General features: G+C 34.4%; 1 protein-coding gene across 1 annotated transcript; it reads right to left on the reverse strand.

The window, feature by feature from the left end:
- Nucleotides 1-35,068: 35,068 nt before the first annotated feature.
- Nucleotides 35,069-35,797, reverse strand: LOC149203593 (uncharacterized). Its single transcript, XM_089401930.1, has one exon. It carries the CDS (start codon nt 35,795-35,797, stop codon nt 35,069-35,071), a length of 729 nt encoding a protein of 242 aa, XP_089258056.1.
- Nucleotides 35,798-72,089: the final 36,292 nt, after the last annotated feature.

The following is a 72,089-nucleotide window of genomic DNA, read 5'->3' on the forward strand; positions in this document are numbered from 1 at the left end:
CTTTGGCAGAGAATGGAGGAACTTGGGGTTCCTAAACATTTGAGAGCAGTTGTGCATATGCTGTATGAAGAGGTGAAAGTTAAAATTAGAACTTCAACAGGCATTTCTGAAAGTTTTAGAAGCGATATCGGGTTCAAGCAAGGTTGCCCACTGTCTCCTACCCTTTTTGGTTTATATATCGACAAGCCTGAGGAGTGGTTAAATTTGCCAGGGGGTGATGGTATCTATTTATGCAAGTTTGTTGTAAGGCTTCTTTTGTATGCAGATGACCTTATTCTGATTGCTAAATCAGCTCTTGGTTTGCAAGAGCACTTACTATCCCTTGAGCATTTTTGTAGAAGTGTGGGGATGCAATTCAATATCAGAAAAATGAAAGTAGTGGTCATCTCTAAGAAAATAAAACATAACCAGCATAAGTTCTACTTTGAAGGCAACATTCTGGAAGAAGTTGTAGATTACAAATACCTCGAAATTGACTTCAACAAAAATATAAGCTAGAATAGTTGTAGAACGAAAAGAACTTTGGGGGGTTAGAAAGCATTTTATGCTTTTCAAAATAGGTGTAAAGAGGCAGAGTTATGGGACTCGAAGACCACTCAAACTCTTTTTGGGCTTCTAGTGATTCCAGTGATTCTCTATGGTTGTGAACTGTGGGCTAGCAGTACCTTCGACATGCAGTGGAGACAAATTGAGAAAATTCAGAAGCATTTGATTACAAACAAATTTAAGATAAAAATTGTAGTTCCTTATGATATTTTGTTAAGTGAAACAGGGACTGCTCCTATTGAAGCAATTGCTATGGTGCGAGTCATAAGGTGTTTAAAAAAAATTGAGCAAATGGGAGAGGGTAGATGGCCTAAGGTTGTCTTTAATGATAGATTGTGCAAGAGAAAAAAAACTTGGATGTAGACAAATAACAAATGGTTTAGTAAATGGGGTATTTGCTTGAACACGTGTCCCATAAACAACAAAGAGATAAACACTTTTGTTATGGAAAAGTTCCACAAACGTACTTGGGATAAGGAGCTAGGAAGAAAGAAAAATTACTATATTGAAGTGTTTAATCCGACTCATAATCATCAACCAAAAGCATACATAGAGGCCAATATCTCTTAGATAGACAAAATTCTTATTGCTCAGTTAAGGACTAATTCTCATCAACTCCATTGTGAAACAAGGTGTTGGAAAAGGCCAAAGGAAGTGTGGAAGGAAAGGGTATGCATTTTTTGTTCTTCCAGAAAATTGGAAACATAAAAACATTTCATTTTAGAATGTGAGGCCTTCAAAGACAACAGGGAAAGTTATGCAGATATGCTGGCAGCTAGCTCTTGGGATAATCTATTTAACGAGGGGTTTGTCGAGAAGTTGGGAGCATTTATTGTGAATCTTCACAGAAAAAGGGTCGAATACATCAAGCAGATGAAGAAGAAATCTGTCCCATAGGCTATCTTTACCCTCGTGGACGTTAAAATAATTTCTTTCTTTCTTCTTTCTTCATTTAGGTCAAGTCACATAAGCCATTTTTCATTAAAATCTAATCATATTGTGTTTTTCTCTCACCAGATTTGAAGTACAATACGTTGGAATCTCATAATATTGCGGTTTCCATTCTATTACAGAAATTTCCACCCAATTTATTCGCTAAAATTTGAGAATTTCCACCCGCGATTTTTTCATGTAGCGAAGAAATTTGCAGGCAATTTATTGATCCATATGCTCACTCAAGTCAAGTAAATACCGACATTTCTCTTTATCACTTTCTGACCTCAATATGACTATCGTTTGGATTAAAGTAGGAGATCATTAGTATTATCATATATTGATTGATAATATTAATTCTAAAATTATTATTTGCACACTTAATTTTTCATATGGAAATACCTTGAACGTTTTAAAATTGCGTGTGTATATATATGTATGGATTAAATACTATCTTTAACTTAACATCCGAAAGGAAGATCTAACTCATAGTGATGGCTAGTGATAAAGGGTTTTCTATAAGCAAAGATCCTTTGTTCACTGGTACTAATTATACTTCTTGGAAAGTTAGAATGAAGACATATTTAATGTCCCTTTGAGTAGATGTTCTAGGTGCAATAGAGTATGGGTATGAGAAACCACCCATCATTGTTAATAATGATGATAAATTGGACTTTTCATGCAATACCAAATCCATGAATGCTATCCTAAGTGTACTAGCTAAATTATAATTTGTAAAAGTAATGCATTGTAAGGCTACTAAAAAAATGTGGGATAAAATAAAAGAACATTCATGAAGGAAATGGTAAAGTAAAAATGGCTAAATTACAAGTTTACAAAATGTAGTTTGAGTCATTGAGAATGAGTGATGATGAAGATATAGAAAAATTATTTCTTCGAGTTTGTGAAATAGTAAATGTTATGAGTGGTCTTGATGAAACTTTTAAGGAATCCACCATAGTCCAAAAAGTGTTGAGATCACTCCCTGCTAAATTAAACCCCAAACTATCAATGATTGAAGAAATTTCTAACATTAAAACCCTAACAATGGATGAATTTCTTGGCTCTCTAACATCCTATGAAATGATGATCACAAAAGGAAAGTCAGCCATAAGGGATGAAACATTCAAAACAAATAATAAATCTACAGAAGTCCAGGAGTGCTCATGTTCAGACTCAGATGAATAAGAAGCAAAATTTATGAGAAGGCTAAAGAAAGGGACTAGTAAGTATAAATACACGCTTCTTTTTAAGTGCTTTAATTGTGGAAGAGTAGGTAATTACGCCTCAAAATGTCCTTTTAAGAAGTAAGAAATAAATCAAAAGGTAAATAAAAGAACAAATATAATAGAATAAAGAATGAGAATATTTAAAAAGAAATATTGTATACACAAGAAGATAACAATTCCTCCGGTGACATAAATGAATCTTCTGATGAAGAAGGAATTAGTGAATTTATGATTATGGCTCTAAAATCTTAATTTGAAAAACTTAATGATTGTGAGTTGAGTGAAGAATAAGAGGGTGAAGTTTACCTTGAAGAAGAGCTAAATAATTCTTTAGAAAAATTTGACAGACTGAAACAAAAGAATGGAAAACAAAAGGAAATTATGATTAAATATGCTAAAGAAGAGCCTAAGTATGAGAGCTTCTCCAATTAAAGGTTGAGTTAGAAGAGAAAAAAAAGGTTGAAGACATCCTACTACAACAATTAAAAGAGAAAGGGAAAGAATGTGAGAAACTGGAAGAAGAAATAGTTGTTACGAGAAAGAAGTTAGAGAAAGAACAAGTTGAGTTAAATATGAACTTTAAACACATTGGGGGGTCTAAAAAGTTGGATGAGATATTGAATACTCATATATTTTTGCCTATGAAATCTAGTTTGGGCTATGAAGGAGAAACCACTAAGCAAAAGACAGAGGATAAAAACACCATCAACTTCACTAAAGTATTCATAGGAGATAATGACAACAACTAGCACCTAAAGTATAATGATTTCAACAACACGCCTCAGAAATAACATGGAAACAATGAACCTCAACAAGAACAAAGGAACAACACTACTCAACAATAACAAAAGATAAATCCCACTCAGGAGAAAAAAATGAAAAATCTTACTCGGCTACAACACACAAGAATATTTGACAAGCTAGCAATAAGTTACTAGAAGCCTTATTTTTTCAAAAGACAAAACTATAAGATGTCAAAGAGATCATATTCACAAGAACCATCTTTTCCCAAGTATGAAAATTTCTTCTATGGATATTGTTTTTTGTGCAAAAAAATTGGCCATAATGTTGTGAACTACGAAGCATATATTGTTGAAAATAGCAACAAGAAATGCTAAATATATAGAAGTGCTAAAAATAGCATTGCTACAAATAGCATTTCGGGATACATTCCAATTTTGGTTATTCCCTGAACTAAAATTGAGAATTAAAATTCGAATTTGATCTTAGCAGCTGTTTGAAAAATAATTAATTAATTCATCTTGAGTTAATTAGTTGGAGAAAATCAAACATGAAGTCTATGTGAAGACATGCAACAGTGATCCCTTTGATTGAGGAAGTTATCCCTTAATTAAGGAGATCAGGATGAGTTGTACTTTGAGTTGTAATTAGTTAGCTCAGTTAACTGAGTTAAGTACAGTTAGATTAATTCCAACAGTTTGTGGAACTGATTATGAGTTCAGTTAGTTAATGCATGTATGGATGTAACTAGTGTACTTCAGATAACTGAATATTCTCTCATAAATAACTCATGCATGTCAGTTCAGTCAGAGACCCAGTTGAGATCAGAGGATGGGATAGTGCACTATTAGTTGCAGTAATATTCCATTGGGGATATCTCTTGCATGCAGAAGGAATTCATTACTTGAGGATTGCGTAGTTATTTCTGAGTTTGGTGAGTTGTGTGAGAGGTGAATTCACACAGGTGGCAACCAGAGGACCCAAGAGAAACTGTGCAAGGAAATAAGAGGCTTGGAGGACTGAGGGAAGGCATATATTGTGTCTATTCAGTCTATGAGCAACATTGAGGGATTGTACTGAGAGCTGGATAGCTTTGTGAGCTAAATATTTGTGTAATCTGGAGATATTTCCACTTGTATGATAATACAGATAGCGGGGTTTTTAGCTGAGGATTTCCCCAGAGTATTCTTCTGTGTTCATGTGTGATTGATTTCTCATTCTCTGTTATATGTGTTTTACTTGATCTTGCTCAAAATCGATTAAGCTTCCACAAGTTTGTTTGTAGAAGTAGATCAAGTATTTTGCTTTAGTATATTGCATTATGAGGTGATCTACAGTGAGAAATTTTACATGGTATCGAAGCAAAGGTGATCAAAGTAGAGAACAATATACAAAGAAGGGAGAAGTTTGAAGTTTGAAGTTCTTGATTATAGAAATTGAATTCTTATCACATCTCAAATTTCACCAATGGAGTTCAACAGTTTGAGACTCGAGTATGCCCTAGATGGCAACTCAAATTATATAGCCTAGAAGGATCACATGGAAGTGGTATTAGAGGAAAATGGTTTGAAGGACTTCATTGATCAAGAAGTCCCCAAACCAGTAGCTGCTAATGCCCAAGAATTGGCGGAATGGAAGAAATGTGTGGCTAGAGCGAGGAGGATCCTTCTAGAGGGAGTTTGAGACCACATTGTCTCGAGTCTCCATGGGAAGGAGACATCATTTTCAATGTGGAAAACATTGAAGGATCTATATCAGAACAACAACGATCAGAGGAAGCTGGTGCTAAAAGACAAGCTTCGGAAAATCAAGTGTAAAAAGGGCAACACTATCTGTACATATCTGAACAAGCTCACCACCTACAGGGATGAGCTTGGAAGTGTAGGAATCATGACAGCCGATGATGACATGGTGAGTCTTGCTCTCCTCGGTCTTCCTAAGAGCTGGCATAACTACTAAGACTCAGTAAATGGAAGAGAGAAACTACCAGATTGAGAATGACTGTGGTCAGATCTTAAGCAGGAGGAGATAAGGAGAAGCACCAGGGATGGATCTTCATCAAAGCATGATGATGAATAAAATATAGCCTTAGCGAGTAAGGTGAGGAAAGGGAAAGGGAAGGTGTCCCATTCTAAATGGAGTCCTTCCCATGGTGGGAAGAAGATTGACAAATCGAAAGTGCGATGGTTTCATTATCATGAGGTGGGCCATTATGCTACAAATTGTCCACAAAAGAAATCCAAGAAGGGATCCTCGAAAGGATCAGATGGTGAGGCATTGGCCTCATAGTTCGAATTGGATTTAACCCTCATTGCATGCATGGTTTCATCGATGGTGGGTTATGTTTGGTACCTGGACAGTGGAGTCTCATTCCACATGACTGACAACAAGAGTTTATTCAGTACCTTGGAGGAGAAGGACCTCCAGGTGTGCATAGAAATGGGCGATGATGGAAAGTATCGTGTTTCAGGTGAAGGTACAGTTTTGTTTTAGAGGGAGCATGGAGCTCCTCTCACCCTGACTGATGTAAAATATGCATCTGGTCTGAAGAAGAACTTGGCATTCGTTGCAATATTGGAAGACAAAGGCTATGATGTAGTCTTTAGTAAAGGAAAGGAATTCCTGAGGCACATTAGCATTGGATAGACCAAGAGGATTGGGATTCGAGTAAAGAATCTCTACAAACTAGAGGTAGATGACTGTGTTGCATTGAGTTCCAAAGCAGAGTTGGTGCAAAGCCAAGATATTGGCGAGTTATGGCATAGAAGATCGGGCCACTTGCACCATGGGGCCTTGAAGATCATGCAGCAGATTTCTACTGGACGTCCCTAGGGTAAACTGGAGCAAGTGGATACGTGTAAAGGTTGTACCTTGGGTAAGTATGCAAAATCTTCCTTTCAGGATCGAGACAGTCGAGCTGGAGCAATCCTGGAGCAAGTTCATACAGATGTGTGCGGACTATTCTCGACAGCCTCCATAGTTAAACAAAGGTAATATGTTATTTTTATTGATGATTTTTCTAGTAGATGTTGGATCTACTTCATGCAGAATAAGGATCAAATCTTCTCAAGGTTTTGTGAGTTCAAAGCCTTGATTGAGAAAGAATCTGGAAAGAAAATAAGGGCCTTACGAAGTGACAATGTTGGAGAGTATGTCTCCCAATAGTTTAAGGACTTATCTGCAGCAGAAGAAATTAAACAAGAGTTGACGACACCCCATAACCCACAGCAGAATGGGGTGGCCGAAAGGAAGAATAGAATGATTTTGGGAGTAGCTCGGGCGATGTTGCATGACCAAGGCCTACCACTTCATTTGTGGGATGAGGCATGCAATATAGCAGTATACTTGCAGAATAGAACCCTGCATCATATACTGGGGATGAAGACACAAGTGGAGGCTTTATCCGGGAAGAGACCAGATGTGAGTCACTTCAGGATCTTTGGATCATCGATTTATTTCCATGTGACCAAAGATGCCTGGAAGAAGCTAGAGCCAATAGCTGAGTTGGGGATACTTGTTGGGTACACTGATACACCCCACAACTATTGGGTGTTCTTGCCTACCAGTCAAAGGACAGTGGTATGCAGAGATCTGAAGTTCGATGAGCAGAAGGCCATGCAAGTTTCTCTTGAGAGGGAGCTCAAGTTGCATGCAGAGGAGGAACTTTTGGTTCCTAAGGAGGAGGAGCCTCAGACTGATGTGGAGCAGCCGCATGCAGAGGATCCAGGAGTGGAGACATCCACTCATGCAGAGTCTTCTAGAGATGGGCGGAAATGCTCAAGGGAAGCTGACAGATTGATGATGGATGCGAGAGAGAATGTGGGACGGCCATCCTCTCAGTGCAGACAAAGGAGATCACCTGAGTGGTACACTAGTTACATGGCCCTGGTTGCGGAATGTATAGAGTCTGAACCATCTTCCTTCGAGGAAGCAGTGCAACAACCAGTCTAGGTTGATGTTATGGTGGACGAGTACGACTCCATAGTTCGAAATAGTGTTTGGGATGTTGTTCCAAGACCATAGAACAAGTTAGTAGTGACTTCCCGATGGCTTTACAAGGTAAGGCAAGCATTTGATGGGAGTGTGGAGAAACATAAGGCAAGGTTCGTTGCCCATGGTTTCTCATAGGTCGAGGGGATCGACTATGATGAGACTTTTGCTCTTGTAGCAAGATACTCATCTATCGGATCGATGTTGGCACTATTAGCACAGATGGGTTGGAAGATCCATCAGATGGATGTGAAGACTGTGTTCCTCAATGGCAAGATTGAGGAAGAGGTGTACATAGAGCAGTCGGAAGGATTTTAGACCTTCGATCGTGAGTTGCATGTGTGCCAACCCAAGAGAGCTTTGTATGGGCTGAAGCAAGCACCTCATGCTTGGTACATCAGGATCGACAACTATTTCACCGGGTTGGGCTTCACAAAGAGTGAAGCGGATGCAGACCTTTACCACATCATGGTAGAAGGTAAACCATTGATCATTGTTCTTTATGTTGATGATCTGATATTGACAGGTGATGATCAGTTGATCAAGTCTTGTAAGGAGGACCTTGCAAGAGAGTTTGAGATGAAATACATGGGTCTCATGCACTACTTTCTAGGCATGGAAGTGTGGTAGAAGGATGGGGAAGTGTTTGTGTCTCAAGGCAAGTATGCCAATGAGATACTCAAGAGATTCCACATGGATAAGTGCAAGCCCATGCAGACTCCTTTGGCAGGTAACTGTAGGAAGGAGGATGCTACTTCAGGTGAGGTAGTAGTTGCTACTGTTTATTGGTATCTTGTGGCTTCATTGATGTATTTAGTGAACACACAACCAGATTTGTGCTTTGCGGTGAACCAACTGAGTCAAGCTATGGTTCAGCCTACCAAGATGTTTTGGAAGGCAGTGAAGCATGTGCTGAGATACCTCAGGACCACATCTTAGTATGGATTATGGTATAGACGAACAGAGGGAGTGAAGCTTCAGGGCTTCACAGATGTAGATTGGGCAAGGAGTCCATCAGATCAAAAGAGCACTTCAGGAGGAATTTTCAACCTTAGTTCAGCTATAGTTTCTTGGTACAATAGGAAATAGAGGTCAGTTGCAATTAGCTCAGCAAAGGCTAAATACATGGCTACCAGTCAGGCAGAATGTGAGGCCATTTGGATGCGGAAAATTCTAGTTGGATTGTTTGATCAGAGGATGGATCCAACTGTGATCTATTGCTATAATCAAAGTTGTATCAAACTCTCTGAGAATCCAGTATTTCATGATAGGTCCAAGCACATCGATATCCGGTATCATCATCTTCGAGACTGTGTGGTAAATAGGATCATGTTGTTGCTGTATGTTTCGACTAAGGAACATGATGCAAATATTTTGACTAAGGCATTGTCAAAATGCAAATTCAAGTTCCAAAGAGACATGATTGGGGTGACAGATAATCCCTTTCTTGTTGAGAGGGAGTGTTGAAAATAGCAACAAGAAATGCTAAATAGAGAAGTGCTAAAAATAACATTGCTATAAATAGCATTTCGGGGTACATTCCAATTTTAGTTAGTCCCTAAACTAAAATTGAGAATTAAAATTTGAATTTGATCTTAGTAGCAGTTTGAAAAATAATTAATTAATTCATCTTGAATTAATTAGTTGGAGAAAATCAAACATGAAGTCTATGTGAAGACATGCAACAGCTATCCCTTTGATTGAGGAAGTTATCCCTTAATTAAGGAGATCAGGCAAAGTTGTACTTTGAGTTGTAATTAGTTAGCTCAGTTAACTGAGTTAAGTCCATGATTGTGAGTTCATTTAGTTAATGCATGCATGCATGTTACTAGTGTACTTCAGATAATTGAATATTCTCTCATAAATAACTCATGCATGTCAGTTTAGTCAAAGACCCAGTTGAGATCAGAGGATGGGACAATGTACTATCAGTTGTAGGAATATTCCATTGAGGATATCTCTTGCATGTAGAAGGAATTCATTACTTGAGGATTGCGTAGTTATTTCTGAGTTTGGTGAGTTGTGTGAGAGGTGAATTCACACAGGTGACAGCCAGAGGACCCAGGAGAAACTGTGTAAGGAAATAGGAGGCTTGGAGGACTGAGGGAAGGCATATATTGTGTCTATTCAGTCTATGAGTAGCATTGAGGGATTGTATTGAGAGTTGGATAGCTTGTGAGCTAAAGCTTTGTGTAATCCAGAGATATTTCCACTTATGTGATAATACAGATAGCGAGGTTTTTAGCTGAGGCTTTCCCTAGAGTATTCTTCTGTGTTCATGTGTGATTGATTTCTCATTCTCTGTTATATGTGTTCTATTTGATCTTGCTCAAAATCAGTTAAGATTCCACAAGTTTGTTTATAGAAGTAGATCAAGTATTTTGCTTTAGTATATTGCATTATCAGGTGATCTATGGTGAGAAATTCTACATATATCAGAAGGAATGAAACAAGAAGTTAGAAAATAAATGAAGTCAGCAATGAATTTGTAAATGCAAGGAAAAACATAAGTAAGAACAATAATCCACTTTCCCTACTTTTTGATGTCACTAAATATTGTTGTTGCCACAATTTTGAACATAAGTATTATGAATTCCAACTCATAAACTTCAAACCATAGTCTTAGGAAAATCATAGGATAGAGGAATCCATGTTGTGGAAAAATAAAAAGGAGGAGAAGGAAACCAATAAGTGTAGTCTAGCTCTTGATGTTCATAATTAGAACAATTAGCAATATGTGAACAATGGTTACTCCAAACATATGACTAGAGACAAGAGCAAGTTTCTGCCTCTAAATGGAAACAAATTTGGCAATGTCACCTTTGATAGTGATGCACTAGGGAAAATAATGGGAAAAGGTAGAGTAAGCTTGAATAATGGTATAGGCAAAGCACATGATGTATTATTTGTGGTTGAACTGAAACATAAATTGCTGAGTGTGAGCCAGGTGTGCATCAGAGGATATGATGTTATCTTTAAGGCTCAAGAATGTGAAATAAAGTTAGCTAAAACATGAAAGATAATAGCCAATGGAATCTGAATAGAAACCATTGTATATGTTTTGAAGGAATATAGTAAAGAATGTCATTCGACGAAACAAGATGAGTGTTGGCTGTAGCATAGAAGAATAGGGAATTTAAACCTCAACCTTATCATTAGACTCAACAAAAAGAGAGTTATAGGAGACCTGCCCAAAATCACAAAGCCATAAAATCGTATCTGCAATTCATGTCAAATGGAGAAACAAGTTCATGTTTCTTTCAAGATTAAAGCTCAACTATCAACTAGCAAGCCTTTTCAACTAGCACATATGGACCTATGTGGACCTTCTATAACAAAATAACTTGGAGGTGAGTATTACTTCATGTTAGCGATTGACTAATTTTCCAGACTAACACAGGTATCCTTCTTGATATATAGGTAAGAAGCATTGAGAAATTCAAGTTATTCAAAGCACTAGCAAATGTAGAATTTTTCTACAAATCAGCTATCTCTGATACCATGTAGAAATTCCTACTAGTAGATCACCTGCTAATGCAATATACTAAAGTGAAATACAAGATCTACTTCTACCATAAACTTTGCGGAAGCTTAATCACATAGGAGCACGATCAATGAGAACGCATATCACTAAGAATGAGAAGCAATCACACATAACACAGAAGAAATAACCCGGGGAAAGCCTCAACCTAAAACCCCAACTCTGTATTATTATACAAGTGGAAATATAGTCCGGATTACAAAAAGAATCAGCTCAGAAGCTATCCTTCTCCCTTTGCAATCCCTTTGCTGCTCATAGATAGTCAAAGGCTTGTCTCAAACCTTCTCCTCTGCCCTCCAAGCCTCCTATTTCTTTGCACAATTTTTCTTGGGGTCCAGTGAAGCCACATGTGTGAATTGGCCTCTTCACACACTCACTAACCTCTGATCTAACTGCGCAGTCCTGAAGGAGATAAATCCTCATCATGGATGAGCTTCCTTTATAGGAAAAATATTCATCCAACTGATAGTACATTATCCCTTCTCTGATCTCAACTGGGTCTCTATCTGAACTGACATGCATGAGTTATCCATGAGTGAATACTTAGTTATCTGAAATACAGTAGTTACATGCATGCAAGCATTAACTAACTGAACTCTCATTAATTTAACAAACTATCAAATTAATCTAACTGGACTTGACTCACTTAATTGAGCCAACTAATTACAACTCAATATTTCAACTCATCCTTATCTCTTTAACTGATGGATAAATTCCTCAATTAATAGATAAACTGTTGCATGTCCTCACATAGACTTCAAGTTTGTTTTTCTCCTTAACTAATTAACTCAAGATGAATTAATTAATTAATTTACAAACTGTTGTTAATATCAAATTCGAATTTTACTTCCTATTTCTAGTCTAGGGACTGACTAAAATAGAAACCCATACTGAACTGTTAAAAATAGAATGCTATTTTTAGCACTTCCATTTTTCATTCCCTGTTGTCCAATCCAGCACTGGTACCCAAACTGCTATTTTTAGCACTTCTATTTTTAGAATTTCTTGTTGCCATTTTTCAATAGCAAAGAACCAAACATGCTATGAGTTAAAGCACATATGATTAGAGAGAGGATGAGATTTCACATCAAATGAATTTGTAGATTTTTGTCATGCACATATGATTAGAGAGAGGATGAGATTTCACATCAAATGAATTTGTAGATTTTTGTCATGCAGTAAAAGCATGTTAATGTGTATCACTTTTTCCTTCTTTGTGGCAAAGAAGTTTTAGAAAAATGAATGGAGTTGGAATGTTTACTCTTAGATTTAAAAAATCATCAAGAATTAGGTGGTGGTCAAAGAAGACAAAACATGTCAATTTAAATTCACTTTCATGTCATATTTTTTCTAAAATTTAATATATATTTTTTATCTAATTTATTCATTTTCTTTAAAAGATATGCATTAATATTTTACATAACTTTTAAGTAGTGACAAAACGGCGACCCCCCATTTCTCTATTGATTTATGTTTTTTAATTCCAATTTCTTTAAGAGATGTGTTGTAGACATTTTGAAGATTGCTAAACAAATTTAAAAATTAAAAAAAAAACATATTTTTTAATTATTATTAAAATACTAGTAAAATTGATAATTTTTTGTATATATAAAACCGCGACCCAAGAAACTATCCTTTCAAGTTTATAGAATCAAATTTTTTTAATAGAAATTTGAAAATAACATATAACAAAATGTTAAAATTAATTTTCCAAAATTTTTAAAATGTATTTTCAATTTTTTATAATAAAATATTTAAATATAATTATAATAACATATTTTATATTATTCAAAATATAATATATAAAAATAATATTAAAAAAACAAAAATTACATAATTAAAAAATTATATACTCACAATCACCACATTAATATTTATGTTGTTGAAATTTTTTAACAAAATATATAAATTATTGATATATTTTTAAGGCCATAAAAATGAAAATCTTCATTAAAATCGGTTTTATTAAGAAAAATACAATACCAAATCTAATTAAAATTTATTTTATTAAGAAAAATACAATACCGAACCTAATACCATAGCAGCCAAACCTGAAAGCTAGGTTCCTAAAACTTAAGTTCAAAATTAGTAATTTGCATTCGTTCGAAAGCGCGTTCGACGGAACGTATTAACATGTTTCATATAGAATGTTCGCTCCAAAGGAGTTACATATATTACTATAATTAATCTACTATTTAAAATTTACATTTAGTGTAATTATATTTATGAAAATTTAAACTGCATTCTATTCTTTGAAAATAATGTAATTTATTGAAATTTAAATCATTTTTTTTAATTTATTGAAATTTAATCTTTTTTTTTTTTTTTTTGCAAATATTAGGATTACCAATTAGAAATTTCTGAAATAATAATCTTACTTGATAACATTATTTCCTTCAAACATTATTTTCATAATAAATCATTAGTGCATAAAATAAATTTAATTTTTTTTTTAAATAATGTTGTTTTCAAAAATTAAAATTACATCTTATAAATATAAATAAACTATGAATTTCATTTATTAAAAGTTATTGTTTAATTAATCATTTTATGATATTTAATTAAAAATATATATATATATATATATATATATATATATATATATATATATATATATTTTAATTTTCTTTAACGATGAATCGTTATTATATAAGTAATTTAATAAAATTTAAAGATAAATTATTTTTTTAACTAAATTTATTTTATTTTCTATAAAACAATTGAATTACATATTATTAAATTAATATTGTTAAATTAATTAAGCATATTTTTCTATGTAAAATTAAAGTCACTTTTAAAAAATTGAATAGTAATATTATAAATAAGACATTGTTGAATTAACACTTCAATCATAATTTTCTGTTATAAAAACTTATATTTACTTTGTTATATAAAGAAATTTATAAATGTTAGTATAAATAAAAACTTATATTTACTTTGTTATATATAGAAATTTATAAATGTTAGTATAAATAAGTTATTATCAAGGGAAACTTTTTAGATGTAAGAAGAGTATTTATAATAAAAATTAGAAATGGTTAATAGAATAATAATTATTGATATTTTTAAATGTCAAATTTAATATTTTGCAAGAAGAAAATGAAAAATTACTCAAATATAGGAAACATGATTTTAGTAATAAGAATGGTAATCGTTAATATTGTGAGAGCAAATTGTGATAAGTACATCAAATATTTTTGTTAGTTGTTAATTTTGTCAAGAACAAATTTATAGAAAATGTTTTTGGTAACAATTAGATTTGTGAACAAATTATGACAAATACAAAAATTGTTTTTGGCAATGGTTAATTTTGTGAAGAGCAAATTTTGGAAAGCATAGAAAAGTTTCTTTTGTTTTTTTATCAAATCTAATATGTCATAAGTGATAAAAGAAAAAGTATTTGTGAAGAGCAAATTTTGGAAAGCATAGAAAAGTTTTTTTTGCTTTTTATCAAATCTAATATGTCATAAGCGATAAAAGAAAAAGTATGGTAAATAAGGTGTTTTGAATATAGCATGTAATTACTTATTTTTATAAATAAACTTGTGTCATTAGAAATGTCTAGAAAAATTTCCTTAACTCAATACAAGATTGGGGAAATATTATTTTTTTTCTATTTTTGTTTGTAAGAACAACATTAATAAAAAAAGGTCATTCACAACATTTCGATCTTTTTGCATTGGATGTGCTAAATCATTACATCTTTGGGAGAGCATTTCCTGCAAATCATACACCTTTTGTATGAACATTGTAATTTTTTGTTTTATTAACTACTAGATTCATTTGAAAAGATGTTTTTTTATTTTGTTATATATATATATTCAAAATTTTATATAATTTTAAGTGTGTGTTTTGTATAATGTGAATGCAGAATATATAGTTAAATATTGTGCAAATATGGGGAGTCAGTCTAGGAGAAAGAAGAAATCAGCTCGCAAACGTCCTCGTTTTGTTGAGGAAGAAAGGAATGAAAAAAGAAGAATTGGGTATAATATCCAACAACAAGAAAGTCATGAAAACTAGCAAAACATCATTATTACTACTATAGAAGGAACTCAACATCAAAGATCGAACATATTAAGTCAAATTTTGCATTCTCATTGCAGTACTCCTATGCAAGATGATGTCCAAAACTTGGATGTTTTGGGTGGAGAGGGAACATCTAATCAAGGTTCAAATAATTTATTCAACCAACATATTAGTTCATCAAGTCAAAATCAACAATTCCAAAACCAGGATACACAAATGAAAGATAGAAGATGTGATATTTTGGGTCAGAAAGGAGCATCGAGTAGCAGAACAAGTTTACCAAAACACATACCAACAAGTATTCCGTCATCTATTCAGAGTCAGATTGATGCAGGAGAGAAGATGTCTGATCGCACCATCCGATACCATACAAATAAGATGTTTTAATTTCTCAAGCACAACTTTTGGCATGCTTATTGCGACGAAAGGAGTTGAAACCTATATTGTGTTTGCTTGGAATTAATCAAGAAGATAAAAATAAAGTTTCAGATACAATGCTTACTAACATTAAGTCATCATATGACTTGATTGGTAGCAAAACACGCACAAAAGACCATAGAGTTGCTCGAAGAGCTATTATGAATGCAATTATTAGTAAAAGGACATCAAATGAAAGGTTGGTCACTGCAACTTCAAAGGCACTTAATATTAGTAGAAGAACATTGACAAGAAGGATTGCTACAAGAGAACAGTTGGAAATCATGAATCCTCACCAAAATTGGGCAATAGTGTGTAGGGCTCCTAGAAATGACAAGGTTTCAGATGAATGGCGTGGCATAATAATTGAATTTTGGAATGAAAATTCTAGAGTTTCTTCTAATAGAAGAGATATCTTGACACATAGAATCTCACGTGGTGTTAGGGAGGAGCATCAAAAGCAATTTCTAGACATTTCACAAACAGAGCTATTCCACAAGTTTCAAGATGCACATCCTAATATTACAATTGGGCAACGAACTTTTGAGGCAATGAAGCCTTGGTATATACGACCCAACAAAGTTCGTGACACATGTTGTTGCAGGTACCATGTGGAATTCAATTATTATTATGAAGCATTTTGTAACTATAGGTTACAATTCCAACCTTCAAATGAAGCACCTCCATTACATATCACTGAATTCATAAAGACTTTACTTTGTGAAAAGGGAGAAGGTGAGCACTTTTACAATATGAAGTGTGTTAAAAATAAATGTGATAATTGTTTTAATTTAAAAGGATGGAAAGATATTGCACATGATTATTCACATGATATGATTACAAGAAAAATTTTCAAGTATGTAACATTTTCTTTATCTCATGGTGGTGAATCGAGAAGGATTAATTTGGTTGAAGATGAAGTTACCATCAAAGAATTTATTGGTGCATTTAAGACTAACCAGATTTATCAGTATGTTCAACATAGTCATACAGCAAGATGGCAAGACATGCAATTTCGAACTAGCCGAGATTCTTTTCCATTTGGTGTTGTATTATCTGTTGTTGACTTTGCAGAAAACTATACATTTTCACCACAAAAAGAGATACAAAGCCAATATTACCATTCAGAACAAGTTACAATTTTGGTCCATGTGTCTTATAGGCATGCAGAGGAGCATATTGATGGAAGACAAAGTACACCAGAAAAAAGAATAGTGATCAAAGAGGTTCACTTTTATGTTAGTGATGATTCAGAGCATGATACTCTTTTTGTGCAACATTCTTTCAACAAATTTTTTGATTCTCTTATAAAGGATAGAAGTGTCACTTTTAGAGAACATTGGGTTTGGTCAGATGGTTGTGCAGGGCAATTCAAATCAGCAAGATCATTTTATTGGTTGTGTCGTCTTCATCATACAATCAAAATTAAACATACATGGAGCTTCTTTGAAAGTGGTCATGGAAAAGGAGAGCATGATGGAGCTGGAGCTTGCATTAAACGAGCTCTTAGGAGATACCAAATGAAGTTTGATGCTAATATAATGCAAGATGCAAATTTGTAGATTTTTGTCATGAACATAGAATAAGGAGACAATATACTAATGCATACACTCCCAACAAAATGGAGTTGTTGAAAGGAAGAACTGGTCAGTACAACAAATGGCTAGAGCTATGATGCATGAAAGAAACATACCACATACCTATTGAGCTGAATCTATTCACACAACAATTCACATACTAAACAAAGCACATCTCAGGCCTAATTATGACAAGACGCCCTATAAGTTATGTCATGGAAAACCAACATCAATAAACACTTGAAAGTGTTCAACATTAAGTGTTATATTAAAAATAATGACAAGAAATTGGGAAAGTTTGATGTTAGGGTATACGAAGGAATCTTCTTAGGGTACTCGAGAGAAACAAAGGGTACAAGTGTTATAATAAAATACTACACATGATAGTTGACTACATTGTGAAAGTTGATGAGGATCTACCTATCAAAATAAAGCAGATATGATTCATCAATTGTTCTAATCAACCAATTATTGAAGAAGAGGAAGAACATGTTGAAGATGTAGAGGAAGCATACACTTAAGATGAAATCGAGTCTTAAGTACAACATTCAAAGAAAATGTTTAGATATTTTGAGGAAGAAATAAGGTTATTAGAGGAATGGACGAAAAAGGATACATGTAGTGAGGACTACATACAATTTGCAAGCTTAGCTGATTTTTAGGAGAAACTCAAAGTGCAATAAAATAGTGGCATAAATGAAGAGGAAATGAAACAAAGTATTGTTGAGATGAAATATGAAATCGAAATGGAGAATTTTGAAGAAGACAACAATGAATTTGTTGTAGAGCAGCAATGGAGAAGGCATATAAATTTCTTAAGCATTTGTTGGAAGATGTATGTCGAAGTAGAGTGGGATAAGATTTATGATAATCATATGAAAGAGAAGATCCAACCACAAATGGATGAGTTGGATATCGAAATAAATGAGCTATAGGAACTTATGAAGACAAATCCCAAAAGAAGATATAGTGAAGGAAGCAAACAATCAACAATAACATCCAGTTGAATCTAAAATATTTTGAAGTCAAAATGCATGGAAATCTGCAGAACAAGATGTGGGATCCATGAGGATTGTTACTTCAAAGGCTTATGTCTAGGAGGTCATAAATTTTTCTACTTTGGGAATTGGGAGAATTCTCACTCCCAAAACTATCAAATCCTTTTGGAGACAAAGCTTCAAAGGGGGTTTGACATGGTGAAGGAATTATAATTCCTTATTATAAATAATTTTAGTTTCTTTAATTATCATAAAAAGAACAAGAGATTTAAGGGTGATTTATGGAGTGATTCCAAGGATAGATTGAGTAATTTTAGGAGTTAGGAAAATATGATTTATGGAGTGATTTTAAAATCTAGAAAAATCTGTGATGTTTCTAAATTATATCTATTGTAAGCCTATAGACAATAAAAAAAAGGGTAAGTGTGAGGAAAAGAGGATGGCCAAATGAATGTGAAATAGAACTATAGAGAGGAACACATATTTATGAATAGAAATTTATGTACACATTTGTGAAATGAAATAGAATTTCATGTAATTATGTTCATGAATTACCTTTGTTTGAATATATAAGGATTCTAGTCTTTGTGTAAAATTTAAAATTAATAGAAATTTAGAGTCTATGTGCAATATGATGTTAAACTCAAAGAGTTTCAATATATGTGTGGAGTCTGAAACTAATGATATATTTGTTGATTAATCTATCATTTTTAAAAGAAATCTAGTACAAGGATTAAGACAATTTGAATGAAGTGAACCTGGTGAAGTATTTTGTACATATTGTAGTAGAATCTTGTGAAGAGGATTCAACGCATGTCTAATCATGAATTTCATTTGTAGAAGATTGTCAAAGGATGCATATAGAATGACACAGAAGACAATTAACTCTCTCTCTACCTTATGAGGGAGAGACATTTTCACCTTACAAACTTAGTGTTGGTTTAGAGAAGGTGGAATTTGTAAGTTTATCCTTCGAAGAAACTTCAACAACATTGTATTTGAAACTGGAGAATGAAAATGATTTTGATCTCGACTTGAATGTGTTAGAAGGCGAGGTTCGAATTTTTGATGTGAGCATTGTAAGTGCCAAGCTAGATACATGTGTGAAGGCATGTCAGAGTATATTTGCATGTGATGGGAAAAACACACATTTGGAGTGCATTGGAGTATATATTTGCATGAGATGGGAAAAACACGCATTTGGAGTGCATTGGAGTACAACATATCTGTTAATGGTGGAATTGAACTTGAGTAATGAGCATTGGTGATGCTGAGAAATTCCAGCACGATTTTGTGCCAAGCGTGGCCAGAAACCATGTGTTTTGGAGTAGTTTGCAGATGCACAAAAAGTAGGATTTTCCTGCATTACAAAATTTTTGGGGGAAATTTCTGAGCTAAAGTGAAAATTTGCATTTTTCTCCAACTTTAATGTTTTTATTAGACTAACTAATGCTCGTGAGTTACTCATGTTGACTTGACTTTATTAGGATGGAGAAGGAGAGGGAGTCACTCATATTAACTCGATTTTATTAAAATGAGTATATTGAAATTATATAAGAGGAAGGAAATAAGTGTATTGATTTGACATAAATAAAATAGAGGAGCCAAAAAATTTCAATAAAGAGAAAATTGGGTTTTTTTTAGAACTTTAATAGTTTTATTAGACTTAATACTCTAAAGGAATTTATATTGAATTGATTTTATTGAAATAGATATATTCATTTTATATAATGGAGGAAAATAAATGATTAAAAATATTTTATTTTTGTTATAAGAATTAATAGTAAAGATTTCATTTTCACCAAAATATTGTTATTATATTTTAAATAATAAGTTTAATTAGCTTATATTTAAGTTTAAATATACACATTTAGTGATTATAGAATTTTATTTATTTCACATTATATATATATGCCAAATATTTTAGGTATATAATAATATTTTTTTCAGCCTTTTGTTTTAGTTAATTTTAACGAAAATTTGGTAGTAGAATTTGAGTGCCTCAGGGGCTTTTCATGGTATCTTATTGTATTCAAAAATGTATTTTAAACAACAAAAAACCACAAATTTGCTTGAAATTGTATTGTCGGGATTTCAGTGAAAAAGACCCTTTTGTTTATAAGTTAGACTATATATATATATATATATATATATATATATAAGGAAGAAATAAATTATTTTAACATTCACGAGGCTAAAGATAGCCCATGGGACAAATTGCTTCTTCATCAAGTTAGATATTATATCTGGCTTCACCTGTGGCTTGAGAAGCGACTACCTAGGGGCATCTAAGCCATCAAAATCTCCCAGGGATCAAGCCTGTCCTAGGCCACACCAACCCTTAACATGAGTAGAACAACCGTTAACATGACTAGATTTTTTCCCACGGAGTTTCGAATTACCCCATCACTGTTTATTCTACTCTAAGCCTTGTGGACAAATTTTCATCAAAATTAATGCAAAACATATGAAAAAGAAAAAATAAGTGGTAAAAAAATAAAAAAATCTTAGTAATCTAAATATCGATAAAAAAAACCTAAATTCTAATATAAAGATAAATATTAAATATTTAAATTATATTAAAAATTAAAAATTATCTATTTTTAAATTAAAAATTATATAGTTTTAAATTAATTGTATTTATTTATTTATTTAATATTTAAAAATAAAGAAAACTCAATATATTAAAATTTAAAAGAATAATTTTTGCCCCTAGGAAAAATCATAATTTCATTAATGAAGAGAAATTACATTTTGTAGATGCATATGCATATTCAGATCATATCTATGACATGACTGTCATCATCAAAAGAACCAGAGTTCAAAAAAGATTGTTACCTTGATCCACGCAGGGAGGTAACAATATCCAATATATACTGAGAGATAATCACAAAATATATAAGAACTGAACTATCAAACATGCAATAAATATGTACAAAAGTAAAAAACCATATGCCCTGTAAATTTATGCAATGATGTCCATAAAAGGCCGATGGTAGTACTGATAGTGTGCTCCATCAAGCAGTTCCCAGATCATCCAAATGCCCAGCTCCCAGAGCGTATCTTCTTTGGAAAGGTAGTCAACAGCTGCATTCCGCTCCCTGTAAATGTGTTTGCATGTAAAAGAGTCAAAATAAGAAATCAATCTTAGTGTCTCATCCAAAATATGACTCAATGAGTAAGTAGAGCATCTAGTGTTTCTATTCAACCAGTCACAAACAATTTTGGAATCCCCAAATAATTGTAAGTCTCTACAATTTTTCTCCAAAGCAAATTGAATAAGGTAATTTGCTACTGATAACTCTATGAAATTATTTGTGCCTCTTTTGAATCCCAAGAGCATGCTGTATGAATGATGAGGAAAGATATGTAAAATGCCCCCCCCCCCCATCCCCACAGCCATTCTTCTGTGTGGCCCCGTCGAAATACACCTAAGGCATGTTGTTGTCAATTTGTTTAGGAATGATACATCTGGGCCTCGGGGGAGGAGGATCATCCGTGATAAGAGCAAAATCGGCCAGCACCTTGGCCGCAATGATAGGCCAGGGAGGAGGTGAGTTAAGGAATATAAGGTTATTGCGGGTGATCCATATGGCCCAACAAATCAGTAAGGGAAGATTACGTAGGTTGGGGGAGGAGACGGAGGTATACCAAATATTCCAGGCCTCAATGATAGATACAACAGTCCAGTTGCAAGGGGGGGAGACATCAGAAATAACCAATACCCACAACCTACGAGGTTCTGCGCAATCGAGGAACAGGTGATCAACAGATTCATTTTCGCATTTGCAAAGGTAGCACCAATGTGGTCCGTAATGTGCGTGCTTGAGGAGATTATCACCAGTAGGGATCTTATTTTTCAGGATACACCACATGAGCTGCCTAGTCATGGGGGGTGCCTTCAGCTTCCAGAGATGTTTCCACCATGCTTCTATGGTATGTGGTTTCCTCGCATCATACAACACCAAATATCCATATTTACGGGAAAATCTATCTGATTTTGAGAGGGCCCAAATGATCTCGTCTTCTCCATTAGTTATGCGGATATGAGCTTCAGAAAGTGCCTGAGTATAGTCCTCCCAGAGCTGGTTCCATTGAGGAGGTATGTTTAATTGAAGAGCAGGTTTCCAGGCCTGATGTAGAAATGTGGAGTTTTCTCCATCAGCTATATGAGCTATGTGTGTAACATTATGTTCTTGTAGATGCTGTAGGAGATCTAATGGCAGTCTATGAGTGTTTCCATACCCGATCCACGGGTCAATTCCAACTCGCACCCTATGTCCCGAGTGGATTCTCCAAGTGAGTCCTGCCCTGATAGGATCCAATGCCTTGATTACTGCCTTCCAAATTGTCGAAATCCTAGTAGTGCTTCTAATAGGTCTCTTGATCCAATCCAAGATCTGTAATGGGGCGATGTATTTTGATTTTGTCACTCTCAACCAAAGGCTGTCAGATGTGATCAGATGCCACCCGAGCTTTGTAGCCAGCACAGAGGAGAAATCATCAAGTTTTTTTAACCCCCATCCCCCCCACTTTTTAGATAGATTGAGGGTGTCCCATTTGACCCATGCAAATACCTTGCCCAACTGGCTTCCCTTCCATAAAAATCTGTAGCAAAGGGCTTGTACCTTAGTAAGAATACCTTTAGGAATCCAAGCCACGGACATCTAGTAAACAGGTGTGGCTTCCAATACACTCTTAATCAGAGTGAGATGGCCAACACGAGAAAGATATTTGAGGTACCAGATGTTTAGTCTTTTCTCCATCTTAGCTATAAGCCAGGTCCAGTCTGCTATCTTGTAGCCCAAGGGCTTTAACTTATACCCCAGATATTTCAAGCCTTCTGCAAGACCCAGTTGTGTAAACCAGAAGCGATGAAGTGAAAAGTGTATTTCATACTAAGTGCATGCTACTGTTGTCAATGTTGATTTATTATCATTTATCAGCATACCAGTAGCCATTAGAAATAAGGAAAATGTGGCTCTGATATTGATCAGATCACCAATGCTTCCATTGAGAAATATCAAGACATCATCCACAAAAGTAGATGTGTGAGCATGCAATCATCTGTTATCTTGATACCCTGTAGCCTGCCTCTTTTGTGTTCATCCTTTATAGTCCTGCTGAGCCCCTCCATGACAAGGAGGAAAAGTAATGGTGAAAGTGGACAGCCTTGCCTTAATCCTCTTTCCAAGAGAAAAAAAGGGGATGCACTTCCATTGACCAGGATGCTGAATGGAATGTTAGTGATACAACTCATGATCCATTTGATGTAAATGAAGGGAAACCCTAGATGGGTTAAAAGCATTCTAATGTATAACCAATTTACTCTGTCAAAAGCCTTAGATAAATCTACTTTCAGGATCATACCTTTGCATTTCCTGGTGTGTAGAGTGTGTAACACTTTCTGAGCAGTGCCAACAACCTCATGAATCTGTTTGTCTTGAAGGAAGGCAAATTGTTGTGGAGATATGTGATTAGAAAGAATGGGCCGCATCCGATTGGCAATGATTTTAGAAATGATATTGTATATGCAGTTGCATAGAGAGATAGGGCGATACTTAGCAAAGGAGGTCGGATTATCAGATTTAGGAATAAGTGCGATGAAGGTAGAGGTGATGGATTCCGCAATATTTCCACTGATTCTGGAGTCCTCAATAACATGCAGCAGATCTGCACCAATGATGTCAAAAAAAGCCAGGTAAAACTCAATAGTCCAACCATCAGGTCCAAGGCTTTTGTCTTTTTTAAACCATTTTAATGTGGCCTCCAGCTCTTCCAGAGTAACCTCTTTTATCAGTTCTCTTCCCTCTTCTTGCTCCACAAACCGTGGGAATTGTTGAGAAACTCTAATGATGTCGGCCAGATTTGCTTCCCGAGGGGCACTGTATGCTCTTTTGAAATGAGAGGTAGCTAGAGAGGCTAGTTGCGCAAAAGTGTTTGCAACTTGCCCCTCTTCATTCTGTAGCTGCCAAATAGTATTTATCGCCTTCCTACCATTGGAGAACTTATGATAGAATTTGGTATTATCATCCCCATCCTGCATCCAAATCGCCCTGCTTCTCAGCCTCCAGACTTCTTCACGGTCTTTAAGGATTTTCCCTCTAGCAGTGTATAGGGATGTAATCCTCTCCTTATGTTCAGATGTATTGTACAATCCACCCTATGCATTTTCAAATTTAGACAGCTCAGATTCAATTTGTCTCAGAGAGAGATCATCCTGAGTCCTCTTGTTGTGTGCCCATTGCTTGGACATTTTCTTCAGCATTGTAAGGTTGTGTATAAAGCCATTAGTGAAATTTCCCCCTGCCCCAGGTGGATTTTCTTTCCAGTAATCTGTAACCATGTTGACATAAGAGGCTTCCCTAAGCTAGGCTGAGAAGAATTTATATGGTCCCTTGGTCTTTACTCTGCCTCCTTCGATTTCCATGTAGATAGGGAGGTGGTCAGAGATCCCCCTGATCCGACCCATTGTCTGATGCAGAACCCCAAATCAAGTACATTCTCTTTAACTACAAATTGGTCCAGTTTGCGCACTAGACCATTCTCCTCGGTCCGATTATTTCTCCAGGTGGCTTGAATCTTGGCTGAAGGGATGTCAATCAGATGATGATAATCCAGAATGGCAGAGAAGTAGTTCGAGAGAGAATCTCTCTGTGCTCGATGGCCCCAGGACTCTGAGTGGCCAATGGAGAAATTTAGATCCCCTCCAAGTATCAGATGATCAACAGAAAATAAATCCGAACCCAGGAGATATTCCCAAAAATCGGGTCTGTTTTGACATGGCCCATATATGTTGTAAATTCTAAATATCATGCCCAGGTCCGCAGAATGAATATCGGCTCCAATATGTCCAGCCCCTCCCCAACAATTGAGAAATTTGATAGAACGGGAGTTGTATCCCAAGGCTATACCCCCAGATCTCCCATGTGCATCCAGACCAGTAAATTTCCACCCAGGTAACATATGCTCAAGGGAAAGTGTAATGTCTGCAGCAGGGCCGAGTGTCTCTTGTAAAAAGATGAGGTCAAGTGAGTCGGTATTGACTAACCATCAGAGTGCTAGTTTTTTATCAGGCCTAGCAAGCCCTCAACAATTGAAGGAGAAAAACTTCATGGCGGGGGTTTCTCTAGCTCTAAGGACCCCAGGAATTGTGGACTATTTACTCGATGTGATTTCATCTCCTGCCTGAGATTGTGCAATAGTGAGAGAGGAGGGTCGACCTTGATGGAGTTTATGCAGGGGGGAGGGGATGATGTCAAGGCCGACATGGTCCAAAGCCTGTCTCTTGGCTTTTGAGCGGGTCAGATACCCAGGTGCTGGAGGGGCAAGTAGGGAGGATGTAGGTGGAGGATGGGGGGGAAATTGACAGAGAGGGAGGTGTGGGTGAAATGATAGGATGTGAGGGAGCAAAGTTGCAAATAATCTAAGCAGGGGAAACAGAGGAAGTAGTCGAACCCATACGCAAAGAAAGACCAGATGATAAGATATCATGAATATTTGTGCAGCAAAGAGAGGAAAAAGTGAGAGGGATGCTCTTACCCAAGGTATTGGAGTCTCCGGAGGCCGTCATGGCATGCTCAGGTGGCAGGGGAGGAGGTCAGTGGGGAGGCCTGCCACGCTTCTTCAGGGTAGACTGTATAGGAGCCGAAGCTAATTCCTTTGGGACTGACTGTGCATCAATCTTCCTTACTGGGGATGCTGCATTTCGAGGCTATTCCTCAGAATTTCGAGGCTATTCCTCCTGTACAAGTTCCTCCTGTGTTAATGGCTCCTGTCTCGCAGTCTTTCTGAATGTCCCACCATTAAGGGGGAAATCTTTGAAAAGATGCCCCACCTTGTGGCATCTCTTGCATCTGAATGGGACACCCTCATAGTCCAAAATATGTCACCTTGATGCATTCCTGCATTGGATGTTTAGATGTTCCAGAAGGCCATCAGTGAGGTCCAGGTGAACCAAAATCCTGGCATAGGCCATACGCCCCATAGTCTAAAAGGAGGCATCAAAGGTGAGGTAGGTTCCAATTGCATTCCCAATTCGCTTGAAGATATCCTCCATCCAGAAATGAAAGGGAATCCCCAGGGGACATACCAAAATAGGTCTAGCATCTACCCTTTCAAGCTCAAGGTCGAACATCGTCGTCCACCTCCTAAGTAGAACAAGATCTTGGTCGATGTGCCATACTGTAGAAAGTACAGAATTGGTGTGAGCCAAACAACTGAACCGCAACGTGAACCAACCTTTAACAAAGGTTTGAACCCTAGGGGGGTCCTTTAGATGATGACCCCAAACCTCCACTGTCCATTTCAGAAGCCGCTCCACACTAAAATTCCTGCCGCGGACTCGGCCAACAAGAACTTTCTCCGTAGAGTCCATTGAATCCAATCACTGTGTGTCCTCTGAGAGTTTGAGGAATACCTCGTAGTTTCGGAGCTTTAGGCATCATTTTCTCTTAGAACACCCACTGAATCTAGTGGTCGAAACTTCAAGTACCTTGAATGGATGTGCAGCCGCCGAGGAAGGTGATACCCATGCTGCAGATGATGGAATGGAGGCGAAAAAGCTCAAAATGGAGCCAATACCTATGAAATTACCCAGTGGAGGAGTCACCAAGGACAAAGGGGTAGATGAGACGGGCACCTGTGAAGCAGAAGCCAAATGGTGGACTGCCGAGGGTTTGCAAATTCCAGATGAAGAGGGATTCAAACCAGGAACCACCCCTAGGGTTTGCTCACCTGGGATATTCGAAGGCTCAGCAAATGCCAGGGAATTCGGTGAGAGCAGCTGAGAGATGTAATCTGGGATCGTCAGGGCGTCTTCAGGCAGCGAGATAGATAGAATGCGAGAGCTTGAAATGGAGGGAAGGGCTTCTACTTCATCAGAGAGTTCATTGTCAAAGGTGAAAAAACCCTCCGGTGTGGTCTTGGGATGCGTCCAAATGGGCACATCCTCCGAAGGGTCCGCAGAATAGTCTAAGAGGTCTTCCATAACTATTGAAACAGTCGGCTGACAACTGCCTGCAGGTTCGATGCAAAACAGGAAAACGGGGGATCTTGGTGGGAAGGACCAAACCACCCAAGAAAAACGCCTAACCGGAGGTCTTGCTCGTTAACAGCTGAGGTAAGAAGGTAAACAGGAAGCAGCAAGGGGAATAGCAGTGACGAGGGCGGTCGGTAAATGCGTACTGCAAACCTTGAAACCTGCGGATGAAAACAGCGAAGCAACCCTAACCCCATCGCTCCTCTCTACCCTACCTCTCCCCCGGTATACTCAAGTGACTAGTCGGTTCAAAGAATAAATTTATTGATAAAATTTTACGTTGAATTTGTTAATGGGAAATCTAAACTTGTAGGAAAAGTAATCCAAAATATTACGACAAGAAAATCTAAATCTTAAAATGAAATGAAACGTTGTAATATTTAGTTTAATTTAAATATATTATTAATTTTTTTAGGTGTTAAATTTATATATAGTTAAAAAAACATTTTAAACAACAATAAAATTTAATTAAAAAATAATTTTTCTTTCAAAAATTTGAAAATGTATAATAATTAAACCACACTAAATAAAATAATATTATTTAAAGAAATGTAATTATAATAATTTAAAATTGCATTTTTTTAATTAAATATAATTTAAAGTTTAAATAAAACAAATATATTTAAAAACTCAATTATGATAGTTTGAAATTATGACTTTTAAACTAAATAATATATGAGATAAAAAATAAAATGGATAATATTTTTTAAAATGGGTAAACTAATTCCTACAAATACTTAGGAATTGATATTCATCACAAGCTCAACTGAAACTATAGCATTGAAAAAAGGATTAATGGGGGATGGAAAGCTTATTTTGGTCTTGAAAATAATTGTAAAACGGCAAACCTCATAATGTGGGATAGAAAGAAGTTCCTCTTTGAAGCTTTAGTCACTCTAGTTATCTTATATGGATGTGAGGTTTGGGGTTGTAGCATCTCTAGAGAATCCTGGAGAAAGATTGAGCAAATTCAGAAGCGTTTTATAACGTATAACCTCAAAATTAAAAGCAACACACCCTATCCTATTCTCCTTATAGAAGTGGTTCTTTCCCCTATCGAGAGCCTAGCTATGACTAGGCTTCTGTTGCACAAGCACAAACTCAATAACATAGGAGACCATAGATTTCTTAAGCTAGCTTTAAATTCCAACCAAAACCACCTAAGGCTCAAATGAGGTTGGTATAAAGACACCAGCGCCTGGTTAAACCATTGGGAGATCCACGAGAATGTTGCAATGCAAAACATTAATGACATTAAAAGTATTGTTACTTCTAAGTTCAAAGAAAAAATGTGGTGTGAGAAAGATTTAGCAGCGAAAAGAAAATTAAGATATTATAAGGAGGTCATCAACCCCACCCTAGAAGATGAAAAGTATCTCTGTGTTTTAACTAGCTCAAAGAAGAAAATTAATATAGCAATACTGACCTTCCTAGCCTTTTATGTTGTCAAAATTACAGTGAGCTTGGGAAGCTTCTCTTCAAGCTTTTTGAGCATAGGAATAAAATCTTAAATTAAACTAAACAATTCATTTCTTTAGGTCCAATAGGCCAAAGTTTGATCTCAGTGAACGTTAACCACCACCATCATCATCATAAATAATATTTATATATATATATATATATATATATATATATATATATATATATATATATAATTTATTTTAAATATAAATATAATATTTTGAAATAATAAATTTTATTTAAATAATATATTATATGAGGAAACAAACGATTTATAATATTTTTCCTAAATATATAATGTATAAATAGTTAACAAAATGTAGATTGCATTAAAAGCGGTATCCTTTTGTTTTACCCATATCTAATGACATAAACGAATTATAGCCTTACATAATATTTTATCTCTATGTTAAAATTCATCTAAATCATTTACCAAATAAATAAATAAATATACTATAATTTATTGTTCTATAATAAAAACGAATTTGCAAACTTTGATATAATAAAAAATTAGTGTTTCAAATCACAAGAAATTTTCTCATAAATTAATTTAATCATCATATATTATAGAAGTCTTAAAGGTATAACCGGTAGAAACACACCGTTTTACCAATAAAAAGAGTTTTTTTTTTAACTTTCCTGCTCGAGAAAGACCGCCCCCCACCAAAGCGATAACGCTGAAAGGTCGAATTGCTCAATAAATTTGAGCTTATAAGTATGTTAACCTCACATAAATGAAGCATAAGGGCCAATAAATTTGGGATAAATTTCTTTAATAAAGTCAAAACTTTAATTTTCATTAATTTTAATGTTTTTATAACATTTCCGCCATGTTTATGGACTCTATTGACTTGATTTTATTGAAATGAATGTATTTATTTGACATAAGTGAAAGAAAATAAATATATTAACTTAATATATGTGGAACATAGGGATCAAGAAATTTATCATAAATTTCTTTAACAAAATAAAAATTGTATTTTTCTCCAACTTTAATTTTTTTATTTGACTATATTGATGTTTGTGAGTTACTCATATAGACTTGACTTATTAGGATGGAGAAAGGGAGGGAGTTGCTCATATTAAATTATTAAAATGAGTGTATTGACTTGATGTAAGTGGAGGGAAATAAGTGTATTGGCTTGATATAAATAGAGCATAGGGGTAAGAATTTTGGAGGAAATTTCTTCAGTAAAGAGAAAATTACATTCTTTTGGGGCTGTAATATTTTTATTAGACTTTATCAATTCTTGTGGAGCCTTATATTGACTTGACTTTATTGAAATGAATGTATTGACTAGACATAAATGGAGGAAAATAAATATATTAAATTGACATAAGTGGAGGAAAATAAATATATTAACTGACATAAGTGGAGGAAAATAAAACTATTAATTTCACAGAGGTGGAGAAAAATAAATATATTAACTTGATATAAGTGAAGTATAGGGTCCAAGAAATTCATAGGAAATTTCTTCAATTGAGTGAAAAATGCATTTTTCTCCAACTTTAATGTTTTTATTAGACTTTATCTTTGCTTGTGAGGGACTCATATTGACCTAATTTTATTGCAATGAGGTTATTTACTTGACATAAGTGGAGTAAAATAAATATATTAACTTGACATAAGTTGAGGAAAATACATATATTAATTTGATATAAGTGGAGCGTGGAGACCAAAAAATTGAGAGAATTTTTCTCAACAAAGTGAAAATTGTATTTTTCTCTAGCTTTAATGTTTCTATTAGACTTTATCACTGCTTGTGAGGGAATCAAATTGACTAAATTTTATTCAAATTAGTGTATTTTTTTTTTCTAAGTAAAAGTAATCTATTAATATGTACAGAAAGATACAAAGAGGACAAGGCCTCGAACAAGGTATCGTAGAGTATCAACGAAATCTGGACTTCCCCAACATTGGGGAAACCAATCCATTGAGAGCAGAAACCTAAAAAATGGTATCACTTCTCAAGTCCATACCCCACAAAAGAAACAGTAAGATGGTTCCTTGATGATTAGTCCAGATAGGACACCAGAACCCAAAGAACACTAGCAAAAACTAAAAAGATCAGATAATGAACACCTGAGCAGCCACAGCCAGCCACGAACTATCATCAGGCAGCCCCTGCCTATTCTCTGTCAGCCACATCCGCTGCCTGGAAGCCACGTCACCTTAGTTGAGGTCAGCCAGAATGGGCTCCTCGATGATTGGGCAAGCCCACTCATCCACCATGTCCCTGGAAGCGCTACCGTGTGGCTCTCCCCCACCTCCATGAGTCTCTCCCCCACCGTTGGGTCTGCATCATCGCATCGCACACATGAAGATGTAAAGGTTCCGCCCCTTGGTTTCTGCCGATGCGATATTGCGATGCGATCTGATCGCAATCGCATGTCTCTATATGTAAAGGCCTTGCCCTTTGGTCTCCCCATTGTGCGATCTGTCGTCGAGTCCACATCATCGCATCGCACATATGAAGGTGTAGAGGCTCCGCCCCTTGGTTTTTGCCAATGCGATATTGCGATGCGATCTAACCACAATCGCATAGCGCTATATGTAAAGGCCTTGCCCTTTGGTCTCCCCAATCTGCGATCCGCCATCAGGTCCGCATCATCACATCGCACATAAGAAGGTGTAAAGGCTCTGCCCCTTGCTTTTTGTCGATGCGATATTGTGATGCGATCTGATTGCAATCTCATATCGCTATAAGTAAAAGTTCTACTGCAGGGGTTTCCTGCTTGGAGCGGGCAGATACTTAAGGATGGAGGATAAACAATGGGATTGAGGGGAAAATGTGTCATGTTTAAATTAACAGCTTCCTTGTCTCGGCTGGAGTGTTCCTTTAAGACATTCTACAGGTGGACCTACTCTCGCCTTAGGTGAACCTTCAGGTGCCATAACTGGGCATGGATAATAACGCTGGCAAGTAACTGGCAGGGTCGAGTGCCATCGTTCCTTTGAAACACCATTAATAGCCTTGAATGTCACCCTCATCTGGGTGCTCTTCTCCTCCCTGTATCATTTCATTCTTCACCAGATTTTGATATTCCATTGCTTGGATTTCAGTAGCTAGTCTAGAGATTGAACCTGTATGTAAATCCAATCCACTTTCTACTCCAATATTAGCCAGTATGTCAGCCACTTTATTTCCTTCCCGGCGTATGTGCTTGAGAGTGATCGCTCTATGAGAAGAGAGCCAGATTTCAATGAGTTCAAGCCGCTTCGCCATTCTCCAACTGTTGCACACTTTGCTTGAAGGTGTGCCTTGCATAATTTTGTTGACCATATTTATGAGGATCTGAGAGTCGCCTTCTATAATAAGCAGAAAGTATCCCTTTTTTTGAGCTAGAATAAGACCCTGCCATAGTCCTTCCAGTTCGGCCGAGTTGTTGGTGTCCCATCCAATTGAACCTAAAAAAGTTAGAAGAGGAGCGCCCTTATAATCTCTGAATATCCCTCCAAAGCCTGCTTTGCCTGGATTTCCTTTCGAGGCTCCATCAAAGTTTAGCTGGAACATATGCTTGGGAGGAGGAAGCCACTTTTCAGGTGTTCTGCCCTTTGGAGGAGTTGTTCCTTTGATTATTGATTCTTGATTCCATTGAAGGTTCCAATTTGCCCAGATGTTTTGTTCCTGGGGGAGAGAAGGAAAGTCCTCCTCATGCCAGGTTTGGAGAAGTAAGGTTTCCTTGATATTTTGACAGATCATTTTCCATAGATTTTCCAGGGGCGAGGAGTGGTCCTTGAAGATTCTCCGGTTTCTCTCCTTCCAAATAGTCCACATGAGAAAGCCCGGAATAAGCTTCCATAAGAAATTTAAAATCTTGCTTTGAAATGGGTGCTGATCCCAATTGCGAACAGTGGCTATGATGTCTCCATGAATCCGTCCTTCCTTTTGGCATCGAAAACTGACTTTTTCCCAAAGCTTGCGAGCCAGTTGACAAGAGTGCATAAGATGCTTAGTGGATTCCTCTTCTTGCCTGCAATTGGGGCATAGGGAGGGCCCATGATAGTTTCTCTTCCTGAGGTTGTCCCATGTGAGGATTTTGTTTTGACATAAAAGCCATAGAAAGGTTGAGACTTTTGGCCAAATGGAAGGGTCCCAGACTCTGTTCCAGAGAGGGTCTTTGACCATATGTTCCTTGATAATGATATTGTAAGCCTCCCGAGTGGTGAAGGTACCTTTTTCTTCGTAGCCCCATCTAAGAATATCCCTTTCATCTGAATGCTGTATTTTCCTCTTCATTAATTCTGTATCAAGAGTCTGTTGAGCTTGTTCTATTCCATGTCTTAAGATTTGGTCCGCACTAATCCATTGCCTGTTTCCCTGTGTTGTAGAAGGATTCCAAAAACGATTGACTTTGTCATATGTCTACAAATTCTGCTCTGGAAGTTGAAGAGGTGAGATTAGGTCCTTTAACTTGGGCTGCTGCTGCCAGGAATCTTCCCAGAACCATGCTGTATTGCCGTTCTTAACTTCCCAGAAACTGTGCTGCTGAATTAGGCTTCTGTGTTGCTTGGCCAAATTCCAGATTAGGGATCCTGTGCTAGCTTCTGAAATTCGTATTAGTTCTTCTGTTGGGCGATTACTGGCATATTTTGTTGTCCATAGAGTGGCCCAAGGGGTGAATGGCATAGTAAGCCATTTCCACCAGATGCGAGCACCCATGACCTCATTGCTATGATAAGAATCCCTTAGGCCAGTTCCACCAACACATTTTGGAAGGCACGCTATGTTCCATTTGACCAGAGCCCATTTGCGAATTTGACCTGAATTTCCCCATAAGAAAGATCGCTAGAGATGTTTAATTTCTTTGAGAACCCATTTAGGAGCAGCCAGGATCGAGAAGAGGTACAACGACATTGATTGAAGGACAACTTTTATTAAGACTAGACGACTTGCCATATTGAGGGTCCTGTGAGTCCAAGAGGTAAGGCGAGCCTCCAGATTTTCCAAGAGGATCTTCCAAGAAGAGTGCTTCAAGGCCGAGTCAGTCATGGGTGCTCCTAGATATTTGGAAGGGAGGACAGCAATAGAGAAACCAAGAATGCAGGCTATGGAAGCTTGGGTACTGGCAGGGGTATGAAAAAAGAAGATTTGGGATTTGGTTTTATTGATACTAGCCCCTGAAGCTTCCGAAAAATCCGTCAGAAGCATTTTGAGCTGGCGAGCTTCCTGGACGGAAGGATGACCAAAGAGCATGTTGTCATCAACAAACTGTTGGTGGGTGAAAGTAGATGAGTTATGAAAGGACAAGCCTCTTAGGAGCTGTGATTGCTGAGCTTTTTTAATGCTGCGGCCCAGCCCTTCTGCCATAATAACGAAAAGGAAGGGGGAGAGAGGGTCTCCCTGTCTAATTCCTCGAGAAGGATGAAAGGGGGAGGAGGGAATACCATTGATCAGAACAGAAAAGAAGGAGGAGGAGATGAGACTCATGACCCACCTTACCCAGGGGGGGGCAAAACCAAAAGCAATTAGAGTTTTTTTGATGTACAACCAGCTTAAGCTATCAAAAGCTTTTGAAAGATCTATTTTAAGGAGCATACCTGAAATTTTGGAGTGCTTCAGGGAGTGGATGATTTCATGAGTAAGGATGATGCCATTCGTAATCTACCTACCTTCGACATATCCAGATTGCTCAGGCGAAATGATAAGAGGGAGCATCAATTTGAGTCTGGAGGCAATGATTTTGGAGACAATCTTGTATATTATGTTGCACAAGGCAATAGGCCTATATTTGTCAGGGGTACTAGGTTGAGCTTCCTTGGGGATAAGGGCGATGAAAGTAGCATTCATGGTTGGAAGCATCCATCTCAAAGTTCTCGATTCCTCAACTACCTGCCAGACTTCCATTTTAATCATCTCCCAGAAATTGTGGAAAAAATTAGAGGTGAAACCGTCAGGGCCAGGCGCCTTCCCATCTTTCAATTGATGAACTGCAATTTCCACCTCCTGTAAGTCGACAGGCCTTAGGAGGAGTTGGTTATGCTCCTCTGTAATAACTTTTGGAATATTCCTGGTAATTTTTTCTATGGCGTGTGATCTGTCTATTTGTGGCTCATGATGAGCCTGCTTGAAGTAGTTTAGAAGTTCGCTTTCAATTTCTTCATGTGTTTCCATCTTTACCCCCTGCTCATTTTGAATATGAGTGATGTTGTTATTCATTCTTCGTTGGATGGTGGTCCTGTGAAAAATTTTTGTGTTTTTTTCTCCTTCCTTAAGCCATCTTATTCTCGATTTTTGCCTCCATAGCGTTTCTTCCTGTTTTGCCCTCTCTGAGATCTGTGACTCAAGATACTTTTCCTGTTCTGACAGGTCATCTGATCGGCCTTCTGTAATAATCCTTTGCTGCAGTCGTTTCATATCTTGATCGAGGGTAATTTGAGCCTAGAAAATATTGCCAAAAGAAGAGTGGTTCCATTGTTTGATCTTACTCTTGAGGTGTTTAAGCTTCTGCTGAAATTGAAACATTTTTGTGCCATTTGGAGGAGAAAAATTGTTCCATTCTGAGCTTATAAGGTTATTGAAATCCAGATGAGACATCCAGAAAGCCTCAAAGAGAAATGGTCTTCAGGTTGTATTGCCAGGACGAGACCATTGAAGAGAGATTGGCCAGTGATCTGACCCTAAGAGTGGCAGGATTGAAGCTGAAAAGTCTCCTCCTAGATGGATTGCGTTGTCTGAAAGTAAGAATCTGTCCAGACGAGAGGCAATCTGATGCAAACCTGCTCTTTTATTATTCCAGGTAAAAAGTCCATTATTGAATGGCACGTCAATGAGCCAGTTGTTTTGAATAAATTCTTTTAGATTGTTTCCTTCCTTATCCAATCTGTTCCTGCCTCCCCTTTTTTCTTCTAGCTTGGTAATCATGTTGAAGTCGCCCCCAGTGATCCATAGTGGATGCGATCTTTCAGTATTGATTGCCGAAAGGGTATTCAAGATTTCTATCTTGTGCATGGCCTCCTGGGGAAAATACACATTGGTTAGATGCCCGTGTATATTTGTCCCTGTGATGTGAAAAGTGGCTTGAATGAAATGCTTATTAGCATGGATGTTATTGAGCATAATGGTACGAGCATCCCAAATGATTGCTAGGCCTCCAGAAGCCCCAGCGGCATCCACTGCAGCTGTGAGACCTCCTGGCCAGGCTTTTGCTGCAATTCTTTCCAGAGCGATTGAATTGCATTTGGTTTCTTGCAAGAATAGGATTTGTGGCCTCTCTTGTTGTATCATATTTTTGATAAGTCTACCTTTCCCGGGGCTATTGAGCCCTATGATATTCCATGATATTAGCTTCATTGGGAAATGTTGGGGAGGGAGTTATAGTACTTTGTAAGCTTGGAGTATCTGCCTGACTCCACTAACATTTCCCCAATGCGAATTGTTCGTTGGAGATCTGTTTTCCTTCCACGCTTTTTGTTATCTTTGGTAATATGTCTCCCATCCCATAGGCTGCCAGTCTGAATGCCTAGGGATTTTTGCCTTTGTGCTCGTGAGAGGATCACTTCCAAATTCTCTAGTTATCTTTCTAGAATTTTGTCATAATTTTTTGTTTTGCATGCCTGCTCAAGGCCTAGAATGTCTAGGTCCCCAATATCTATGCTTTCTGGTTCCTCTTCCATGTGCTGAGATTCATTTAATCCTTCAGTTGTTTCTGTTGCTATTCTGGAATCAGGTTGCATGTTGTCTACCTCCATTCCTTGAATATTCCAAGCTAGGACTTTATGCTGGGTAGAGGGGAAAGGATCTTTAGGCAGGGGCTCTTCTTGGAGTTTCTGGGGGGCTGCATGCGCAGATTGTTTGTCCTTCTTTGGCTCCCTCTCTGAGGAAGCGGGGTTTTTAGAGTTAAGATCATCTTGTCGGGCCAATGCATCAAAGTTGTTGCTTGTAGAAGGCTTGGAAGAGCTGGCTTGGGGCATCTTAGGATTTGAAGCTAGTTTCTTGTGGCTTTTCCTGCGATTGGCGACTTTAGTGAAGCCATCAGAATCAGGCCTATCAGGTGCGGATGGATTTGAGGGTTTTTTATTTAAAGGACAGTCCCTGAATAAGTGGCCCAGGGCATGGCATCTTCTACATCTAAACGGTACATGTTCATAGTCAATTAACTGAACCCATTCAATATCGTCATGGTATAGACTTACCGCATCCGGAAGTGCCTTGTTGAGGTGCATGTAGACACAAATTCAGGCATAAGAAGTGTATCTTCAGAGTTTTGTTTCCTCTGCAACTTTGATAAATTCTCCAAGTCCATTCCCAATATCTTGTAGAGAGGCTTCGTCCCAGTATTCCATGGGGAGAGAGTAGAGACGAATCTAGACTGGAGCCCAGCTGAGGTCTTCTTTATCAGGGTTGAAGCGCTCTACCCAGTCCCTGAGATACAGGCCGGCTGCGTTGAAAAAATATGGCCCTCCATCCATAACCCTGTTCTGGTCCTCTAAGCAGTTAAAAATGGTTGTGAAGAACCCTTTAGGTCCCAGCTGCAGGGTGATGTGTCCTTTCGGGTTCCATTTAACTGTTATCCAGCCACGCAGCACTTTCTCTGTTGGCCATAGTCCTATAAACTTTCCTATCAGTGCATGGTCCCTCATATACTGTATCTGAGCATTGATTCGGTGACTTGGGAGTTCTATCTTCGGACGTTCGGCCACCACTGGCTTGCAAGTGGTCGAAGTGACTTTGGGTTGTTCTTTGTCATCTGTTTTGGCTTGTTGTGAGTTCAGATCCGTGCTGTCCTCATTTTGTTCCTCTGGTTTGGCAACTTCCTCATTCTTTTGCCTATCTTCATTTTCATTGGGGGGAGGCTCTGTGTCCTCCTCCTGGGGGGGATTCATGAGGCTCGTAACTTCCCTGTTTCAAATTAGTGTATTGACTTGACATAAGTGGAGGAAATTAAATATATTAGCTTGACATAAGTGGAGTAAAATAAATATATTAACTTGACATAAGTGGAGGAAAATAAATATATTAACTTGACATAAGTGGAGCATAGAGACCAAAATATTTTAGAGATTTTTTTAAACAAAGTGAAAATTGTATTTTTCTCCAACTTTAATGCTTTTAGTAGACTTTATCAATGATGATGAAGGACTCATATTGACTTAATTTGATTCAAATGAGTGTATTGACTTGACATTAGTGGAGGAAATTAAATATATTAACTTGACATAAGTGGATGAAAATAAATATATTAACTTGACATAAGTAGGGCATAGGGACAAAAAAAAATGGGAGAAATTTTCTTCAACAAAGCGAAAATTATATTTTTCCCCAACTTTAATGTTTTTATTAAACTATATCAATGCTTGTGAATTACTCATATTGACTTGACTTTATTAGAATGGAGAGAGAGAGGGAGTTGCTCATATTACTTTGAATTTATTAAATAAGTGCATTGAATTAACATAAATGGAGTGAAATAAGTGTATTGATTTAACAAAATTAAAGCATAGGAACCAAATTTCTTCAATAAAGAAAAAAATGGACTTTTTATTGGACTTTATCAATATATATGAGTGACTCATTAAATTACCTTTATTGAAATGAACATATTAACTAAGTGAGAGAAAATAAAATAAAATAAAAATAAAATATATATATCTTTTTAAATTTTACCCCAGATATACATACATACATATATATATATATATATATATATATATATATATATATATATATATATATATAATATAAATTTTATCATAAAAATAAATATTAGAGATTTCATTTTTAACTAAATTATTGTTATTGCCTTTTAAATATTAAGTTTAATTTACATAATTGGAGGGAAATAAGTGTATTGATTAAACATAAATAAAGTATGAGGGTAAGAAATTTCTTTAATAAAGAGAAAATTGGCTTTTTGTGGGACTCTAATATTTTTATTAGACTTTATCAATTTTTGTGAGGGATCTATATTAACTTGATCTTATTAAGATAAATGTATTGACTTGATATAAGTGGAGGAAAATATATATATTAATTTGACATAAGTGGGGCATAGAGACCAGAAAAAATTTGGGGAAATTTCTTCAACAAAGTGAAAATTGTATTTTTCTAGAGCTTTATTGCTTTTATTCAATTATATTGGTTTTATATTGAATTCAACTTTATTAGAATGGATAAAGGTAGGGAATTGATTGTATTAATTTGATTTTATTAAAATGAGTGTATTGAATTGACATAAGTAGAGGGAAACAAGTGTAATGATTTGACACAAATAAGGTATGGGGGTAAGAAATTAGGAGGAAACTTCTTCAATAAAGAGAAAATTGTATTTTTATAGACTAATATTTTTATTAGACTTTATCAATGCTTGTGAGGGGGGCATATTAACTTGACTTTATCGAAATGAATGTATTGACTTGACATAAGTGGAGTAAAATAAATACATTAATGTGACAAGTAGAGTATAGGGACCAAGAAATTTGGAGGAAATTTCCTAACAAAGGGAAAATTGCATTTTTCTCCAACTTTAATGTTTTTATTAGACTATATCATTACTTGTTAGTTACTCATATTGACTTGACTATATTGGGATGAAGAAAGGGAGGGTGTTTCTCATATTAACTTGACTTTGTTAAAATGAGTATATTGATTTGACATAAGTAAAGGATAAGGATTAGAAATTTTGGGATATTTCTACAATAAAAAGAAAACTAATTTTGTTTGAGACTAAAATATTTTTATTAGACTTGTGAAGAACCCATATTAACTTGACTTTATTGAAATGAATGTATTGACTTGACATAAGTAGAGGAAAATAAATACATTAACTTGACATAAATGGAGTGTAGGGGCCAAGAAATTTTGGGGAATTTTTTTTAGCAAAGTGAAAATTGCATTTTTCTCCAACTTTCATGTTTTTATTAGACTATAAGGATAAGAAATTTGGGGATGATTTGTTCAACAAAATTAAAATTAGATTTTCTCAAGCAATTTGATCCCTCTAGGGGCTTAGTAGATTGAAGTTAAGATGGATCTACGCTGATTTAATTTTTCACTTTAAATAAGTTATATTCCACATGAATGTCATGGGTTGTCATAAACCTAGAGCTCAAAAACCAAGGGTAACTTGACCAAGTCAAGTCTACCTTAACTACTCAACAAAAATTAAGAATTGTAATTAATAAAATAATGTAGAATTTCAACAGAAATTAAGAAATGTAATTAATAAAATAGTGTAGAATTTTAAGCTTCTGTGGAAGTTTTTTGTAGTGTCATGATCCGGATTATCCACAGTTGCTAGTTCATTCTGCCAATGTTTCAAACCCCAAAGGGGGTCCATCATCAGGACAAATCAGATAGAATATGAATGAAAGATTATTGAGAGAAGAGAGCCTTGCGAGCTGGATATAAATAAACCAAGAACCCTAATTTTATAAAGGCTGACACATGATTTCTTATTTTTATTAATTATTATTTTATTTTTATTTATTATTTTCCTTTTTATAATAATTTTATTAAAAAAAAAATTTATAAAATCTTTATAAAATTCTATTTATAAAAGTTTTATAAAAACTTTAATTAATAATTTAATTATTCATTATTAGTTCAGGTTTAATTATTTCAATCATGAACAAATAAGTTTAATTTATTTTATTGATTTTGTACTCCACTTATTAATTATTTTAGTTTTAATTGATTAATTTTTTTTATTTTTATTTAATTAATTTAAATTAAATTATTAATTATTTTTAGCCTTCCTTTAATTAATCAATCGATAATTGATTGATTGATAGCAAATGATGAGGTCGGTTAAGGATAACATTGATCGACAACAACTCAAGGGAGTGTACAAGATCGATTGCTCATGTGGCAAGAGTTATATTGGGGAAACAGGTCGGTCTCTGAAAATAAGACTTAAAGAGCATGCCGCTGACATAAAGAATGAAAGATCCCATACATTTGTCGTTGCAGAGCACTCGTCCAAGACCAAACATCATGTGTGTTTGGAAGACGCCAAGGTAATTGCAAGAGAGGACAACTATCATAAAAGAAAAATCAGAGAGACCATTGAAATTATGAAATTTCCTCATAACCTCAACAGGGACAATGGGAGTGAAATCAAGGGAAATTGGCTTCCTCTGATCAAACAAATTAACCCCTCTGGACCCTTGGAAGCATAGGATAACAAAAAAAGGGGTCTTTCATTTCGAAAGTTTAATTAATTAATTAAAACAAATTAATTTAATTTAATTAATTATATTAATTAAACTAAATTAAATTAATGATTTAATTTTTTTAAAATAAAATAAAATAAAATATGAAATTAAACATAACTACTCAAATGATTAATAATAACCAAAAAAATAACTCTGATTATGAAAATAAATTTAATTAATAAGAGTAAGATCTAAATAAGATCTCTCAAATAAAAATTTTAGAATTAAATAAAATTAAAGCATTAGGATGAAGTATGAATTAATTGATTTTAATTAAATTCAATGAGGATTATTTAAATCAAAATTAATTAAATAAAATAAATTAATTTAATTCAATCAATTAATTATATTAGAAAAAGAGAGAAATTATAAATTAAATATTAATCAAAAAATATTAAATTAAATAAAAATTAGAGCTTTAGTATTATAAATTAGTTTCTTTATCAATTTTAATTGGATTTTAATTAAATTTAATGGAGACTAATTAATTAATTAAAAAACAAATTTATTTAATTATATTAATTCCAAAAATTAGTCAATTTTTTAATCAAATAAAAATTAACATTTAATTTATAAATAAATAAAAATAAAAATTAGAAATTAATTAATTAATTAATTAGATAAATTAATTAATTAATTAGTTAATTAATTAATTAGTTAATTAGTTAATTAATTAATTAATTAATTGATAATTGATTAATTAAAGGAAGGCTAAAAATAATTAATAATTTAAATTAAATTAGTTAATTAATTAATTAAAAATAAAAAAGAATTAATCAATTAAAACTAAAATAATTAATAAGTGAAGTACAAAATCAATAAAATAAATTAAACTTATTTGTTCATGATTAAAATAATTAAACCTGAACTAATAATGAATAATTAAATTATTAATTAAAGTTTTTATAAAACTTTTATAAATAGAATTTTATAAAGATTTTATAATTTTTTTTATAAAATTATTATAAAAGGAAAATAATAAGTAAAAATAAAATAATAATTAATAAAAATAAGAAATCATGTGTTGGCCTTTATAAAATTAGGGTTCTTGGTTTATTTATATCCAGGTCGCAAGGCTCTCTTCTCTCAATAATCTTTCATTCATATTCTATCTGATTTGTCCTCATGATGGACCCCCTTTGGGGTTTGAAACGTTGGCAGAATGAACTAGAAACTGTGGATAATCCGGATCATGACACTACAATGTAGAATTTTTTTGTTATTATTTTATTTTGGAGTTATTTTTATTTTAACGTAAGGTTATTTTTATTTTTATTTTATTTTATTTTGACAAAATCAAAATGTTTACGGGACATTACATTACAACATCTCTACCATAATGGGCTACTCATTTATTTTTTTTTATTTGTTATAAAAATCAATATTAGAGATTTCATTTTACTCAATTATTATTGTTAATTTTTAAATATTAAACTTAGTTAACTTATATTAAAGATCAAATATTACATATTTAATGATTACGTCAATCCAAGGAGGAATCAAATCTATGGAGATACAAACCTCTTTTAAAATGAGAAGAGATTTGATCCCTCTCAGCACTTGGTAAATCTAGAATTAAGGTGGATCTATATACACACATATTTTAAAATGAAAAATATTTGCTAAATTGGAAATTAATATGGATCTAGGTTAGTCTTCATTAATATATATATATATATATATATATATATATATATATATTACTTTTATAATGTATAAAATATTTTTCGGAAGAAGTCACATTGACCAAAATCTTCAATATGACTTCTTCCGAAAAATATTTTATACATTATGATATGAATCACATAAATTTGAATTTGAATATTACTTTTATATTTTATTTTATTTTTATTTTTATGTAATTGCACATAATCAATTTTTTATTGATAATTATAATTATTAATTATTTTCTTTTCTTTTATTTTTATTTTATTTTTCAAACTTAAGGTTTATAGGTGTAACATACCCCGGAAAACTCACATGCAAAAGCAAGGAGTTAGAAATTTTTATACAAATTACAGCAAGTAATTATCCAAATCAAAACTCCACATTCCTTATTAACCATTAGATATAATGTTCATTAGTGCATAAAGTGAATTACAATAGAGGACAGTAAGTTGCATAACCACTCACAACCACTATTGTAGTGTAATAACATAAACTGTCTCATGAACCTTGCATCCATTTCATGATTTCCTTAACCATACTAATTAATCACTTACTTGGACATTATGATTATTACATCAAATAAAGAATCATCATCATCAAAGATTCAACATCATCAAACTGACACCATAAGAAATTCACATCATTGAACACCAATATACCAACAAATGTTTAATCTTATTATTAAACGCTCGTGAGGGTTTTCACCCCTCACTCAATGGCTTATAAGGGATTCCATCCCTTAACCATTGTTATAAAATATTACAATGAATTATCATTAAATTGTCACATAACTAGCTAAAAGCTAATACATTTTCCATGAAACCCTTTACCTACATATCGCCACTTGCTACATCCTTGTGGCATGATTGTTCTATCAATGTACGATCCCGCAACTCATACTCATCTGCATGGACCATTAATTCTTTACCTGCCACAATGTTAAACATCACTTTTCTTTGGCACCAACCCGCCATCGTTTCCTGTCATTGTTGTCGTCAACAAGCTTTGGAAACAAGATTAGATACAATATTAATTAATCAATAATCAACCTCTAGAAGTGATCTTTTAACATCTACTCATATGCATGAGCAAGCATGACATGCTAATTAACTAGTACATATATTCAAGTAAGTATTTGTTTTACCTCCACAATGTTTATTCACACTAATGCATAATTCTCTTTAAGAGATCTAACCCATTAGTTCTACTAAAATGTATAACACAATCGTTATATCTTCATACATGTAATAAACTGTTGTTTCTATGCTTATGCACATGTGTTCTTTTCACATAGTTATTTTTCGAGAACTCAACATAGTTTCTCTAACATACAAAGAACATAACTCTATATCACAATGACTATTCTTTGTGCATACAATAGCTTATCATAATAGCCCTTCTTTAATGTATGCAACACATGTTCCCTTCACTAGAATACTACCATCATTTCATGTAACATTTCACATACTTCTTTCTTAAAGGAAGTCTTTATAACCTCATCTCTCTATCTTCCTATATGTAAGCTTCTCATGCTTCCCTTTCAAGAAATTTTATAGATGCCCATCTTTATGTTTAAAAAAATCAAGAAACAATAACAATGTTAACTTAACCCTTTATGCACCAAAATCAAGAAATCGATCCAACTCATCTAGCAGGACAATCTTTTCAAGAAATTAATATTTCCAAGAATGTTAACATCGATTATCATTATTTACAAGAAAGTCAACATAATACTTTCTCTACGTACACACCAAATCATATTCCCAATGTCACAATAGCTACCCTTATGTGCATGCAACATGTGTTTTTCCTAACACAATTACTTTTACTTCAATGCACATAATCTTTTCATGAAACAAGTATGGATTCTTCTTCTTGTATGAACACTATTCATATGTGTCTTTTAAGAAAAGAATCTCTATTTTTGTTTCAAGAGATCTCTCATAAAAGCCATTATTTTCATACATGAAGTATGCACACTTTTTCTAAAAAGAAACTATCTTAATGACTATTATTTATGTATATATAAAACATACTTTTTCTTCAAGAAAGTTGGTAATGTTTATCTATGTGCCAAGAAGCACACTACATACTTTATTCAAATAAAACTCAGCCATTTTTCATACTATGTCCTCAAGAAGTTTATATGCCTCACCATCTTTTCTCAAGAAGATATTTTGGCTATTTAGCAAGAACCTTGTGTAATTTGTTCCAAAGAATAACCAAGCTACTTAGCTTCTAATACTCTCAAACAATCACACAACTACTTAGTTTTTACTGTGCTATGTACCTAAACTTAAGCAACAATTATTCACGAGAGGACTTAGATTCCTGCAATATTTTGATACATGGAAACTTGCATTACTTGGCAATCATAAGCAAACTATACTTGGTGCATCTAAATAAAGAATTTACTTTAGGGATCATGGACATTATTAGTCGTATCTTTCTATGCACATAAACAAAGAGTATTTCAAGAAATTAACTTATCTTTCCCAATTTCAAGAACCATTCGGCTTTGTCTGAGTTCCAAACAATGGCAAAGACTCGGCTCCAACCAGCATTTCCTTTGTTTTTGTAGTCCTTTTAACTGCGGAATAACAACGTCTAGAACTTTCTAGTGCTAAAGCACGTACGTGCAATAGACGTTGGTTCTCCTTACTAATCTTGTATCAGTGACCATAAGAAATCAATGACCTTATACTCTCATTTCCAGGCCAGAGAACGTGCATTCAGAGACATTCAACGCAACTGTCCGAAGACTTTAGTCCTTCGGCCCGAATTGAATTGAGAGTATAAACTCTGGAATTGTAGATGGGAGACATGATTATGCCTGAAAGCATTCAGGTCCCCCAGCCCCCCGGGACTTAAGTGGTTATCTAAAGATATATGCGTTTCTCCTCTTCTAGCGAAAGGATTTTCCTAACCAAGGAGCTGCGAGAAGTGTGAGCGGCCATTTAGAGATGCCATGACCCTGGACGTGATTTCCCCTCATTCAGTTTCACGAGAATCAAGAATTAGTTTAATAATTGATTCGTAACTTTTGATTTTACATTTGGTTATTTATGAGAGGAATATTACAATAAGATATTGCATTATAACATCTCTATATTACGGGATAAAGAGAAACACAAAAAAATTATTTATTTCATATTAAAAAAATAAAATATAAGAAAGGATGTATTTTAATTATATATATTATTTTTCACATATTTATTAATATATAAACTTTTAAAATATAAAAATTATTTGTTTGATATTAAAAAATTAAAATATAAGAAATGATGTATTTTAATTATATATATTATTTTTCACATATTTATTAATATATAAACTTAAAAAAAAAAAAAATTATTGTTTAATTTTGAATCTATGTTTACTTTATAAAAGTATAAAAGAAAAATATTTATTTATTTGTATTTAAAAAATAAAAACTTAAAGCTAGACAAAGGCGGAAATTTAAATTTTCATCGTGGTGAATTTGGTCAAAATCAAATGCGTATTTGTAATGTGAACTTTATAATTTTTTTTTTATTACATTAAAATATAAATTTTCTGAATTATGATTGGTCAAGATAGCTCAGGTCTTGTTTGATAATCATGTGCCGCCACTGAATCATGTTGTTGCCGCTGTACGTCAAATCTTCACACAAGTGATTGCACACCACAAGTCTGGTTTGTTTTTCATACGTTGTTCTACTATTTATTTCTCTGCTCCATCCCATTACTCTGCACCGCACCAAATTCTCCAACCCATTTCTCTGCTCCAAGCCATTACTTTGACTAAATAAACGATTGTTGCCGGATAAGTTCACCCACCAAATTCAGTGGCGCCGAATCTAAACATTTCCAGTAATGATTTTTATTTTGTTGGGCGTAGAATTTGTAATTGTGATTTTCTATTCTTTAAATAATATTTTTAATATAAAATAAATTTAATTATTTCAAAAATGCAAGATGTTTTTGTAAATTTAATAATTTAAAATTATTTTATTTTTTAATTAAAAATTATTTTTTTATAAAATTTTAATATTGTATTCTTTAAATTAGGTTTTTAAATTTAAAAATGAAATTTTTTATTATAAAAATGCAAAAGCTTAAAATTACATTTAAAAAAAACGAAAAAATTATAATTTTGGGTTGTTGATGCAACATAGTCTAAATATTTCATGTATTTTCAATGACATTTTTCTGCTAATAATGCAATTTAAAACATAGAATGTTTAAGACATTTTTCTAAGTTTAATAATATAATTTAAAACATAAAATATTTGAGATCTTATTAAAAATTAGATCATTGAATTATAATAGAATAATTAAACAAATATTCATTATTACACAATTGAAATATTTTAAAGATTTTTTTTAGAAGGTTGAATTTATTTATATAATCAAAAATACATTTTAAATGACTAAAAATCACAATTTTACTTAAAATCATTAAATTTTTAAAATAAACTTAAAATCATTAAATTAAATTAAATTAAAACAAAAAAATACAAAAAAAAAAAATTACCAAAAAAAATTTCAAACTTAACAAAAATCCTCCTATAAAATTCAATAAAAAAAAGTATATTCCACTAACAATACTTTCACCACTCATGCACTTTTTAGGTGTCATAGGGGAGTAAACTGGTTGAAGTTCATGAGTTTACCACTACTAACCTAGCTTGATTTTCACAATGTGGCTCAATTGGAGAGCTCTTTGCCAACAATTTTGTATCTTGGTTTTTTCCTCTCAATTTTTTACTAACATATTTTTTACTCTAACTAGCTATAGTATCGTTGCCTTTCCATGCACACTTTCTAGCCCATTAGCAAAATTATTTTCTCGCAGTTAACAATTTGTCCTTAAACAATTTAGATACATATAAAGCATAGAACATCGGAATTTATTATATTATATTATATTATATTTGTTAAATAAGGTTTCTATTCTATATTTTAATTTTATTTTTATTTTTATTTTGAATGAACAAAAATATCTTTTTAATTTTTAATGAATAAGAAAATATTTCCACATTCTTGTTTATAAAAATATTTATTTTACTAATTAAACTGTTTTTTTCAAAAACAATTATATTCTTGATTCAAAAATTAAAATATTGTTCAAAACATTATTCTAACCATTATAATATGTATTATTAATTCATACATATATAGAGAAAAATTTCAATATAAAGAATCCAAAACCTTTTTTGCTTAATTGGTGTGTCTAAGTAATGACATATAAATTTTATGAATTAAGAATGTTGATTTTCTTTTGGGAATGACCGGCAAGGCTTTGAATTTTATAGTTTACATAGAAAAGATAATCACCAATTGAGCTATCATATTTTGTAGCCCTTCTTCAAATATAAATATAAGAGGTGGTTCATAGCTTTCAAAATTCAATAATTAAACTATGTGGTAGGAAACGCTAGCTATGCGGCCTTGTTAATGTCAACTTTATTAAGATGGAGAAAAGGAGGGAGTTGCTCATATTAACATGACTTTATTAAAATATGTAGATTGAATTGACATAAGTGGAGGGAAATACATGTATTTATTTGACACAAATAAAATATATGAGTAAGAAATTTGGAGGAAATTTCTTCAATAAAGAGAAAATTGAATTTTCATGGGATTGAAATATTTTTATTAGACTTTATCAATTCTTGTGAGGGGTCCATATTAACTTGAATTTATTGAAATTAATGTATTGACGAGACATTAGTGGAGCATAAGGGCCAAGAAATTTGGGATAAATTTCTTTAGCAAAGTGAAAATTGCATTTTCCTCCAACTTTCATGGTTTTGTTAGACTACATCAATACTTATTAGTTACTCATATTGACTTGACCATAATAGGATGGAGAAAGGGAAAGAGTCTCTCATATTGACTTGTCTTTATTAAAATGAGTGTATTAAATTGACATAAGTGATGAGAAATAAGTATATTGATTTGATAGTGATGAGAAATAAGTATATTGATTTGACATAAATGAAGCATAAAGATAAGAAATTTGGGGATAATTTATTTAATAAAAAAAAATTGAATTTTTTTGAGACTTTAATATTTGTATTAATCTTTATCAATGCTTTTGAGGACTCATATTGACTTGTTTTTATTAAAATAAATATATTGACTTGACATGAGTAGAAGAAAACAAATAAGTATAGATATTTTATTTTTTATTTTTGTTATAAGAATAAATATTACAGATTTCATTTCCTCTAAATTATTGTTATTACTTTTTAAATATTAATCTCGATTAAATTATATTAAAGATGAAATATTACACGTTTAATGATTACAAAATTTTATTTCTTTGATATTAAAGAATAAAAATATCAAAACCATTCCATTTTAGTTATATATATTTAATTATGTCCATGGGTTCTTAGATAGACAGTGATCGGGTGTTGTGTTAAGGCACTTCCTAATGTGAAGTCATCGATTTTCCACATCAGGGTGATATATTGAACGTAATGAATATATAATCTTGCCAAACTTACCAAACTCAGGTGCTTTGTTAAGTCACTTCTTGATGTGAAGTCACTGATTTCCCACATCGAGGTGATATATTGAACATAATGAAGATATAATCTTGCCAAGCTTACCATACATACATACATACATACATACATACATATATATATATATATATAAGGAAATATCCATGCTAAAATTATTTATTTTTAATTAAAATTTAAAAACTTAAAGATCTACATTGTATTTGGAAAGTGAAACTTTAAATTTCAATGCAAACTAATGCAAAATTCTTGGATTTGTAAGGTAGATTATTTTTGTAAGCTTGGTGGGACTACAACTTCATCATGTCCAAAATACCAATCTAACCTGAGGAATTGAACAGATGACTTCACATCAAAGAGTGCCTTAAAATAAAATATAATTAATTAATTATAAAAATAAATGTTAGATATTTTATCTTTATGACACTGCTATTATTATTAATATTGTTTAAGAACTAAGTTCAATTAAAATTTATTAAAAATGATATATTTTTAGATTATATTTATTTAATATTAAATAAAAACATAAAAATAAAAATAAAAATGTTTTTAATACATATAAATAGAATATTTTTCTTTTACGTTAATATATACAAATAAAAAATAAAATTTAATGACAAAGCTTCATGTTGAATTTCTTTAATGAAAATTTAAACCATGAAAGGCAGTGTAAAATATTAAAATAAAATAAAAAGTATTAGAAGTAATATAGTTTAGAGTGTTTTAGGTATATTTTCTTATCAAATTTGGTCATAATTTCGTAAGGATTTGTTGGAATTATAAGTTTGTGATGCAAGACAACCTGCGTATACCCATAGTATGCGTGTAAAATGCATATATTTGTTTTTCCCCAGGAATTTTACTCTCTACCGAGTCAAATCTTCAATAATGCATAATGGTTTAATGCCCCTTACTTAAGTCTTATGCGGAATGATTTCATAAATTAAACAGAGTCTAACTCTTTGTTCAAATCCTTCATCGGGACTCTACACTCTACCTCATTAAGTATTGATTAATCCTTAACCTTTATGCCACACACATTAACCAAACCCCATAAACCCTTTATGCTTTGCTTATTCATGGAATTAACCCGCAAACCATCTATCGAAACTTTAATCCCATTATAATTCTTTTATAATAAAATACACACAAAATATATGTAAACCATACGTTTTCTTAATTCCTTGCCTATGCATGTTTCTCGATGCATGCCTTATCGCAATCACAATCAGGGGGTTTCAAAGACTTAAGAACTTGCATTGGAAATCCCCAATTTGTGGGATGCGATCAACTATCCATCATACCACGACTTTTATATATTTGTTTCCTGATCATTGGTTTACTCCATCAATTCATCGCTATCACAATTCTCCTTTCACATCTCACTAACACACGACTCTTTATCACATCCGATATGCGATAACCCTATGGTCTTGAATATAATATAAACCACCTTTATTACTTTCTTAGGTCCACTCTTCTATCACACATTGCAAATCCTTTCGGCCCGTTTAACATTGCATACCGCATTATTTATTGCCTCGCTCCACATCGCATGTCGCATTGGTTAAGGCCCGGTACATTACCATGGAATATTTTCGATGTGATCAAACCTCTGATCACATTGGACATCACAATCGCATATCACAATCCCTTGTGGCCAAGGTTAAATCACTCACCATTGGACTATTACGATGCGGGATTCCATAGCGATCCTCCACCGTTGGTCCAGTCCAATGGTCAGCGATGCTATCGCTTATCGAAAATCACAATCGTTTAAGGCTGGTTCATTTACCCCTGAATTATGTTGCAATGCGATATTGATGATCCCGTTCTTTGCGACTTAATCCCATCCGTTGATCTGTTAGATCCAACGGCCCCTGTGTATTAATGCTTTACTTCTTCGCTCTTCCTTTTTACTTGGGTTTTATGATATTTCTTCAATGGTTCTCTGCGGCTCAAGTTACTTCATGGTTCTTCATCCTTCCACTGTTCCACTGCGTGACTCCCTCCTGAGCTTAATGTTGCATATTATTTAATCACTATCATTCTTGGATATTACTTTGATCCTGCAATCGGTTCACGCTCCATTGCGATCCTCTGTCTCATTCTTCTTCATTGTGTATTTTTCCAAACTCTGCCTGCATACATATATTGTACAAAATAATTGATTCACATGTAACTCATCATTCAATACTCGAATCACACATCTATACAATTTTGAATTAATCTCTTTATATATAAATACACATTTACACAATTTCTCTCTCAAGCCTAGTCTTCTAATGTCAGTGGCCTTTGTTTTACAATCTGCCCGTAGGCTTAAAGTCACACTCTAATTATCTAACCAGCTATCTATCCAACCTATCTCCTCTAATTTTGCCTTTTAGGCTTACATTTATACAAAGGGATTCTAAAACCAATTCATGTTTTAGATCCATAAACTCCTCAAAAAAATCCTAGAATCTCTTCCTTATCTCTAAGGATCCTCTTCAATCCCCAAAATCATGAACTAACTCCTAATCTTATTTTTACAATTAATTCTCAAATCCCTTAATCTCTCAATATCCTAAATCTCTCATATTCTCCTACATTTGAGAATATTTACAAATATGTCTCACAATATTCAATTAATTCCTATTCTCATTAAAATCACTCAAAAGCCTATTAATTCACACTTAGGAAACCAACTTCCTTGAAAACACAAGACCCCTATGTCTTACTAAAATAAAACGATATTGTTGAGTTGATTGCTCCTACATCAGTTTCAGTTGTGAACTCTATACAATCCAAGTACCTCGAGAGTTTTTTAGAGTACTTGAATCCATATATAATCAAAAACACATTCAGAGCTCTTGGTATTACATTCCTTGTCAACACAAAACTCGCAGAGTCGTCCACATTGACCTCTCTTTGTATGCATTGCCCACTGCTACCCAACTGTTAGAAGGTACCCTTTTCTTGTCTCTCAGCAATCTATCTCTATTGCGCACTTTAACTGTTTCTGGTCATCTTTTCAAGGGAAGAATTCCACCCCAGATTGGGCAGCTTAAATCATTGCAAGTACTTGACCTCAGCTGGAATGAGCTCAACAGGTCTATTCCAGTCGAATTGGGCCTACTGCACAAACTCCACACCTTGGATCCTTCCAGAAATTATGAATTGGAAGGACAAATTCCATGTGAGTTTGTCTAGCTTTAAGTGTTGTGAGTACTTGACCTGAGCAGTCAGAGGATAAAGGGTCCTATTCCAGTTGAGTTGGGCCACCTTAAAGCTTTGCAAGTTCTTGACATCTCTGAAAATAGGATCGAGGGTCCTATTACAGCTAAGTTGGGCTAACTTAGAGCATTGCGAGTACTTGACCTCGATTACAATGCATTCAATGGTTCTATTCCAGTCGACTTGGGCCTGCTACAGAAACTAGAGCAACTGCTTCTAGAAGGCAATGAATTTTCAGGCAGTGTACCACATCAGTTGGGTAATTTGACGAAACTTAAAACAACTATCGATTTCTGGCTTGAATATTTCTGGTTCTATTCCTCCTAGAATATTCTGGCTTCACCTCTCTTATCTATCTCTTAGTCTTAATCTCACAACAAGCCTACCTAAATCCGTTGGAAACTTGACCACGCTGACCGACTTAGCACTTTACGAAAGTGGTCTCACTCACATCCCTCTAGAAATTGCCAATTTGACCAAATTGACATCTTTAGATCTCTCCGGCAATGAACTCACTCACATCCTTGAATGCATTGTCAAATTAACCAGATTGACCTCTTTAGATGTCGCTTTCAATAGGCTCACTAACAATATACCTAAAGCTATTTTCAATTTGACTAAGTTAGAAATGCTAGATTTTTCTTTAAACATGCTTATTTGTGGCATTCCTATAATTTTTACCAATTTGAGTCATTTAGGTCAACTAGATCTTAGTAATAATATATTAAGTGGTAATATTTCTTCAACTATTAATAATTTGAGTCAACTGGTTCAATTAGATCTTAGTCATAATACACTCAATGGTAGCATCCCTAAAGCCATTACTAATTTAAAGAACCTTCAATTGCTTGACCTCTCAAATAATAATTTGACAGGCACAATTCCAAGAGCCATAGGAAAGCTTTATTTGTTGGAATCCTTAATGTTGCATTCAAACAAGTTAACTAGAAATATCCCATATAGCATAGGTCATGTAAGTTATCTCTCTATACTAACCATATATAATAACAATATTTCAGGGAGTATACCTGAAATTATTAATGGTTTGATTTCATTAGACACATTAGATTTATCAGAAAACAACTTGGAGGGACCGATTCCTAATGGCATTGGCAATTGTACTGGTATGACAATATTCTCTACTCACTCTAATAACTTCACTAGGACATTGCCTGCATCTTTGGCCAATTGTACACAGCTTTCGCTCCTGGATTTAAGGAAAAATGGATTGATAGGGGAGCTTCCTCAATACTTCACAATTCAAACAAGTTAACTGGAAATATCCCATATAGCATAGGTCATGTAAGTTATCTCTCTATACTAACCATATATAATAACAATATTTCAGGGAGTATACCTGAAAGTATTAATGGTTTGATTTCATTAGACACATTAGATTTATCAGAAAACAACTTGGAGGGACCAATTCCTAAAGGCATTGGCAATTGTACTGGTATGACAATATTCTTTGCTCACTCTAATAACTTCACTGGGACATTGCCTGCATCTTTGGCCAGTTGTACGCAGCTTTGGCTCCTGGATTTAAGAAAAAATGGATTGACGGGGGAGCTTCCTCAATGCTACACATCTTTTCAGTACTTGGAAGCTTTAATCCTTGGTTATAATAATCTTCATGGTTGTATTCCTCAACACATCACAAATCTTACCAGGTTGCATGTGTTGGATTTATCCAACAAAAAATTCCGTGGAAGGATAACAACACACCTTGAGAGGCTCACTGGCTTTGCAAATGTGTCAAATAATGATGAATTATATGAGGAAATTATTATTGGCATGAAAGGAAATGATTATACTCTGCCATATCTATTGCCTACAAACACTATGTTGGATTTGTCTTGTAATAATCTTACAGGACAAATCCCTAAAAATATAGGAAGCATGAGTAGCTTACGCCTACTAAATTTATTAGGAAATCAATTGGAGGGACAAATCCCTACATTTCTCAGCGAGATACCTTCTTTGGAGAAATTGGACTTGTCAAAAAATAAATTGAGTGGACTTATTCTTGAAGTTCTCTCTAAGTTATCAATGTTGCCTTCTTTTTATGCTTCATATAACCACCTTTGTGGCCCAATTCCGACAGGGACACGATTTTCCACTTTCAATGTCACATCTTTTGACAAGAATGAATGCTTATGTGGGCTTCCTCTACCAACATGCAAGAAAAATGATAAGCCAAATAGAACAATTGCTGGAGGCAATAGCAATAATAGTAATGCTAAAAGGGGATTGCTGAGCTATGCCAATGAAAAAGTGTCCTTGTCAGCATTGTCATTGGGATTAGTGATTGGATTTGGTGTAGTTGTTGCTATGTTCATCATTTGGGACAAAGCGAGATGTTGGGTAATGGGCATGTCCTCCAACACACGAAAACCATTTTATGGAGTTTACCGATTCCCAAAATAAATCACAAGGCTTTGTTCATATAACTCAATGTAATACTGTATGAGTTGTCTTTTCCCAAAATTTCAAATACGTGTTTTTTTTTTGAGTTTTAAGATTCCTAAAATAGATCACAAGGGTCTGTGAAATGCCTCAATATATTAGTGCATGTCTTATTATTATTGTAGTTATCTTTTCCTAAAATTTCAAATACATTTTTTTAAAACTTATTTCATTATCAACATAAAAACTTGAACACTAGAGACATTTTAATTTTACTTTTTAAATTATTTTATATTTAACTAAAGGCATTCCTATATTAGGTTTGGCTAGATAGATCTAGCCAATGAAACCTTTGGATTTTCATTGTCCTTTTATCACTTAGAAACAAGCACCATAGCTCTCACTCTCGAAGTACAAGGATTGGATTTGGCATTAACATTGGTGATGGCACGTCTGCAGTCGACCAACATATTGGTTGCCTTTACAAGCGGGCCTCACTCATGTTACTTGTTATCACTTTGAATTTTTTTTTTTTTTATTTTTTTTTGCATATAATCCTTTGTCCTAGTTCAATGTCAAAAGTCTGTGGCAAATTGTTTTCGTTGTATGTTTCTTACTTAGGGTTGGAGCTTTAAAGGTGTTTGATTTAAATTAGACTCGAATTCTATTGGTCCTCCTTCACCATCATGGTTTCATAAGTCATGTCTTGTCTTATCCTAGTCACCGATTCTTTTCGTGATTTCGCAGCGTAATCTCCTATTGGCCAGTTTCGCAGCGTAATCATTGTTTAGCCATTCCGCAGCGCGTGATCATTAAGCCATTTCGCAGCGCATTATTAGAATTCAAAACTAACCGCGCTGCGAAATCGGGGATTCGTGCATTTCGCAGCGAATCTTTCCCAAAGTGTCAAGTCTGTTGATGAGTCACCAATTCTGTCCTCTCATGTCAGTTTGTGTACCCTCCCGTAGCATGTCTAAACGCTCATTAGTCACTACTCCACCAATAGATTTGTTGAAATGCACCGAAATATCATTCCAATGGATTTTACCGTGCATGGATCTTTATGATGATCGTAAGTGATGCATAAGTGACAAGCTCGTATGATGATGTATTTGAGTTTTCAAGCGAGGTTGTTTTCAAGCGAGCCTGATTACAAGCGAGGCCGAGTTAAAGAGAACTGATCCGCCATTTCAACTGAAGCTGTTGGTCATTTTGTGTGTGAAGATTTCAAAAGAAAAATGGAGAGGAAAGAACACAGATCTGGAAAATGCCAGAGAATCGAACCCGAAGGTTTGGATATAGCATTGAGAGATGAAGGTGTGAAGAAAGCATTCAAAGATGCCGGGTGCTGGAACTTTTGTAAAAAGTTGCAAGGAGGACATGCGCAGGTAACCAAAGAGTTTGCTTTAAACTTCACCGGTTTAAATTCAAAAATAGCTATGTTGGAAGTTCAAGTGTCTCCGAAGGCAATAGCTGCTGTAATAGAGATTCCAAGAGGGCGGCAAGAATGGTTTAAGAATTTTAAGTTTGATATGAATCCATGCAAAGAATTTTTAAAAGAGGCATATGTGAATGAAGACCTAACAAAAGCAGTGCCCAGAAACTATGTCAAGGAGCATTATGCCCTTCTTCTCACCTGTATTCAGAAATACTTGACCTGTGAAGGAAGATACAATAAGGTCTACTCTTATCACTTCAAGCTGCTTTTACATTTCATTGGGAAAGCTTCCATAAACATTCCTTTTTACTTATTTCGCAGTTTGAGTAAAATGTGTGATAAGGTGCAGCTGAGGAAAGAGGATTGTGAAACTTCTTTGCCTTCAGAAGATAGGCAGAGACTGGAATTCGTTCATCTTCATGGCTGGTTTCCAAAGCAAAACTGGACTTACTCCACAACCAGTTAAAGAACAACCAGTTAAAGAACAACCAGTCAAAGAACTCACGATAGCTGAGCTTCAAAAAGAGGCAAGAGATAAAAAGCAAGCCAAGTTACAACTAAGAAAACCAGTGAAGCCACTGATCATTAGAGAACAACCTCAGCAATCAACAAAAGAAGAAGCTCAGCATAAGAGGACTGTACCTGAAACAAGTAGATCTGAAACAGTGTCAAGGGTAAGGACAAGAAGCCAAATAAGTAAAGAAAAAGGTAAAGCCTTAGCTGTTGAAGAAAGCCCAGTATCTAAGGCAAGCCTGAATGATTTATTGGAAGCTATTGAGTTTGAGCAAATTGAACCAGTGCATATTGATTTGACATAGTCATCACCAGAAAGTACCAAGAAGCCTAAGGCCTCAAAAAGGCTGAAGTTTGATGAACCAGGTGAAGAATTAATTTTCAAACCCAGAAGACCTATTACAAGGAAGAAAGTAAAGGAAGCTGAGAAATTGCCCAGAACAGAGGAAGCTGAGGAATTGCCCAGAACAGAGGAGGAAGAGAAAATTAAGCAAAAAGACACAAATAGAACAGTCATCATATCTCAAGGAGGTAATATTATAGCTATAAGGAACCAGTTAGAAGCAGCTAAACATGAGATTTCTCAGGTGAAGAATGCCACTAGGGAGTCTGCAGTCAGGTATGCAAATTATCATGAAGCTGTATGGAAAGGAAGTGAAAACCTAGTAAACCAGGTGGATTCAGTAGCCGATGTTTACACATGGACAGTTCCCGCAATTAAGGAGGCCAAATTCATCAGAAAGATAAATATGCATCTAAGAGCTGAAAATAAAGCTATGAGGAAGAAAGTTGAAGACTTGAAGGCACAGTTAGGCCAGTTAGCTGCGAAATGAAGTTATTGTTCAAAGAAAGGTTTTGTTCTAAATTTTGTCAAATATTGCTTAGTTTTATTGTTTTGAGGACATGTATATCCCTGCTATATGTATCAAAGATCAAAAGGAGTTTTGGCAATCAAATGTCTAGGCGGTAAATACCTCAGGGCAAAGACAAGCTGTTTAAACAATTCAGCAGTTTCGTAGCGCGCTACGAAACTGCTGTAGGTGGTGTTTTCAACGCAGAAAAACAGTTTGGTAATATGTGCGGGAATTTTCAAAAGGAAACACCTAAAGGACATGTAAGGGACCAAATGAAGCCATCACAACCATTCAGATCAAGACAGCTGTACCTTTAAAAGGTGGAATGCTTTAACTCAAGTTTGAAGTTTCTGTTATAAAGCCACTTTATTACCGGTCATAGGGTATTGAATGAGTTGCATACAAGGAATTTTGGCTTGGACACTTGGCCATCGATGAAGCCTCCAACACATCAGGAACAGGGTGATGTCCTATATTTTTGGGTTATTAAAAGGGCTAAAAACATGCTGTTGTATATTCGAAGTTATGGAGGACTGGAACCGAAAAGCAAGGGATATCACCTAACATCACTGAGAAGTTAAAGTATTCAGCATCCGAGGCCAACATGGAGCTTTAAATACTCATCTCAGCCATCTCAGCCAAACTGCAAGGAGTCCAAGTTTCAAAGAACAAGAAGGAATCATTCTACGAAGAAGATAGAGTTAGAGTCATAGTCAAATTAGAACTCTTTAGAACTCCAGTTAGCACTAATTGTATTTAATAGTTTGTTGTAAAGCAGATAGGTGTCATCATAGGTAGAATTCGAGTTCCCCTCTTGTTGGAGGAGAAAGCTCGAAGTAGTTAGAATAAGGATTTTCTATATATAGCTGGAACATCTATGTAATGAGGGTTGGATATTTTACAAACAGAGGACTGTTTTGGTTTATGTAAAAAACAGAGTTCAGTAATATAAATGACTGTTTTACTTCTCATGATTCATAAGGGATTTACTTGTTCAGAATGTGTGATGGTATATTTTCTTTAGTGTTCTTTTATAGTTGTACAAATGCATAATCACACAGAATTCATTGATCATGCTCTGACTTCCTGTATGCCTTTGTAAACTGTGGTTTTATATAAGTGGTTTTCTGAACATCCAAATGCTAAGTGCCCTGACTTCTATGTAAGGCATCATCATTGTTTGCTGTAGTATGTTTGACTCCATAGGCCCAATGGAAACTTATGTAATGTTTGTCCAGCCTTCATTATTTGTCAATGTTATTCACAAGAGTTAGCCATCTTACTGATAGTCAAAATCAATAATCCTTTGAGAGAGCCCTCTCAGGCTAAGGAGGCTAAGCCTTAGTCAAAATATTGGTGTGAAATAGTTACTTGAAGTCTTCCTGGGTTGCAGCCTTCCAGGGCTTGATTTTGAGATAACATTACTGATGTCCATCCTGCATGATCCAGAGAGTGAGCAGCACTTTGAAGCAACATCTGGTAATGTTTCACATCAGCAATGTTATAGCTAAAGTCATTACACATATCAAGAAGCTTCACAATGTCTTTCATGGCATCGTTAACCCACTTGGAGTTGCCCATAACTCAAAAAAATATTTGAGTATCCATCTATCATAACACAATGGAATGAATATTCATATAAAAAAACTGTCAACAATCCATGTAACAAATATTCATATAAAAAAATTGTCAACAATCATGTAACGAGATCGAAAAATCTATAAAGAATGGTTTTGTTTCTATTATAATGTTACCAAATATAGTTGTGATAAATAAGCATGGATTTGATCTGTTGAATATTTATGGAAAATTCATTTCTGAAGAAGGGATTGATGTTGTCAAAGATGCGTTGAGAAATGTGGCAGTTGGTGTCTCGTCTCATCTCATTTTGGGTGAGAATTAGGTGTGTTGTTAATGTCAAGAGGAAGGGGAGAAATGTCAGACAATGACCACCAGTTCGAGTCCAAGGCTGATGTAGGAGCCTCCAAAACATTCCCTTAGTAGGCCCACACCATATGAAAGAAAGGCTGTGTTGTGATCAAGGCCATCTTCAGTGGAATTGACATCTTCAGTGGTAAAAAATTCTTCAGTGGAATTGACATTTTAGTGGTAAGGCCATCTTCAGTGGAATTGACATCTTCAAGGCTATCATGATGTAGGAATTGACATCTTCAGTGGTAAAAAGCTGGAAGATATTGTGCCATCTTCACACAACTGCGATGTCCCTGATATTCGTAGGTTGGTTTTGTTAGCCCGTTGACTGAATCTGAGCAGACCAAGGATGATCTCAAGCTGCCTATTGATGAGCAGCTGTTGTCCTAGATCAAGGCTAGGTTTGATGAGGGAAAGGCTTGGGAAACTCTCTACCCCTTGATTTCTTTTCTTTTATAATATCAAATATTTCTGGAAAATATATATATATTCTGAATGCACATATGCTTTAGAGGCAGGTGGAGTGATATCCATGCCATTGTGTGCTAAGCAGTCTAAAATAATTCTATGATTTTGTCTATGTAGCAATGTCAAAGGTCTTTCTGTGCTTGGGTCTCTGGAAGATAATGATCTAGAAGGAGAAGCAGATTATTTGTATGAAAACATAGAGGAGGAGGAAAAGGAAAATAGCATTAGTGATGATTTAGAAGTTAAACTTAAGGACTTGAAAATGTATTAGCATGAAGATGGATAGTTTGGGAAAATATATTTATTATAATTTGCGACAATTCTGGGCTGTCATTTTAAAAATGCCTTTTAGTGACTCCATGTAAGTGTATTTTTATTTAAACTATTAGAAGTGAATAATATCAAGGTCCAAGGTCTCAATATTTCAGTGTGATTGGCAAAGTATTGTTTTATGAAAAATTGTGAGTATGAAAATAAGCTTCAACAACCGAAGCTTTGGTCTTGGTATTACCCTGTTGTAGAGAGAATATTGATGGGATTCAAAAACATCTCAAAGATGTAGATCTCACAGATTTTATTGTAGGAATGTCTAATGTTGAGGCTCTTAAAGTTATGTCAATATTTGTATCTGTTTTGTAAGGGCGTGAGTTGAGATCCTTAAATTTCTTTGAGAATGTGTGTTAGGTGAGAAGGGTGTTTGGGCTTTTGGCTCTTTCCTAAAATCTCAAAAAGTCTTGGAAGAACTATATTTCATGAATAATAGTATCTCCAAAGTTGTTGCTAGAGTTATTTGTGAACTTCTTCTTTTCGTTGAAAACCTTAAGATTTTGCATTTCCATAACAACATGATGAGAGATGATGGAGTAGATACCCTATCCCAACTTGTTAGAAATTTCTTTGTATTGGAAGATTGTAAATGCTCATACACTATAGTATGTATTGAAGGTGCTATTGCTTTAGCAAGACCTCTAGTAGCACGCAGACTTTGAAAAAGTTGGATTTGAGGGATAACATGTTTCGTCAAAAGGCCGGGTTGTGTTCTAGTTAGAGTATATATGAATTTATCATCATATCTCACGATAATTTATTCGGAACTCAGAGTCTTTGTTTAAAAGTTGGCTTTGTGCTTATTTAATTTAATTAAGCTTATTTGGCAAAAGTAAAGGGTGATTTACTAACATTTGATATTTTATGCTAAGAATACATATCTACATGCAATATTACTTTTGTTATTTGAGTTTATGTGCTCTTCTGCATCAACTAGATATTCCTCATTTGAGAATGATAAAGCTCTGTTAAAATAATAAGTTCATTGAATTCTCAAAAGAGTTTGCAGAAGATATAGCATTTCTGAAATTAAAAAAATTCAGCATATCTTTATTTTCTCATTTAGAAAGTTCCCCATGTTCCACGATAAAGCAAACATCAATTTTAAAGTACTTTGATACAAAATTATGTCCTTTGCAGAAGAATAAGTCGAAGGGTAAAAAAGACTACATAATTTTGAAAATGTAGATGTGGTTATAAGAGACACTTAACATAACATTTGAAATCGCAGTTCATGACCATTATTTATCTGTAGTGAGGATGGATCGTTGCAATCATTATAGCTGAGTTGGTGAAATATTAATTTTATTTTAATTAATATTCACTTATTTATTATAGTGGGGGATATTTATTTTATTTGGTCAAATTTCTCTAAAATCCGGTCGGAATTTATTGAAATCACAAGCTTGATGGGTAATCCTGTGCAATTGAAGTGCCCTAGGGGTTTTCCAGGGTGCCGAATCCATATATATAGTCAAAAAACTAGTTTAAATAACACAAATCAAGATTTCACCTCACATATTTCCACTGGATTCCAACACCGAAAAGTCCAAAAAGTCACACTAAAGACAACTCCTTTATTATGTAGTTGTCTTTAGTGCGACTTTTTGGAAGCTTTTACGGTGGGTTTTTCCGGTCAAATTTCTCTAAAATCTGGCAGGAATTTATTGAAATCACAAGTTTGATGGGTAATTCTATGCAATCGAAGTGCCCTAGGGGTTTTCCAGGGTGCTGAATCCATATATATAGTCAAAAAACTAGTTTAAATAACACAAATCAAGATTTCACTTCAAATTTTTCCACCGGATTCCGGCACCTGAAAGTCCAAAAAGTCGCACTAAAAACAACTCCATTTTTTTGTGATTTAATTTTCCAAAATAACCTTCCTAAATCTTTTATTTCTTTGATATACCTTTAGAGAATTTTATAAATATGAAACATCCTAAAACATAAATATAACTTTTTTTATAAATATTAAAAATTCTAAAAACTTAAAAACATTTTATATTTTTTAAAGTATTTCTTTTTTCATTATTATTTAAAAACCTTATAAAATAAAAACCTTATAAAACCTTTATTCGATATTTCTCTATTTCGTATTTCATAATAACAACACCAAAATATAAATTTTAGTTTTTAAATTATCAAATATTAATTTTATTTTTTATTTATTTATTGATTTTCATTTTTATAATTTATTATTTTTAATCAATCATAATTTTTTTTCTAACTAATTATAAATATTAATAAGAAATATTTAAATTTTATTTAAATATAAATATAATAATAAATTTAGATATAATTAATATATATATATATATATATATATATATATATATATATATATATATATATAAAGGGTGATATTTTATATATTTAATTAGAAATTAGATAATATTTAAGAATGATTATATATATATATCTATATATATATATATATATATATATATATTAAGGGTGATATTTTATATATTTAATTAGAAATTAGATAATATTTAAGAATGATTTTATGAATATATAATTAAAAATTATGAGCTTTGGGTGGAGAGTTAAAGGTTGGAATTAAAACTCTACATTTTAAAATGCATATTTTCACCTTCACCTTATTAAATGGGTTGGCAATGATACATGAAATTGTGCATTTTGAAATACAAGTTTTTATTCCCCACCTTAATGATATATAATCAAATCTGGTGAGAATGAGGATGTGTGGTGATATTGTGCATCTGAAACCATTCATATTAAAATGCATAGTTACATTACCCCATCCACCATAGTACATCATTACATAAGATGAACATGGGGTGGGAGTGAAACTATAACTGGAGATAGTGCAGGGAAAAGTATATTTGAAACTATGGGTGGTGGTGGAGATAGTGCAAGAAATTGTACATTTGAAACTATGGGTGGTGTGGAGGGTGAAACTGTACATTTTATTGTGTATGGGGGTGAAGGGAAAAATTATGCATTTCACACTGGTGGGGGTTGGGGATAAAACTGTGCATTTGTTTCACCACTAAAAAGGTACAACTTTACCCCCCACCCATAGTGAATAAAAGTGCACAATTTCACTTCCCACCCCTACCCATAAAAAAATACACAATTTTACCACTCAGAGTCCACCCACAATCAAATGCATAATTTTTCCGCCCACCATCATCCATGACAATGCATAGGTTTAGCCCCCAACCTCACCAATAACAAAATGTGAAGTTTCACTCTCAATCCCCAATTATAACTATGAGTTGAAACTATGTATTTTATTGGATGTGGGTGGAAGTGGAGGTGACACTATGGGTGCACAATTTATAAATGATAGGAATTCTATAGTTTTTGGTTTGAAACATTATCATTTAATGTTTTAGTTGATTTATTAATTTGAATGTAATATGTAATTTATTACCACTACGTTCAAAGCACGACAAAGTAAATTTATAGTCTAAATAAAGATACGAAGTTTAAGTCAATGTGTAGATAATAATTTTATATTACTTTTTAAGGTGATATATTTATTTTGAATTAGTTTAAGTTAGCAAGATGATCCCAATCCTTAAGCATTAACCAAATCAATTGGTTACATTTTTCTAATATGTTTTCATTAATCTAGAATGTTTTGCAAGCCATTAGTTTGATTACCTTGGGGTCAAGTGCACCAAGTCTACATTACTTGCTTTATATTGGATACCATCTTTGAATCAGGGGGAAGTGCTCAAAATGAGAATGAATAACAACATTGAAAGCACACTTGAAGGGCCCTCAAGTGTAAAACGAATATGGAAACCTAGGTTAAATTTTAATCTTTAAACTTAGTAATTACGTGGTTAGGTTAATTAATTAGACAGATCAACAAAGTCTTTCCCTTGAAGGGTACTAATCATATAGTTTTGTGTGTGTATAAATTGTATTGTGTACATTAAATCAATAATTATTTTCCTTGCATTGTTTAATTAAATTACTATCCTAACCTTGAAATTTTAGCGCATAAATGAACTAGAAATGCATGAAATATCATAATAATTATCAATTAATTCAAATAAATTCTAATTTCTATTTAAGAAAATAAGATGGAAAATACATAATGATAGTTTGAATATAAAATAAGATGCAAAAATAGATTCTATGTGTAGAAAAAAACCAAAGTTTAAAATGAATAATTAAATTTATGAATATATTCATAAACCCCATGAACTATAAGTATATGGAAATTAATCATAATCAGTAAATAAGTCTTGAATATGTACAATAATTGAACATGAAAAAAGAATACTGAAACATGCTTGTAAACTAATAAAAGTGGATGGGAAAGAAAAATAATATTCATAGAGAAAGACAACTTCAGGTATGCTCTAAGAAGGATTTATTCATTGATAGACATTTATGTACAACCAAAATTAACCCAAATCGTTTACCAATTACCCTGGCTTCATATAAGCATGATTTTGTTGAAGATGGTATGTTGTTCAAAACAATTTAAATTTAGTTTGTATGAAACGCTAGATCTTCAAAGCTTTTACTGGCTCCACACTTAGATGTCTAAAGGGTTTCTACAATTATAGAAGTGGTAGTCATTGAGACATTCCAAATAAATACATATATGAAGAAAATACACAAAAAATTAAATGTCGAGGGAAGCACCTTTGCTTCCACCCTATTGTTGGACCTTAGATTGTAGCTTGCTTATAATTGCTAACAAAAATGCATTAATAATGAACATAGATATAACATAATAGAAAAATCAAAACTATATCGACCCTCTCTTTTCTCCTCCTATTGCTTATGTTCCTCTCCTTTGTTTCTAAAAATGGTGGGTGGGTAGTTGAACAAATGTAAATATGACCTCTTGTATTTATGCTAGAAATTACTTTTTTGGACATTTTTATTTCAAATTTGCAAGACGATAGAATTTTGAGGATCATATAGGCTAAAACAACTAAGGTCCTAGGTCAACTAAGAGCTTCAACTCAATTAATGTGCACATGAAAATAGATTTGATGATGCATATATTCCTATAAAGTCAATTTAAATACACTCTCAATAGCGAGGTACTTTAATGACGAGTGATGAGGCTCATCAATAGGTAAACTATATGGGTCACAATGCCACTCTCCAGGTTATTAAAATTGAATTTTCACACATTTTTTTACATATTTTGTTATATTTTGCTTAGTGAGAAGGGTGAAGGTGAGTTACTATGTCATGTGGCCTAATATGTATTAAATGCAGGAATTGGAGTGGTTTTGGGTTGACTTAAGTGCAAGAACTCGAAGTGGGAAAGAAAGAGAGATTTTAGGAGATTGGTCTCCCTCCTTAGCTCCTCGAATCATTCAAAGATTCCTCCACCATATCTCATCAACTCAGAGTTACTAGCAACCAAGCAAGTCAAGTCCATTAGCAACCAAGCCAGTGACAATTGAGAAAGAGTCATTCTCGAGTTAGGGAGCCAAGTCTCCCTATTTTATAGCGAGCTGTTGGGAGCTCCAGTTTTGTATAAACAAGAGAGTCAAGGGAATTATTCAAATTCAATTTTTGTTGTAGCCAAGAGGCCATTTTGAGCAAAAACATTGTGACAATTATTGTTATTTTGTATCTGACATTTTGATGATAATGAGAAATTCTACCTTGATCCAGCACTGAGTTGACTCAGAGGGATGAAGCTCTTGGTTTAGGGCCCAACCTTAGCAGCATAAGTTCCTCTTTTTTTATTTGTATTCTTAGATTAAAATGATAGTTAGCTGCTGAAGTTTATTTATGTTTTGTTTATATTAACAAGTATTTGAATTATTTATTAATCTATTTTCCATTAGTTTGAAGAGGTAGATCAATGGTGTAGTAGTGAAGGAAAGTACTTCAAAAAATATTGTGACAGTGGCCTCTATCTCATCTCCCTCATGGGATCATGATTAGAGGGCCCCACTCTCACAATCCCAAAAATAGAGTTTGTCTTTTGGTCATTACATAATTTAGAGTTCATTCTTAGCTAGATCATTGTTTATGATTTCTTGGAAGCACCTGTCATTGTTATCTTGTTTCCTTAAATTTTATGTAACTTAAAAGGCATTCAATTTCATAGATCTAGTCCTTAACCATAGATAGATCATCTTTCTCAAATTCAATTCCTCTTTTTCCATGTTGACATGTAGTGATGCATAAATGAAAAGAAAAACAGGTTTTGTTGCAGGGATTATTGATTTGCATGGAGGAACTCATCCAACCAAATTCACTTAGGTCCTCTCCACCTTCTACCAAGGCATACCAGCCCATAGTCCGAACCTCTGTTTTGCAGCCACCATGAGCAAGCCACCTTACGCAAATACAATCTCCTTAGAGTGTTGGGCTTAGTCTTGGGTAATTTGCACCTTCCCTACACCTTCTATCACCATCATACATCTCTCCAACACCTCATCTCACATTTCTTTCCCCCTTAAGCCCTTCAGCTAACTTCCTGTAGCAGCTATAGGATCTTCTTCAGCATCCTGTTTGACCCTGTTTTGACAAAAGATGGTAGTATAAGAGTAGGTTAGGCCCTCATATTGTATTCCATGCCCATCAGTGGCACCTAAGATCAGCTCTCCCATGCCTTCTCCCTCTGCAAGATCAGACATAATATCATAGCATTTACATTTCTGAACTTAGCAATTAAAATATTACTTTTTTGCAAATGTAAAATGAGTTAGTTAGTGCATGTATGTATGAGTCCTAGAATGATAGAAGAACTTTCCATTTCCAGATAGTCCTAATAGCTAGAGGATACATTGCAAGGTTAGCATAGTTCTTTTCTGTAAGTAATTTGTGTCATTTCCTAGCTAGATGATTTATGGCATTTCATAGCTTTTACCATTCAGTAACTTTCATTTCCTAAATAGGTAAGCATTTAATTTCTTGCATTAGAACTAGATTTACATTCACTGTCAGTAGTCAGAATCCTTTTATTCAATAGAAGATCAGTCTAGAACCCTAGTGGTTTAGCACCCCAGTTGAGAAGTGACTTGAGTAGAATGTTTCATTTGTTGTGTATATAGCATTTTCACCTCCAAGTTTGTACAAAACCCTAGGTTGATAAAGTAAAGTTGGTAGCCCTAGGAGTTACAACATCCTTACTGTAATAGTGAGGCTCATCACTTTTTGGCGCCATTGCCAGGGAGGTGTCTAGGTAAATGTAATTTATGCTTTTCTTTATAATTTTCATTCAGTAGGTAGATATTATTCTGTTTTCCTTTATGTTTTGCAATTAATTCTGAAAACACACATAAAAGGAAAAAAATTACTTTCATGTCTCGTAGGAGTCAAGACAATTTAGGGAAATTATTGATAAATACCTCCACACCATCAAGCAGTCAACCTTCCCTCTTCTTCAACGACTGTCAACTTCCCTCTCTGACTATAGGGGAAATAGTGGACCCATTAGGTGAACAACCATAGATCTTTGAAGTGCCTATTGGAGAAGAAGAAGAAGAAACCATTCCACACACTTACACCATGGCTGAAAACAAATATAGGACTGAAAACAGAAATGAGCGTTCTTTTCCCAATACGGAGACTAATGGAGATGCTAGGATGAAAAACATAAGCCCCTCTTCCCTTGCTCACTTCCATGGATTAACCTCAGAATACCCTGTTACCTTTTTGTTTGAGTTGGTTGTCATCTGCAGAACTTATGATTATACCTCTAATGACCAGAAGTTGAAGTTGTTCCCGACCACCCTTAAGGATGCAACCTTGCGCGGGTTCACGGGTTTAACTGGGGACAACATCACTACCTGGGCTCAAATGCAGCAATCCTTCAATGAAAAGTATAGGGACTACTGTAGGTCTAAGGACACCAAAGAGGAAATATTTAGAATGACCTTGGGACATGATTAATCCCTGGAAAATTATGAGGAAAGATTCTAGCTTAGTTACAAAAGGGCTAGATGCACCCTTGATCCTGAATCCCTCAAGTTAGTCCTTCTTAGAGGGATCAGAGAAGATATCCTAGAAACCCTAAACATGCATAGTGTAGGGCTTTGTTGATTGGTGCAACTAACTTTGAACCTGGGTCAGGACCCCCTAATCCAACATCTAGAGTGCATACAAAGGCATGTGGATGAGTTGCAACATAGGGTCCTAACTCTTGCAGTGGAGTACAAGCTATGGCAAGCATACTTGGTCTAAGAGTTACAAATTAATGTTCCATATCTCTCTATTACAAGATTGGTTGATTGTAAATGTTTTATTTTCTTAATATTAATGTAAATTGTATTTTGTTGAGAACACATTAGCCCTATAATAGGAAGAGTCATATGGAAATTGAAAAGTCATTAAAGGTAGATGAAATGTCATGGAAGGTGAAAGGTTGCCTTATCTTCCATAAATAAACCATCATAGCTAGATGTATGGGACAACTGTTGCACTTTCCACCAAGATTCTCATTCAGAGAAGATGTGCCCATAATGGGTACATAATATGAACTTTATGGTGAATAAAGTTCTTGATGATCAGATAACTGGAGGCGAAGACAAGCAAGCGGAATATGAAGAAGAAGAAGCCTCTTCTTCTCAAGACATTTCTAATATTTGAGATAACATTTGAAGTTGTTAGAGATGGTGAGGTCTAGTCTATTCAAGAAGCCCTAGTTGGGGAGACTCCTCCTAAACATCCAAAGACTTATAATTTGAGGAGTAAAGGACTGGTAGTTGAACCCAACTTAGAAGACAAGAGAAAGGAATTGTTAAGAAGGATTTTTTCCTTGAATAACCTTGCCCAACCTTTAATTTTTAAATCTTCAATCGGGTATTCTTGGAAGAATATGTTAGAAAACACTAGAAGTAATTATAAGACTCTCAAAGTTGTTGTCTTGAAGTTGTTATCAAGCCTTCTCAACCAACTAATTCTATTCAACCATCTATGGAGGATATTGTATCTTCTGATATTGGATACAACATTATTGAAGATATGAAGAAGACTCGGGAAAATATATCACTCTATGAATTAGCCAAGTTTCCCAAGAAGAGGGAATTGATCATTAATACCTTTTCTCCCATGTCTTCCACTAGTAAAGATATTATTTATTCCATGGATACATCTGTTGGACAATCTAAATCATCAATAAATATTGAATCCATTGTCAATGCTGCAAATGCTAATTCTTGGTCTTCAACTCCTCATTTCCTATTGACTTTTGAGATCTTTAATTATAATGTGCATAATTATATTGTTGATTATGATGCTTCCACAAACGGCATGCCTTTATAGGTTTGCAACAAGCTTAATGTTGAATTGGAAAATACAAACACAAAAATCATTCAACTTGACAAATCCCAAGTTAAATTTGTTGAAGAGTTGTGTTGGTGTTCATATATGAACTATAGAATTCACCCTTTTCCACATTAATTTTCAACTCGGGGCTCGTTTGATTGTTTCAAGGCTACCGTGCAAAGTATGCAGGCCACAGTTTCCCTACCTAGCATTGTGCATTCAATCAACAGTATAACAATGTGTAACAACAAGAAATAATAGTGACATCAATTAAAGTAACAGTAAATTAAGATTCACAACAAAACAAACTTAATGGCCCATTACAATGATAAAGAAATAATCATAACAGAAATAAATCTACACACACCACTAATCCAACAACACCTGATCAGGAGAGTGGGCCCAACTCTCTGATCGGGGTTGTGGCAAAAGATCGAAGACTAGTTAATACTTCAGACGATCAAGATTGCATTAATCAAAAGGAAAATACAAAACTCTGTTGTTACATTCAAAACTCTCGTCTCTCTCCCTTTAGCTCCCTAGCTATATTTTCTGCCTATGTAACCTTACTTATACATTTCAATATGACAAGAATAGTATCAACGATTTGCCATAAATTACGACAGTTGTCTGCCTACAAATACACAACAATCGTTTGAGGGAGAAACAAAATACAAAGATAGAAAATGCATTGGTCGAACAGGCTCTCATCGGTTGAGAATCGTTACAGACAACATCCTAAGATTAGCGTTGCCAACTCATCAATAACCATACTTTGAATTGTATCCTACTGATCATCATCCTTTCGAATCTACAAAGAAACATGAGTTAGAAAGTCACATAAGCAACGCTCTCTTAGGACTATGCTTCATCGATTAATATTTCACAAAGATATGAGAAATAGATATACCTTCATTGCTTAAGATACAAATTAACCTCACAAAGACATGAAATAGGTGAAGGAAAGGTATAAAAAGGCAGATAAAAAGTAGGCAAATTTAGCAACCAACATCTCCCCCCAACTGGATTTTTTACATGTTCATATGCAGCTCACTTTCTGCGCAGGTCTAGGTTGGAACCACTGTGGTTGGCATAAAGTTGTGCAAGGTCGTATCTTGCATCCATATCCATCCCAGGAATTTTGAAACAACCGATACAAATGACATCCTTCCACCAGTCTTCTGCTGTCACATGGGCTGGTGTGTACTGCTAAGAAGGCAGCCAAATAATGGGAAACTTAAATCTCAAACCCGTCTATTGGGTTCCATAGTGTCAGATGCACACGATATATCACGGGATTCACTCCAAAGCCCAAGCAAAAATAGGGGCCCCAAAAGGTTCACACACCCGCATTGTTGATGATGATAACATCCATCGTTTCTGACAGGTGTCCTGGGCTTCCTCTTGACAAGTAAGGATCTACCTCATACACATGTCAACACACCATTTATGTGTTTTCAACATCTGGTCCTTTCATCCTTCCAACTGCAAAAATGTTTGATTTATGTTATAAATATCCACTGGTTGACAATGTTCCATTCTGATCGCAAGTGTTCGATCTGATTGATTCTCTTCGAATGTCTTGAAGGCTTTCTTCCATTTAACCTGATTTCATGAAGGAAGTAAATTCTCTCAATGAATGTCTCCCACATATGGTACTGTATGGAACAACTAACCATTCTCTAAGATGTACATATGCATATAAAGTTCGCACATCAAGTGTTAGTTTAGTAGATTGTGAGCTCTCAAGATCCACAGGGAACTGCATAGGGTCTTCGACATTGTGGTTAATTTCCTAGTGGGTACTTTCTAGACACAAAAATAGATATTTATCATGAAGAAACAAAGCATAGAAATTAGTAGGAGATCAACACTCCATTACCAGATGCGTTAGGGTGGAAATTTCATCCTTGTCATCCTTAAGTAGCTGAACTTGCCCATTAATACTTCAATCTTTTTCTGTTGTTTTTCTTGTTTCTTCTTAGATTTTTCTATCTGGGTGACATGATAAACCACCACTTTTGCTGCTTGTTCCTGAATTCCTTTCACTTATTTCTAGTGATCTTCCAAAGAGATAGAACCCTATTGAAGATGAGAAGAAGTGGTTCTCCATTTCTGAATTTCTACGGTTAGCAGAAACTCCTAAGACTCAATCAAATGAAAAAATGACTCAGTCTTTGCAACTACTAAGATCATCGACCTTTCTTCAATCTGTACTATTGTCAAAGTTGTTTTGGCTCCAGGAGTCGTGGTAGATTAACCTATGTTCCTCTTTTTCCTTGTCACCCATCTCTGTAAGCATAATACTTTTCCTGGATAGGGGCCTTCCTTTTTGCACATTTTTCAAAGAATTCCTATTTAATGATGGCCTCCTCCATCTATCTCATGGCCGATGTTGGGTTTGGCAGATTGACATCAATGAGCCCATCAGTCAGTTCCTATTTAACCCTTATTTTTATACTTATTCAACAACTTGAGGAGTGGATTCAGTGCTTTCTTCTATAGTTCATGATACCTCCACATTTCCTCCAAATGGCTCAGGAGCCACTACATATTCCTGAAGGGTAGTATCATCAGCATTTTCTTCCTATGGCTAATATGTTGCTCTGTTTTCTCCTTCCACTTGCTCAAGAATCGATTCTGACCCTTACGGGTCAGTGCCAACATCCATGTCTCTTTCCAACTACTCACGGGTTGACACTGGTTCTCACGGAGTAGTGTCAACAATACCCCTTTCTTCAATTTGTTCACCAGTCGACATTGTTTCTTGTGTAATAGTGTCGACAATAATTTCTACAATATGCTCATCAGTTGACATTGGTTCGTATGTAAAAATGTCGACAATAATTTCTTCAT

Source organism: Pinus tabuliformis, chromosome 2_1 (genome assembly GCF_031772625.1).
Source record: "Pinus tabuliformis cultivar Carrire ecotype Pingquan chromosome 2_1, CPIR1, whole genome shotgun sequence".
Taxonomy (NCBI): Eukaryota; Viridiplantae; Streptophyta; class Pinopsida; order Pinales; family Pinaceae; genus Pinus; species Pinus tabuliformis.

Excerpts from the sequence above, each read along its gene's own strand:
- LOC149203593 (XM_089401930.1), bottom strand. The coding sequence starts at position 35,797 with ATGAAGCTAATATCATGGAATATCATAGGGCTCAATAGCCCCGGGAAA.